The sequence below is a fragment of the Chelonia mydas genome, chromosome 5 (genome assembly GCF_015237465.2).
Source record: "Chelonia mydas isolate rCheMyd1 chromosome 5, rCheMyd1.pri.v2, whole genome shotgun sequence".
NCBI classification, from domain to species: domain Eukaryota; kingdom Metazoa; phylum Chordata; order Testudines; family Cheloniidae; genus Chelonia; species Chelonia mydas.
This window is the reverse complement of record NC_051245.2, coordinates 120,133,031-120,205,119: the sequence shown is the minus strand read 5'-3', so window position 1 is coordinate 120,205,119 and position 72,089 is coordinate 120,133,031. Positions and strand designations below refer to the sequence as shown.

Sequence of the window (72,089 nt, the reverse complement as noted above, 5' to 3'; positions counted from 1 at the left end):
TCTGTAAAGGCCACTCATCACTGGCAAAGGGGTCGGAGCAGCTGCCTCTGCCTATTCCCAGGCTGCACCTCTGCAGCCCCAGGACCTGCATAGGTCTTTATCAAGGCCTCAGCCTGTGGAGTTGCCAGGCTGGAGCTTCCCAGTTCCTCTTGCCCTTCCCTAGCACTGCTCTGCTTCAAGTACCCTATTCCCAGATAGCTAAGTCCTCCACAGCTGAAGAGAGACTCTAACCCAGCTTCTCCCTTAGGCCTTCTTATACTCCCCAACCCGGCCCTGATTGGCTACCTCAAACCCGCTGCTGATTGGCTCCCTGGGGCAGCCCTTTCCCAGGGCTGTTTTTAACCCCTTCCACACTGGAGCAGGGTGACCGCCCCGCTACAACCCCCTTCAATGAAATATCAAGAAGGTGGCCGGACACAGATGTAATATACCTGCCAGGGCATGCTTGAGCATATCTCTGTCAGAATTACCTACTTGGAGCAAAGAAAAGCGGAGAAGAAAAGTTTCAGAGTAGGAGCCATGTCAGTCTGCATCAGCAAAAAGAACGAGGAGTCCTTGTGGCACCTTAGAGACTTAGAGAAGAAAAGATGACTTACGCATGTCTGTGTCACTGTGTGTCCCAGGGCTACTGGAGTAGTGCAGTTTTGTACTACCCAGGACCAGGCCTGTTCATAAAGTCATAATCCTGCCCATAATAATTAAGGGCCGTTACCTTTGTACAACTTGAGTCGTACCTTTCTGTGTAAGATTATCATTGGGATTACAGTGGAGTCAGGTATGGCTCAGTGAGGGTCAACTGACAGAATCTAGTCCTCTTAGAATCCAGCCAGAGTCCTGGCTTTTTTTGCATTGAAATTCAGTAGGAACTCAGGTAATCTACCTGGTCCCCTTTGTGTGGTCCCACTGGGATTATGTGGCATTACTCATGAGAGTAATACCGCTCAAATGCATAAGTGTTTGCAGGATTAGGGCTTGAGGCCGAATTGATTCAGAATCACTAGGAAGTATTTTCTTTCCTGTTTGGGGTCACTCAGTTAAATCCTGGCAATGGAACCATGCCGAATGTGCAATAGAATTATATTTTGAGCTCTCCTTTACCTCTGCAGAGTATTATCTCTTCAAAAACAAAAAGAGATACAAAGTAGAGTTGGGTTTTTCGATTGAATGGCTGAATCAAATACTTGGGGGGAAATGTTTTATATGTAACATTTTTTTTAAACTTCTTGGTGAAGCAAAAAATTAAAATATCATTTTAGATCAAACAAAACATTTGTTTGACCTGAATTGTAATATTTCATTTTGTTTTGAGAGGTTTACATGTGTGTCAATTTTTTAAAATAACGTTTTTAGGGAAATGATGAAACAAAATATCTTTTTGAAACCACAAGTCGAAATATCTTGTCTTGGAAAAGCTGAAACAAACCATGTTAACCATGCTGATTATTTTTTAAAACCATAACTACTTGCTTAAATCAACCTGAACTTGCAAATAATTTTGGTTGCCCCGAATCTGCATTTTTTCAACCTCCCCCCCCCCACTTGCCCAGATATTCTACTCTGCCGTACTCTGAGAATAAAACAAAATCTTCCTCAAGAAGAGGCTGCAAAAGAACATTTAGGATCCAATCCAGCTCACACTGAAGTCAGGAACAAAACTGCTGTTGACTTCAATCATGCAATTTTGGATCCATAGGAGGAGGGTATAAGTGATATGGCTAAACCAGGATGCGGTCTTAAAATGTTGTAACAAGTTAAATTGTTCCAATTGTCAGGCAGAAATTAGAAATTGAATTTGGCTAACATTTTTCCCAAAGTGAGGAGTGATTTTTGGATGCCAAAATTTTTCTGTGCCCAACTTGAGACACTTGATTTTGGGCACCCAAAATGACCCAACAGGGTAATTATCCCTTTTTTTGAAAATCTTGTCCTGATGACTTTTATGCTCCCTATGTGAAACATAGTACACTTAGCTATTACATTATATTGAGATTATCTGTTGAAATGTTGTAGCTAGGAAGGAGGAAAAGGGACATATATCATTTCTATAATTTATATAAGTGAGCCCCTTATAATGGTGGTGTTTGTATGCAAAGACAGAGGACAACTAAGGACTCCAGTCAATGATATCTAGACAGACCAGAGAGACTTAGAAAAACAAGCACATGATAGAACTATATCCTAGAAATAGCTGTGGGGCCAGGTGGGTGTATATTAGTTACACTGCTCTACACGGCTCTGAATCTGGCTTCCCCAACCAGTCAAAACTTGCACTGCAATTACTTGCTCTTGCCAGAGCAGCACAAAGCAGCTGGGATGTTCCTTTAGTTATTAAACACTGACTCTGTGTAAAGAGAATCCAAGTACATAAAGCTCTCCTGCAGCAAGGTCCACAACGCTCCTCTCTGAGTAACAGGCAAAGGGAGATATGAAATATGATCTGCTGTCCTGCCGTGGGGATGTGAGAAATGAAGAGATGTGCTTGGGGCCATCATTGTGCACTTCTCATCTTCGGACCGACAACACACACATCTCAGTGCCTGCAGTCTCTAAAGAACTGTCAGCTGCTAACTACCCATTTGGCCCCAGGCTTCCTGGTGCTGCACCACATCATGTCCAGTGACATCAAGAAGGATATTGCTTTTCATTCTGCTGGAAGGACTTTGCGGGAACATCTCCTCATCCTGAAACCTTTTACTATTGCCAGTGAGCAGTTCAGTATTTAAAAGGCACCCTTAAACCAAGTAACCCTACTGTCCACTTGTTGGAAAAAGAGAGAAAATGAAGGAGCTCTTAACAAGGCTCTAGGCCTTACATCAGCAATGGAGGCTAATCAATGTACAGTCCCAGGTTTCTCTGGCCTACGTGGGACAAACGAATGCTCTGGGCCGAGTCCTGCAATATGGTGAGCACCTCTTGCAATTCAAACATAGGGGTTCAGTGGGATTTAAGGGGGACATAGGCCTTGTGCTGGCCCTGTGCACAGGGATGAATTTCACCCTCAGGAGCCTGATTCTGTCACCATTATTACTTGCATCAATTAGTACCTTGTTCTCTGAGGTAACCTTACCAACCTCAGTGGGAGTAAGGTGTTATTTCATGTGGATAAAGGTGACGAACTGGGCACTAAAATTTACAGAAAGGAAGAAAAAGAAAATAAACAGTGGGCATGGAGAATGAACTAGTATCACCCCCTTCAGTGTGCTTCCTCCAGGTCAAGGCTGAGTCATGTTAGTGGTCCATTATGTGGGAAACTGGCACTGCCACTCCCATGTTGTACCTGCTCTATGGATCTCTAGAGGTCCCAAATTTCTGGTGCTTTTATCTCCGTGTAGCCAGCTCTTGTGGTCTGATAGTGAGATTCCTGATACGTGGTATGTTCTTACAGCTCCAGCCCCGGAAGCAAGCAAAGAGGTGGGATTAGCAATACTGTAACCTTTTATGAACACTATATTAAGTTTTAGAAAAATGGCCCACCATAGTTTTAAAAAAAATGTTAGAGTTTCATTTTTAATATCAAAGCCAAATCATTAATATCAAAATCCAACACAAGTTACTGGGGTTAATAGAGGAGTGACTGGATGGAATTATTTGGTCTCTGTCATGCAGGAGGGTAGCATACATGATTTTATGTTCCCTTCTGGCCTTAAAATTATCAATCTACATTAGGGTTTTAAACTGCTGCCCATCACCATAGTATCTGAGTCCTTTCCATTTAAGCAATGAGGAGTCTGGTGGCACCTTAAAGACTAACTGATTTATTTGGGCATAAGCTTTTGTGGATAAAAAACCCACTTCTTCAGATGGATGGAGTGCATGCATCTGAAGAAGTGGGTTTTTTACCCACGAAAGCTTATGCCCAAATAAATCTGTCTTTAAGGTGACACCGGACTCCTCGTTTTTGTGGATACAGACTAACACGGCTACCCCCCTTATACTTTCCATTTAAGTGACCCCTCACTTTGAGTGGGAAGGCTGATATTTTGAATACATCTAAGGGATGTATTAATGGATATGTAATTTATTCCAGAAGGTGATGTAAGTTCTGTAACCAAATTTTTCAAATGCTGCAAGTCAAAAAGGACAAAAAGCCAGAGTCGATTGTGACTCAGGAGAATTGGAGGGGTATGAACTTAATTATTTTTGCATTAGAAAGCATATTCCAGCATTAGAACACTTCTGAAGCTTCAAATACATACATATACTTTCAGTACAGAGCTTTAACTTTTACATCTGAATCAGTAAATAATGTCAAAAGTGGCCGAGGAAATGTAAAGAAGGATTAAGAATGTGTCTGTTGTTTTTACAAAAGTGAGTCCTCGTAGCTTTGGTAGATTAAGAACATTTGTTGGGCCAAATACATTCTTGACTTCATTGAGATTATACAGGGATGAATTTAGTCCATGGGGTATGGAAATTTTTTGTTTTTATATTTTAACCCCATGAGGGTTCAAATATATCAGTCAGATCAGAACAATTCAGGTGACTACTAGAGGGTTTTTTAAAATGCCTGGAAGCCTTGCAAATTTAAGAATATTCAACAGAGCAGAAGAATGGCCAATAATTGCCTACTTACTTTCTTTGTCATGGACACTCACCATTTGCATAAAATTCCAGAAGCTCCCATGGCAACCAAAATTTCCTTGAGTACTTGTTTTCGGTTCTACTGCAAGCTTCTTGATTGGGCACCCACTCATCTTTTATATTGTCCTCTAGCTCAGCGGTTCTCAAACTGTGGTCAGGAGCCCAAAGTGGGTCGTGATCCCATTTTAATGGGATCTCCAGGGCTGGCTTAGAGTTGCTGGGGCTCAGGGCCAAAGCTGAAGCCCAAGCTCCACTGTCTGGGGCTGAAGCCGAAGCATGAGGGCTTCAGCCCTTGGTGGAAGGGCTAAGGTTACAGGCCTCCTGCCTGGAGCAAAAGCCGTTGGGCTCAGGCTTTGGATTTGACCCCCCAGCTCGGGGTGGTGGGGCTCGGGCAGGGTCAGGCTTTGGACCTCCCTCCTGGGGTCATGTAGTAATTTTTGGTTGTCAGAAGGGAGTCGCAGTGCAATGAAGTTTGAGAACCCCTGCTTTAGCTAATAGGTGTTACTAATTAGTTAGTAACTGTCTACTCAATTACAAGTCCTGTTTATGAGGATGGCCCCTTTTTCCTGTGCACTTAAGTGCATTAGCCATTTGCTAGCTTGCAGCAGCAGAGTTTAGGGTTTAGGTTCTTTTACAGATACGTTCAGGAGAGAAGCTCAAACTTCTAAGGTTATACCTTCCCAGTGTAAAAAATAGGGCCCCAAGAAATACAAGAAGATTCAGGTACTTAACCCTTTTTTCTGCTCCCCCAGTCATGTTCCTACTGATTCTCCTGACACAGGCTGGCAGGGAAGCAGCACAAGGGGGCTTAGAGGCAAGAAGCAGCCTAGAGAAACAGCAGCATGCCTGAAGAAGCAGATCTAGTCCCTGACTGGAGCCCAGAGTGAAAGGAGCCCTGAGGAAGGAGCATCCAAACCGCATTCAAGGAGCAGATTATGCTCCTTGGAGAGTGACCCTGAGGGAGGGCCAGTAAGGATACTTCAGTGGAGTCTGAGAGAGGTGGAAGAATATTATTTGGATGTTTAGCTTGGATTGTCAGTTGGACCTTTCCTTATCCTGGAAAGGGACTGACCTTTGTGACTTACCCAGAGAGCCAAGCCATGGAAGATCTGTTGAGAGGCCAATGGCCTGCAGGGTACCAAAAACAAGGGCCCGTGGCAACATTGCATCTAAGGATGGTGAGAACACTATTTTACATCCCCCTGTTTATACTGTTCTGAGTTTGGTGGGGAGTGGGTTTCGGTCCTGGTGCGTAATATCTAGCAGCATCTGTCAAACAAAGTCATTTATCCCTTCTCATGACTGAAAGGAGGCTCATCACCCATCCATTCATGTTCCCTTAAACAACCTTAACGGACAGCCACTTATTGAAATACAATCTTTCATGCATCATAATATCATTCATAGAATCATAGAAGATCAGGGTTGGAAGAGACCTCAGGAGGTCATCTAGTCCAACCCCCTGCTCAAAGCAGGACCAACACCAACTAAATCATCCCATCCAGGGTTTTGTCAAGCCGAGCCTTATAACCCTCTAAGGATGGAGATTCCACCACCTCCCGAGGTAACCCATTCCAGTGCTTCACCACCTTCCTACTGCAATAGTGTTTCCTAATATCCAACCTAGACCTCCCTCACTGCAACTTGAGACCATTGCTCCTTATCCTGTCATCAGCCACCCCTGAGAACAGCTGAGCTCCATCCTCATTGGAACTCCCCTTCAGGTATGCTCCTAACTAGTAAATTAAGATATGGTTCAAATTTTTCCCGCTTGTCAACTTTAAAGCTCAAGGCTAAATAATGCACGTCTTACTGCTCATAGCCCTGGTCTACACTGGGGGGGGGGGGATCGATCTAAGTTTTACGCAACTTCAGCTATGTGAATAACATAGCTGAAGTCAACATACTTAGATCGACTTACCGTGGTGTCTTCACCGTGGTGAGTCGACTGCTGCTACTCCCCCGTCGAGTCTGCCTGCACCTCTCGCGGCACTGGAGTACAGGAGTCAACAGGAGAGCGCTCGGGGGTCGATTTATCGCGTCTAGACTAGATGCGATAATCGATCCCCGCTGGATCGATCGCTGCCTGCCGATCCAGCGGGTTTTGAAGACATACCCTTAGTAACTTATGAGAAGGAAACTTGTGTCTAAGGGCTCTGCCAAACACACACACATATTCCACTTAAGATGAAGGACACTTTTAAATAAAGTCCTTATTCATGTTTAAAGGTGCCTTTGATTATTTGCTAAAAGAATTCCTAGAAATCTAACCTAATATTCATTATTTATCCTGCTCATCTGTTGCATTTCAATCCTTTTAGTCTTTGAAACTGGAGTTGTAACGAGAGCTAATAGAAAAAGACCTATTTTTCCCAGGAAATTTTTTGAAAACTCAAAGCTGTCTTCATTTTGAAGAGTTTCTGAAGAGGACCAATTTCCCACCATTTTACTGATCAAATTTTTTCATTTAGGAAAGGTTTGCTTTCAATAATGTCACAAAACTCTCACATTGCTTTTTGAAAAAAGGACATCTTTTTGACTTTCCCGCCCCCCTTGGAAAAAATTGCAATGAGCTGTACTTGTCAGTTTCATTTTTTGTTTGTATTCATATCCATCCCCTTGTTCTCATGCACTGGTACAAAGAGGGCATTTGTAGGGGTCCAGCAGCTTCAGTGGAATATTTAAAATATGTAAACTCTATAACAATTTTTTTAAACATCATGACAAATTATATTCATTTTAGATTTTTCAAAGCCATCATTCTAAATAAATGAAATCTGGTGTTGGGCCTAAACTACTTGAGAGTATAGACTTCATGTGTTGGTGCCATTCGACCTTCACGATTTCCCTTTCCTCTCAATCTTTTACTTATGCTGTTCCAAATTATGCTCTGATTCTCCTTTGCCTTGGGAGACTTGGTTTCAATTCCCAGCTTTGCAACTGCCTTCCTGTGAGACCTTAGGTGAATCACTTAATTGCTTTGGCCTTAGCTCATCAAATCACATGCTTAGATGCTTGCTGAATCCAGGACCTCTGTACTTCGGTTCCTCATATTTAAATTGGTCTTATTTAGTATATCTATTAATAGTCTGGAAAAGGTGAGATAGAGATGGGTGGCAACATCTGGAGATGACAAACCTGAATAGTTGGGTAGCAAGACTAGAGAGAAAGGTGAGGCACTTCAGATGAACCCTAGCAGAGTGTGGTCAATGGGCAACACCATGGCAGATGAAATGCAGTATTGAGAAATGCAATGTGTTTTTCACTGAAATGAAACAGTTAAATGGCTAAAGCACAAATTAACTGTAACCATTTACAGAAAAGACATGGTCATCGCGGATGAGTGGGCAATGAATGCTTCTGTTCAATGCCCAGCAACACACTGAAAGAGCAAGAGAAATGCGAGGATGAAAGAATAGATGACAAATCTGGAAAATATTATAATTCCTCTAGATACATGTCTGATATAGCCAGTGTCTGATTTTGGTCACCCATCTCAAAAAGATACAGCAGAAAGTGTGTGTCAAAAAAAGGCATAAGAGAGACTTCTATTTGAAGGGAGACTGCAAAGATTGAGATTGAGTTCAGAGACGTGATGAGAGAAAATGAGATACATATACAGAGTAACGAATGGTATAAAGTATGTAAATTGATATGGGGGAAGTGCTTCTACTTATCCTTCATCATAATACAAGATAATTTACTCACAAACTTAGCTCTTGGCAAGATGAGGCTCTTATAATGCTTTGGTTTACAATCTATATAAAATTAATGGAAACTAGAGACCGAAAATACCTATAAGGTCACATAGTCTGCTTCTTCTGCATCAGTACAAGATTGTTTCCCATAATATATCTTCTAGAGATTTGTCTAAAAACAGAGGAATGTCTACTCAGTCTGCATTCAGAACACATGAGTTTGTCTGGATGGTGCTGCTGTTTCTGGGTTGCGAAGATCTCTCAGCTACTCAACATGCTTAGCATCAGAGCACCCCCAGCCGGCCCTTTTTATTTTTTTCAAGCAGTTGTTGATGTATGTATCATTGTAGCTTTTACTGGTATCTTTTTTTTCCAAACCTGGAATATTCTCCAAAATACGGTATCGCCTGTTTCCTGAGAAATACAGGACATGGCTTCAGCGAGAGATGAGAAGGAAAATGGCACGGTCTCTAGAACTTTGTATGACATGATCCTTCCAGTGATGTACTTCTAGCTCTTGGAAACACAGTGCTTTCAATTCTGCCATGAAAGCATGGACTGAGCACTAGAATGAACACCATTATCCTTGCCAAAGCTTTTGCTGCTTCTGTGGGTCTGTAGAGAGGTTAAATGCTAGGACTTCTGCCAGTCTTAGTTGAGAAATGTCTCCTTTCAAATTCCATTGGCTTGCTTTAAGACAAGGTGCTAATAGTTGATAAGTACATCACTGGGTTAATATGTGCGGATATACGGTGTACTTGGTTCATATAGAAACTAAACTGGTAATACCATTATAGCAAATGTAGGTAAGGAAAAATTGCCCTTCTTATCTTGTGTTAACCAGCATTGTCATATTTGGGGTTGGGAAGGAATTTTCCTTCAGGTCAGATTGGCAGAGACCCTGGGTTTTTTTTTTTGTTTGTTTGGTTGTTGTTGTTTTTTTGCCTTCTCTGTAGTATGGGGCCCAGGTCACATGCTGGTTTGAATTAGAGTAAAGGGTGGATTCTCTGTAACTTGAAGTCTTTAAATCAAAATTAGAGGACTTCAGTAACTCAGCCAGAGTTATGGACCTACTGCAGGAGTGGGTGGGTGAGGTTCTGTGGCCTACAATGTGCAGATGTTCAGACTAGATGGTCATGATGGTCCCTTTTGGCATAGAGTCATGCACAGCAGACTTTGACTACTCCAGAAGCCTTGTAAGGATACAATAGTTAGATTTCAAATTATTTGGACTCTTGTAATTGATTTCAGGTTTGGGCAAGACATCCTTTCTGAAAGCAAGTTTTAATTGATCTGAGTTTGACAGCAGCAAAGATTTTATGTGCTGTTCTTAAGGTATTTTCTCTTTCCCTGTTTCATGTGGGAAGACATTGATAGTACATTTCAAATAATGTGCAAAGCCATTATTTACCTATCATTCAATAGATGTGCATGATTTATTGGAGAGGGAGTGTAAGACTCAAAGACGTACACAAGACTCCCTTGCTTATGCTTTAACAGCAACAGAAAGCTATGCCTTATGGTTACTTAGATACAAGCCTGCAGTTTTCCCACAAGTGAGATTTCATGATTTTTCGTGTAAATGATTACATGAGATGAAGGACTGTAGAGTACATGAAGGCTCCCAATCTTAAGACACCCAGACACTTTCATGGACTTCCACACTGGAATTTGCTTTTTCAGAACTTTTGTCTACCCCTGGATTGATGTTTTCGTGATAGATCATGCCAAAAGGCTTGGGATGGATTTAGTGGAGTCATGTAAAAAAGCTTATTTGTCATCATGCTTAGGGAAATAAAGATTATTTTTGGACAATACCCATTTAAGTACTCTGCATTTGGGTGAGGGAAATGAACAACCTTTCCCCCACGCTTCCTTTTCTGGCCATTACGCTGCAACCCCATGAGAGCCGCTTTCATGCTCACCTCATTTTAAGTAATTTCTTTTGAGTCTCCACCCTTTCTCTTAGTTTTGTTATATGGCCCCCTGCACTGGAGATATGGAATGTCAGACATTGTTCTCAGTTTCCTTCCCTTGTTCTTGGCATAGCAGCTTCGTCAGACTCAGCAACTCTGTGGTAGATTGTATTGGCTAGCATTTTGCAGGCACAGGTGGCATAAAACTCAGACCCTGAAGCTGTATCTACAGGTTCTGCAGTTCTTGATGTCCCTAAAACAGTCTCTAAATCTATTATTCAAATTTATCCCTTGTGCAACTGCACTGACATTTTATCATCTGTATCCTTCAAGGACCTGGGCCCAGCTAACCCCAGTTAGTAAGGAGGCACACCTGAATTGTGATCAGCTGATTCCCTATAAATAGTAACAGGAAGTGGAAGAGGGAGAAGCTGCAGGAAGGGACAGTCTCCTGCAATTGTCCCTGAGGACAGAAGACTGCAAGTGGCAAACCATGGGAGTCATGGTTGGGTAGAAAGATTCAGCTGGAAGTCTTGTTTTCCTCTTGTGAGTTGTGGTCACTTGGACAATAAATGGGGCTTAGAACCAAGGGTTAGAGACTGATTTTGTGTGGCTGATACTTCCCAGAGCTCGTGAGGAAGCCACTGTCTCTCGTATGATGAAGAATGTGGACGTGACAATTGTCCCCAGTACACAGTGTGGTCAAATGTTAGTTTAAAAGGGTAAACTGAGGTATGATGCTGCACATATACCCCAGGCCACAAGGAATATGGGAATGGCCCAGACCATTAAATGCTTCTATATCTGGGATTAATTTTTATCTTGGGAGATAGGATAGAGGGCTGCACATGATTCAATAATATTGCCATGTAGTCAGATTGGCAATCAGCTCTGAGATCATGCTTTTTCAGAGATGGTGGCTTGCTGAATCGAACTGCAGCAGCAGAAATAGCTGTGGAATCAGAGGCCTGGTGTCAGATGTTTACATGTGCCACCAGAGAGTCTGAACAAGCTTTCTGCAGCATTCCTGTTTCAGCACACAGTAAAAGTAGGGATGGAACCAAATAGCAAAATCTGTAACCCGATGTGACCTCTCACAGGGTTTGATGTTTGGATTCAGGGATTTGGTCTGACCTGTTGTAGAGCCATGATGATATTTTCATTTCATGAAGAATGGCCATTTTCATCAACATCTTGCATGGAGGTAAAAAAGCAATAATTTCCCAAACAGTTGTACATAGATGCTCGTTTATACCACATAAGGCACAGATGTCAAATTTTAAGTAATAAAAAGAATTACTTTGAAAACCCAGCACTTTCACTTTTATACCAGTAAAAAACTTCCTTGTGTGTATTTTAATGTTAACCCCATTTTCTCCCATGCAATCCAGTATTAAAGATAATGCTCGCTTTTGCAAAATCATAATGAATTTCTAATCATGGTTAAGGGATTCTTGTTTTTTACACTAAATGCTGTGAAATGTATTCATGTAAATAGATGAAATACGGATGTATGCATCCTTCATAACTTTTCACCTATTTTATAGTAAAACATTTTAGGATCCTAACATTGATAAAACTTTAAAAAGCCCTGAGTGCTATGAAATTGTTACCCATTTGTACAGGGTTTAATTTTTCATGAGCACTTTTGGGCTGCTCAAGTATTTCAGAATGCTCTAATTTCAGGATGTTTGTTTCTGCTTCTGTCTTGTTTAAAAATGAGAGAGGGGCCCAAGCCTTATTCACACTCTGGATCCAGGTTCCAAACATCAAAGATCTTCAGGTGTAGAAGTATATAGTAGAGCCAACAGGGGAGTGAAATTGACAGGGATTCTGCTCTGAAAATAGGAACCTTGTCAATTTCAGTCACAAGAGGGAAGCAGGCAGGGAGAGTGGAATGAGCACTGGCTGAGATGGCTGGCAGGAGCAGATCTTCAGGCCCCTTAATAAGAGATTACCCTTCCCCTCCCCTTTAGTGCTGTCTGTCGCACTGACACAAGGTGATCCAGGAAGGACTTTGACAGAAGTCAGCACTAGTGGATTCTCCCTAAACAGCAGTGAAGGGGCTTGAGAAGCAGTTAGAGGAATGCTGGGCCTCTGAATGGTCCATGGTAATAAACATTGTGTTCTTTGTAGCATTCATTATACAAGGCAGGCAGGAGAGAACTAGATGGATGATTGATTTGCTTCAGCATGTCAAGCCCACTGTACTCAAGTTTGGAGACGGTCATAGCTAAAAGTATTTTGGTGGTTCCAATCTAGTCAATGCGTGTTTATACCTTGTCCTTCTCCTTCCATCTATTTAAATATCTCTAAAAGATTCTGAAATCTACACATGGGCTCCTCATTTTCTGTACACATTACCTCATGCAAGAACAAAGACACCAATATCAACAAAACACGCAAAATAATATTAGGGAGTAACAGATGTAGAATACTCAAAACTAATATCAGCTTGAAGAAAAGAATAGCTTCAGGAGAAAAATGACAATCAAGATAAATACTAGATTATCATCCTTAGGCAACCATTTGCCTCGTAACAATCAGTGATGCCATGCAAACCTGCCCACAGGGGATATTGGGCAGTGTTAGTACAGGATCTTGAGCAATTAGGACAACAGGGTCATATCACTAGGTTTATTGTGTGCCCTTTTGTTTGTAAAGTGACATTATTTGTTTAGATAGAAAAAGACAGGGCCCTTGAGAAACTATCTGACCCTCTAGCAGTTCCAGGCTTGCTTACATTATTACATAGTTTCTTTCCTTATAGATACTTTTGCTTTCTGAATAGCTAAAGAAATAAGGATCTTAGCCCTCATCTCATATTGGTGCAGAGTGCCCGCTAATCTCACTGACCCCAGTGGCAGTTGAAGTCACATGATACGTCACAGGATCTGGCCCAGAGATGGAAGTTACAGAGGGGCTTGAAAATCACTGAATGGTATGTACGCCTGAGAGTGCTTATAATCCCAGGCAGCGGGGAGAAATTCAAATGCAAAGCAGCATCAGGTCCAAGAAATAAATTCCTGATTTTTAGAACTCTGAAATAAATACTACGACACTTAGGGAAGGGGGAGAATGCATATCCTCCTCTTCTCTGGGTTCTGCTGCTTTGAGGGGTGTCCAGAGGGAGCTCAGACAGTGAGTTCTGGTGATTAGGCCCACGACAGAGGGATACCATATTACATTAACCAAACAGACTTCTCTCTCATTTCTGAGGAGGGCAATGCATAGGCAAAAGCTGGAGCTCCCCTTCCTCTCCTCCATAACTTTATAGCTCTGCAGATGGCAGAGGAAATGTGGTTACCGCAAGCAAGTGGAGGATATTTGAACTATTTACTAAGGCCAAGAGAGAAGCTGTTCATTTGGCGGTTGTCAAAGTGAACGAAAGCTTCCACCCTGCCTGACTCCGAGCAAACAAGCGTTCAGGTGCCAGGAGGCACATCCTAGTATGGTGTAAAGAGGCTAGCTGGGGCTCATCCCTCTCCGGGGCGGCGGGGAGCCACACCGGCTCACTACATATGGATTATGGTGCCCTTAGTGGTATGTAAATGGTTGGCATTTAATAAACAATTCTGTTGACGATGCAGAAGAAGGAACAAAATACCTCAAAATACTTAGCTGTGTTTGCACTCTATGGCTAACAAAGAGTAAGAAAAAACTTATTTCTGGCACTTAAATCAGCAGCTCTGGCTCTGAACACACAAAATGGAATACATCTGATGAGTAAGAAGGGGCCTTTTTTTATAGCCTCTTTTCTGAGTAGACTCACTCCTTAAGCAGTCCACACATTTCAGTGTCATTCTTACGCAGAAAAAGGGTCTCCAGTTTGGAAAATTTCTCCTTGCAATTTGAAGTTTCCGTGAGTTGGATGGCTTTTTCTCTCCATTCTTTAGCCCTTGCAAAAATCCACTTTGTTGTTGTTGTTGCGAGATCCCAGCTCCACACGATGAGCTGTCTTCAAACAAATCCTTCCATGTATTAGGCAATAACATCCCTTTTTCAGCACAATGCCAGCCTGCATTCTTCCATCCTATTTTTGTAGTTTATGAACACATTCAATATTGTATCCCACTGTGTGGAAAATCTCATTGTATATATATATATAAAATCTCGTTGTATATATATATAATTTTTGAGTGGCATCTTGAAATTTCCCTAGTTAAGGATTATTATAACCCCCTCTCAGAAAATGGACCTGCAACAAGTACATGATTGGCTAATAATGCTATGCCTAACACCACAGACCCAATAACTAAGGGCTGCTCAATCCAATCACCTGTTAATAAATTATATGTTCCTTGCAGTGTCACTAGGCGGCACGTGACTTTGAGATGTTGCCAGAATTAATCTGGGAAAGCTTTTGTGGGGTGTGCCACAAAAAGCCAGTGCAATGTCCACCAGGACAGATCCTCAGATGAATCTTCAACAGTAAATCAGTGCTAATTTCTATGGTGCCATGTTGACTTTTGCCACCTGAGTATGGCCCAGAGTCTTGACCGCATTCCAGCAGAGAGAGGACTAGTCCATTGAAATCTGTCTTTATTAACTGACTTGATTGGACACTGTGATCTGGGGCTAGAGAGCAGAGTTTCTTCCCCTGCTTCAGATTTTTATTCTTATTTGTATTGCAGGGGCCCCTAGGAACAGCCCCGGTCATGGACCCCATTGTGCGCAGTGCTGTACAAACACAGAACAGAAATACGGTCCTGTGATGTTATCTGATTAAAATATGATCATGTAGATTAGTGGTGGGCAAACCTTTTGGCCCGAGGGCCACATCGAGGTATGGAAATTGTATGGCGGGCCATGAATGCTCACAAAATTGGGGGTAGGGGTGCAGGAGGGGGTGAGGGCTCCAGATGGGGGTGCGGGTTCTGGGGTGGGGCCAGAAATGAGGAGTTCAGAGTGTGGGAGGGTGCTCCAGGCTGGGACTGAGAGGTTTGGAGGGCGGGAGGGGGATCAGGGCTGGGGCAGGGATTTGAGGTATGAGGGGAGGAGTTTGAGGGCTCCAGCTGGGGGTGCAGGCCCTGGGGTGAGGCTGGGGATGAGGGGGTGGGGTACAGGAAGGTGCTCCAGGCTGGGACCAATGGGTTCAGAGGGCAGGAGGGGGATCAGGGATGGGGCAGGCTGTTAGGGGATGGGGGGTGGGGGAAGAGGTTTCTGGCTGATGTCATGGGCTCTGAGGTGGGGCTGGGGATGAGGGTTTGGGGTACATGAGGGGGCTCCCAGCTGGGATCGAGTGGTGCAGAGGGCAAGAGGGAGAATCAGGGCTGTGGCAGGGGACTGGAGCATGGGGTGGGGCTCAGGAATGCAGGCTCCGGGTGGCGCTTACCGCAAGCAGCTCCCGGAAGTATGTCCCCCCGTCCGCCTCTTACATGGAGGCATGGCCAGGTCGCTCTGCATGCTGCCCTGTCCGCAGGCACCACCCCTGCAGCTCCCATTGGCTTGGAACCACAACCAATGGGACCTGCGGGGGCGGCGCCTGTGGACGGGCAGTGTGCCGAGCCACCTGGCCATGCATCCGCATACTACATAGGTGCCGGAGGGGAGTCATGCTGGCTGCTTCCTGGGAGCCAAGTGGAGCAGGGCAAGCGCCCCGACCCTACTCCTCGGCTGGAGCATGGCAAACCCCTGACCCTGCTCCTTGGCGGGAGCTGAGGGCCGGATCAAAAGGTCTGACAGGCCGGATGTGTCCCACAGGCCGGCGTTTGCCCACCCTGATGTAGATCATTGTTGCAATGAATCATTTTTAATTTCTAAACGTTTAGAAAAGTGATGCAGAATTAGTAATGATTTTTTTATCATATGTGACGTCCCTCTTTTTTTATCTGTTTAAAAATTTTGGTTAGGAATTTAACCATGAAACCTGTACTTTATGACGACGCTGTGAAATCGGCTCAGTATCGAAAAGCTTTCTAATAAGGAACAAGACACTAAAAATATAACTGCCATTAATAACAGAAAAAAAATCTGAAGAGAAAATCATACCATGGAAAGTAATAGGCGTATTCTAATACGTATTCTAATATGTATTCTGATGCTGTTCTAATACACTGTTGTATTTTAATAGGATAACAATTGTCTCCGTTTTTTTATTTCCTGCTCTTTTTTTGTCTGTCAGATGATTTGTCAAATCAGGCCTTAAAAACAGGCTTAGTGTGCTGGTATTAAGCAGCTTTCATTAGCCTCGTGCAGTTTAACTGTTCATATGCATCATTTATATTCTACATTGTGACAAATCTGCTTTCCTGACCGTCTCTTTTGGAACACAGGTACTGTGGTACCAGCCCAGGGCAAAAATAAATAGTCAGTCACAATGGCGAAGCATGAGACTGTTCACATGCTGAAATAATACCGTAAATATGGAATGGATGATTATAGATGCAATTCCAAATGCTCATTACAATAGAGCTTATATTCAAAAATCCCGCTGTATAAAAGGTACTGCAGTCTGAATTTCAAGAAACCCTGTCACTTTCACCCAGTTTCAGCCAGAAACCGGATCTAGCCTGCATTAACAAAAACCTTATTCATGAAATCTAGTTGTAAGTTAATAGGCCAGACTTTCAAATAACGTCACGTCAGTTTGCACTCACAACATGTCTGTGCACAATTCTATTTGCACGTGGAAATTGTGTAACCGCAGGCCTAAAAGTGGATTTGTGCGCAAAATGATCGTGCAGCCTAATAACTTGACTTTCTTATATAATATACTGGCAATGCTTTGCATTTTCCTCTATTAGCCTATCAACTACTAGAGCATAACAGCCTACTACTGCTACTGGCTAATGGAAAGAGTTCTTTAGCTCAAGTAGTAGAAGAAGTCTGTGTTTTGGTGCTGAAGATCATAGGTTCAGATGCTACTGTAATGAGGGCCATAGAAGAACCATGGGCGGTGGGTATCAAAGACCACCCTGAGTCGCCCCTTCCATGCTCTGCCCCCAGGTCCCCTCTTGCTTCCTGTCACGCTCTGCTGCGGCTCTTCCCCCCAGGGCCCCAGGCTGGGGCTGGGGCTAGTGGAGGCTGGCTTGTAGCCAGGAACTCCGGGCAGCTGGAGTCCGTCCTTGGGCTGCCCACCAGCCTAGTGCTCTGGGGCCGGGGGCCTCACCAGGTGCTCGGGTGGGCTGGGCTGGGGGAGGAGCATTCTGGGCACCAGCCAGGGAAGGGTGGTGGGAGGGGCGGGCTGGGCCAGGCCAGGCTCCCCCCGCCGCAAGCCTGCAGTTCACCCGCCCCACATGAGAAGAAACTAGCATGACAGGTCCAGATCCTCAGCTGTGGTAAATGATTATTGCTGTTGAGGATCTGGCCTACTGAGTGTAGTTCAAACCTGCTGACAGCATGTGGGGGAACATCATAAAAGTGCCCGTGATGTTGGCAGACCAGCTGCCAGCTCATGCCAAGACCCCAGGCCTCACTGAACATTGACAAATGCATGGCTGGAAACCAGGCTGGTTCACCTGTGTGTTAGTGTTAAGATCAATAGTAGAGTTGTAAGAATGTGTTCAGTGTCTAGACCTCACAACTAGTGTAGGATGCTGCCTGTACTGATTTTACTTACAACCTCCATAGCCCATTGTATAAAGTGTTTGAGTTACACAGTTACAGAGGTTTACAATGCACACAGGAAAAGAAGCTTTAATTAAGGTAAAGTGCTCGCACAGGATGGCCCATTGAAGGCAAATGAAGCATTGTGTGGCATCAAAGGACAGAGCCATTGTTGACTGCATTCCTCACTCCCTCCAAGAAGGGGAGGCCTAAGCATGAACTCATCCCACCTGCTTGGATTCTGAAGTGAGGGGGATAAAAATCCGTGATAGGGAGAAACTGGGAGCTTTATGCTGAGGGACAAAGATGCCTAAACATAAGCAAGAGATCCCCATGCTGCTTGCATGGGACAGCCCTTAAGAACAGCTGGAGCTGCTTATTCTAGAAGCTAATACTACCTTTTAAAATCTAAGACTGTAACTCATTTCTGTGTATATATTTCCTGCTTTAACTTGTAAATAACTATTTCTTTTCTTACTTAAATCTGTAGTTAGTTTATGACAGGGTTAGCTACAGGTGATGTCTTTCATTTGAGATCTGAGTACAGCTGACCTTGTCCTTTGGGACTGAAAGTAATCTGACTATTATTGTGATTTTTGGTGTAAATTGACCATCTATCACACATTCCAGCTTGTCTGGGTGGCAAGATAGACTGGCATGCCCAAGGGGACTGTGTGTGACATCATGGTAAGACTGGTCTGGTGCTTTAGGAGTTCACATTTGTGACGGGGTTGGTGAAATCTAATTACACAACATACAACCCGTTTGGGATTTCTGGCCGTTTTTTTGACAGTCTTCCCCGGGGCTGGCACTCACAGTTGTGAGCCACTCCAGACAGCGAGGCAGTACAAGACTTGAGTTCTATCAGAACTCAGACTTCTTACCATCCGTTTTTTCTATTTCTGTCCAAAGGTTTTTTATAACAGTGAACGCATGATTTCCCCCTCCCTATACAGCTCTAACATAGTCAGTTAAAAAGTGATTTTTCTCCTCCACTTTCCCCAAAAGCAACTCCTTTGCGCACTAACCAGGGCTGGAAAGCGTCATTCTGAAGGTTATGAGCAACTGAAAGAGCAGGCTGGAGTGGAAATACCCATGTGACCTTAACTACAGCGGTTGCTGCCACTTCCACTATAATCCATTAATAAGTAAAACTTTATTCATATCTGATGCTTAACCAATGCCTCTGTACACTTCAGATTAAACTAGGGCTGACTGGGACTTCTCACATTTAGTCAAGTGAACAAGATTTGGCCTCTAGTCTGCTATTCATGGAACTGTGACTAAGCACTTCCCAGTAACTAATATTTTTCTGACGTGCACAAGTAGAATTTATGTCAAAAAGCTATAAAGTAATAGAGGGTTTCAGATAGCAGCACTTGTGTATTTAAAAGAACATTTGCCAAAGTGTCTCTTATTTATACTGTACAGCTCTCAGGAAATCTTTTCCTCGAGCATTATAAGAGAGATGCTCATTAGTTCAAAAAGGGCTTTGGGTGTCCATTGCTTTTACACTAAGATTTTCCATCCAGAGTTGGAAAAAATGTGACTTTAAACTCACAGCCTTATTTATAAAAGAAACTCCTTGTTGCTAACCCGATTTTGATTTCTGTCACAGGGATCAGTCAAAGCGCTTATTGAATTCTAGCGTGGGAAAAAAACAAATCCAACAGAGAAACGGGGGTTGGAAATTTTAGAAAGATGAAGTGCCTCTGGCTGTACTTGAATGATAAATACCAAAAACAAGCAAGCCGCGGGAAATTGAGTTTTTTATGATAAAGTCTTTTCTGATTAAAACAAAATATTAGAATTCATGCACATAGGCAAGTTTTAAAAGAAACAGGTTGTTGTATTCACATGGGCAAGATGGGAAGAAAACATTAAGGAGCTAATTAAAGGAGAAACGGGATTTTCTTCTCTTTGGCTGTTGCATGGGCTATCAGCTTCTTCATAAATTAGCTCTAACACTGCTTTGTTCTGGCCAACAAATGGAGTGTTTCCTTTTTGACTGTAGGTAGCTAATCAACCATCTTATCTTGCTGTCCTTCCATCTTGTTTCATAGTAATACGTGAACACTGCATTAACAGATAATTAATTCTAGAAAAACAGGGGCTGCAGGTTGAGGCCAGACTGAGTAAACAACACGCTTAAGTGCAGACTTAGTTCCCACTGAAGGAAATGAGGCTTCATCATGCGTCTAAATCCTTTGTTGAATTAGGGATTAAATAAGGGCCACACAGCTGGTAATTTTATATTAATTTCATGGCCCCATTTGCCCCTATTTAGGTGTAACTCATCCAAGAGAGGAAAAGCTGTGAGATTTGGACCTGAAGGAGGCAAATGGCATTCATATGGATGCCTCTTCCTGCTCTCTTGCCACCAGGCCCCTGGAGAGTACAATTCCTACAGAGTCATATTTCCAAGGGCTCCAACACAGGGATGGTCAGCAAGGAGGGGAAAATAGCAGATAAGAGCGGCCATGCTTGATCAGACCAATGGCCCATCTAGCCCAGTATCCTGTCTTCTGGCAGTGGCCAATGCCAGGTGCTTCAGAGGGAATGTACAGAACAGGCAATCATTGCATGATCCATCCCCTTCATCCACCCTCAGCTTCTGACAGTCAGAGGCTAGGTACATGGGATTGTATCCCTGACCATCCTGGTTAATAGCCATTGATGGATTTATCCTCCATTAATTTATCTAATTCTTTTTTCAACCGTGTTATAGTTTTGGCCTTCACATCATCCTCTGGCAACGAGTTCCACACGTTGACTGTGCGTTGTGTGAAGAAGTACTTCTGTTTGTCTGTTTTTAAACCTGCTGCCTATTAATGTAATTGGTGATCTCTGGTTCTTGTTATGTGAAGGAGTAAATACTACTTCCTTATTCACTTTCTCCATGCCATTCACGATTTTATTGACCTCTATCATACTCTACAGATTAAGTCTGCCTGAGACTGTATTAACTTGTACTGGTTTCCTCCCACTCGTCTGTTAGTGGGAAAATATGGACAAAACATGATCTAATTTCCCTCAGCTTCCCTCCCCAAGTCTGTGGAGCCAAACCCCAGAGAACTCCAGTGTGTAGGCTTTTATGGGGAAGATGGGAGCATATTAGGTGGGACTTCATTCAGATAAAGAAGGGGAAAATGGGTGTTTTTTCCTTGAAGCAAAAAGCATGTAAGCTACATCAGTATTATATCAGAAACAGTCTAAAGGGGAAAATAGTTCAGATATTAAGATAACTTGGCTTTTTAGATTGCAGTGGGGGAAACCATTTCTCACATCTGCTCTTTTTGGCCAAATTTTCAGAAGCTTTCTCTAAAATTACACAAAGGGGTAGAGTTGGCCAGAAACTAGAATTTCTATTCTGTGGGAAATACTGAGATTTTTTTAAAAAATGTTCTCAGCCAGCACAACACCAAAAAACTTTGAACCTTCCTGCAGAATGGAAATTCAGTTTTATTGATGGATTAGGCTTCTGTTGGAATTTCATCAAAATCTAGATATCCTGGGGAATGTTTTGATATTGACTGATAGAAAATTTGGAAACTTGTCCAAAAATTTCCAACCAGCTCCACACCTGAGTTTCTCACTCAGTGCTGCTTGTGTGAGCAGACCCCATTGGTTTTTTGCAATGACCCAGACATGCACACCCCATATTTGAGGATGTAGTGTTATTGCCTGAGGTTTACTTTTAGATTGGGATTTTCAAGGTAAGAGGTAAAAGAAAATGGAAGATGTAGGAAAATCTTTTGCACAGCTGTGAAGGGAGAGTGTAAGTCAGGGGTGGCCAACCTGAGACTGAGAAGGAGACAGAATTTACCAATGTACATTGCCAAAGAGCCACAGCAATAATGAGCTCCCCTCACGCCGCTCCCAGCGCCTCCCACCCACCGGCAGCCCCGCCAGTCAGCACCTCCCACTCCCTCCCCACACCTCCCGATCAGCTGTTTCGTGGCATGCAGAAGGCTCTAGGGAGGAGGGGGAGGAGCGAGGGTATGGCAGGTTCAGGGGAGGGGCCGGGAAGGGGTGGAGTGGGGGCAGGCCCTGTGGCAGGGCCAGGGGTTGAGCCGTGAGCAATGAAAACATTTTAAAAATTGGCTTTACAAATTCATGGATGCCACAGGGTTCAGAGAAAAATGGATTACTTTAAATTAATGAAAAGCCTATGAAAAGAAAACAATTTAAAAATTGGTTTTCCTATTTAAATCACCTCTAAACATTACCTTATAGCTGTAATATTCCCCAGGCATTTTAGAAAGTAGATGGTGGTATATGGAATATGAAAGTGGGGGAAACTGTATGATCTAGTAGGCTATGTTCTGCCCCTGACCCACTGTGGGACCTTGGCTAGTCAATTCTTCTCTCTGTGACTATTCCCCCTCACACCCTTTGTCTTTCCTATTGAGGTTGTAAGCTCTTTGGGGCAGGGACTGTCTGCCTCACACTGTATGTCCACTGCTTATCAAAATGGGATCCTGATCTCTGTTGGGGCCTCTAGGTGTTACTCTAATAAAAGTCAAAAATATATAAAAATTAAGGCATGGAACCTTATCAGTGGCCAAATTGACAAGCTTTTAATGGTGTGCTGTGGGTTATTTTCCCCTAATAACTAATCAATCAGGAAGCAATAAATGGGAGATACTTCCCTGAAGCACTTTCCCAGTCATATTATTGTTCCACTGAACAGAAGAAAGATCATTTTTAATTTGTTAGACCTTGGAATCTGTTCCCTGATCAGGTGACATTTCAGAGGCAGCCTTTGCGTTCTACATGATATAGATTAAAAAAAATACTTAGAGAAATTCTCATGTGAATTTTGTCAATTAGTGGTTTCTATGCTATACAAAAAAAATTCTGCCACCATCATGCGTGCCACTCAACTCTAGACTTCTTTTCTCGGTGATGCGCAGGTGGGAAATGCAGCATGTGGGAATATTAAAATCAGGTAGATCGGGAACACAGTAAATGGGATACAGATTACATTCCTAACTAGAACAGGCTGAATATGGGATAAGATTAACCATCAAATATTATATATTATCTTAGTTACTTAGACAATTTAGATGTCTTCAAGTCGCCAGGGCCTGATGTCAAGGACAAATCATGTCAAATCAACCTAATAGCTTTCTTTGACAGGCTAACAAGCCTTATGGATGGGGGGAAGTGGTAGATGTGTTATTGATTGACTTTAGTAAAGCTTTGACGCTGCTTTGCATGACCTTCTCACAAACAAACTAGGGAAATACAACCTAGATGGAGCTACTATAAGGTGGGTGCGTAGCTAGTTGGAAAACTGTTCCCAGAGAGTAGTTTTCAGTGGTTCACAGTCATGCTGGAAGGGCATATCGAGTGGGATCCCACAGGGATCAGTTCTGGGTCCAGTTCTGTTCAATATCTTCATCAATGTTTTAGAGCAGCGGTTCCCAAACTCGTTCCGCCGCTTGTGCAGGGAAAGCCCCGGCGGGCCGGGCCGGTTTGTTTACCTGCCGCGTCCGCAGGTGCGGCCGATGGCGGCTCCCAGTGGCTGCAGTTCGCTTCTCCAGGCCAATGGGGGCTGCGGGAAGCGGCGGAACAAGTTTGGGAACCACTGATTTAGATAATGGCACAGAGAGTCCACCTATAAAGTTTGTGGACAATAGCAAGCTGGGAGGGGTTGCAAATGCTTTGGAGGATAGGATTAACATTCAAAATGATCTGGACAAATCACTCATGGCTTCTTGTGTGCTTAGGCCCATATCCTTAAAGGTATTTGGGTACTTAACTTCCACTGAGAGAGAGAGAGAGGTACCTTTGAGGAGCTGGGCCTCAGTGTGTAATGCTCAATAAGAACTAAGATGTCAGATGCGTCAGCGGAATATAATTTTTTATTAACTACACAAGCCCCCAGCTCACTCAGTCTTTTCAGACTTCTAGCAACATTGAATTCATTGGACATGCACAAGGTCTTGTCTGTCCTAACTTAAGCATTGTATAGGGCTGCCATCATCCTAGTACCTGAGCACCTTACAATCTTAATGTATTTATCCTCAACACCCCTGCAAGTTTGGGAGGATGGGAAACTGAGGCATGGTGAGGCTACGTGACTCTTCCTAGGTCCCACAGAAAATCTGTGGCAGAGCAAGGACTTGAACTCAGGGCTGCTAAGTCCCACAATGTTAGACAAGCTTTCCTCTTAATACTTTTAATCTTACAAAATCCTATAAGGGTAATAAAATACTCTGTAGCCTAGTGGAGAAATGTGTCTATTTCATGTTTCAGTGGTCATAAATTCAAATCCTTTTTAGGCCATATATTGATGAAGATTTCTACTAACTGATTCCTATCAAAGAGGTGATTGTAAGCCACAGAAGAAAATATCCAATCCATAACATCTGGGTTTTTTTTTTTTAAAGCCAAGTTAGTAAAAGAACAATTTGCCAGACAGATCTAATCTCTCTAAAAAATAACCCTTTTGGAATGGCTTAACCTTTCCAAAGGAGGAGTTAAAGAATAGGGAATTAGAACGAACTTGATTGTTAAATACACAAGTAAAAGTTCTAAATAAGCATTCCAAGACAAACGAATCCCTCCTTTTGTCTCTTTTAATTTGACTAGTTAAAAAGCTAACCCTTATATACCTTGTTTCTATTTCTAGCATATCGGTCTCATCTTCCCATAACTGAATTATTCTTGACGAGCTTTTATAAACAAGGACAGAATTCTCTGTTTAGTTACAATCTAGTTGTAGAAGCCTGTGGAAATTGATGTAGTTATATTATGTGTCTTATCATCGCACCTGGAAGCCCCAGCTATGGGGCTCATTGTTCCGTACACAGTGCGTAGCACAAACACCTTACTCAAATCTAAATTCCATTTTACTGCCACGGAGCCCTATCTTAGGTTAAGTTTTTCTATCTTCCATGATCTGCTAACAGTCAGCATGCAGAGGTGGCCAAATTATTCGTGGCAATTAACAGCTGTCATGAATATAGCTTTTTCCTGTTCGTGAATCGTTTGCAAACTGATCCTTATTTTTTTGACCCCATTTGCCAAATCCCATGTGTGCTTGATCCTGTGAGCACTCTGGCTCTGATTCCACTACATGGATAGTCCGTCGATTTCAACGGCAAAACACACATGCTTCAAGAAAAGCGTGTGCATTGCTGCTTTGCCGAAGTGAGGCCGGTGCTCAGCCCTTTGCAGGACCAAGCCTTCCATGAACGGATTTCAAGGGTGCGTTGTTCACTTTATTGTCCCTGTTCTCTTACTGGGGTGCCTGGAGCATTTTTAAACAGGTGAATAATGAATGATGAATAATGGCAAATCAGACAGCACACAACCAGACAAATAATAACTTGTGCTAAAATTTCTGATTTACAAACACTTTCACAAGTACCCAGCAGCCATCCAAACACAATGATAAGTATGAGCCCATAAGCAACTTCAACCCATACTCCTTGCTTCAGTTTGCACCAGTATTTACAAACGGTTAAGCTTCAATTTCTGATGTAACGCCTTTGACTCTAGTGGAATTCTGTTAGGATTGAATTTGGCAGATGGGCTTGATTTTGTTGTTGTTTGTTTTCCCTCTCACCATGTGAGACTGGTTTGCAAAGAGCCGCTCAAAGCAGGAAACGTTGTGCTTGGTAGGAGGTGTTCCAGTCGGACCCTTGGTTTTCCACATGCTTCTCATTGTCAAAAAGGATGTTGCATGTAGAACCCCAGTTCCATAGATCTGGTCCTGCCCCAGGGCTCTGATTGGCTGGCTGGGGATGGGCAGACTGGAGAATCTGGCCTCCTCAACCCCATCTCCCTAAAGTCTGAGATGGCAGTCTAGCCCCTCCTTCCTGCTGTCAGCTTTCCTCGGGTTTGGATGCCACTCAAGAAAGCACTGTGTGGGTTATAGGAGAGGGCACGCTGCTGCAGGGACACAGCAGGCCGAGAGTCTCAGCTCAGGTTGGGGGACACAGTCAGGGAGCAGCCTGAGTGTCCAGTCCCTATGAGCCTGCCCTGCATGTAAGGCTCAGTTTTAGCTTCACTGAACCCATGCACTGTTTGGCTTCATGGTGGGGAAGCTGGACAGTTCCCAACAGTTGAAACATTTTCTCCCTTAGGTAGGTAATCCTAATGAGTTAAGGAAACAGCCGCAGTCCGGTGAAGCTTTGGTAGCATTTTGTACTTTAGCGGTGAACTTACACTGCAGGACCAGATTCTGTCCTCTGTTGTTAGCGCTACGGAGCGTTGCTAATGCTGCAGAGTTGTTAATGAGGCTATTCTTGGAGCTCCGGTGTTAGCAGTGCAAGCAGAGTGCGCAGCGTGTTGATTCAGCAGACCTCGATAAAGAAAGACCACAGGCTCAGTTCAGGAGTGAAGGCACTCAGCCGGGTTTGCTGTCAACAAAGGACAGTACTAGTGCCCTGTCCTGTGGGGCATAGGACACTAAACCCATGCCCTGTCAACATAACAGGATGCCACCCCCACCGCCAACACTAAGAGGTGCCTCCTGTGACTTCTCCTTTCATACATTGACAGAAATAAATTAGGGATTACACTCCAGATAGTAACTTGTACCTGCTAGTTTGAGCAAAACATCCTCATACATCCTCCTGTCATCCCAGCATTATCTTGCGAGGGGTTGGTGTGTTCCTGTGTAATGTCCTGGGAATTTGTTTTTTGTTGTTACTTGAGAACTCTGGGTGTTCTTGTACCATCATCTCCAGTCAGGAATGTGCTTACTTGATTAACCAATACCTGGTGTGTTACTGTACTGCCAAGGCCTACTCTGGTTCATATTCTAGGTTATGCTTACGGCTTCAGGAAGGCCATCCGTATTCACAGTGATGACTAGATTATGCCCCAAATAGTAGCTGTGATGTTACACTCCATATTCTTCACAGAAATATGGTTATGATATGAATATGGCCTAACTAAGATGTTTTATGCAAGATGGGTCATGTGAGATATCACTGGAATGGGTATGATTTGCTGAATGTATCATTTCTCTTATCTGGAGTTAGGAATTTTAACTATGTAACAATTGCAACTGTTTTCACGTGGGAAACGCCCACCAGACAGTAGGCAAAGAGCCTGGATGAGCCATTAAAGAGAACAATAGAACTTTGAAACTCCTTCCTGAGAAGTTTACTGGGATGCTGCATTGACACAGCAGGGTCAGGTGACCATGTCACCTGGTACTGGACAATGTCTTAACTTGCTGGTACTTTTCCACCGTAGGGACATGGGGATCAAACAAAGGATTCCCGCCTTAAGTAAATCCTTTTTAAGGTTGGGGAGGGGGTTAACCTTGACTCTCCTCCTTTGCCTGCCCAGGAAAGAAGATTGCTAAAAACACCTGGAGGGAATGGTGGGGTTGAGTCCAGGCTGAGACAGGGGTCCAGTCTGTAAAGAGACATAACTGGACCGCTAAGCTACAGAAACTCTGCAATTTGCCAAAACAACATTAAGGATGAGAAATTACATTTTGTAACTTGTTTCTTGAGAGTATTAAGCCTAGTTTGCATGTTTTGTTTTATTTGCTCAGTAATCTGTGTTGTTCTGTTTGCTCTCCCTTATAATAACTTAAAATTTACCTTTTGTTCATTTCAAAATCCAGTTTGTGCAATTCATATGGGGGGGGAGGGGGCAAACCCTGTGCATATCTCTCTTCACATTGAGGGAGAGGGTGATTTTTATGAGCTTGCGCTGTGCAGATTTTTCTATTTAGTGCAAAACATTATTATTTTGGGTTTACTCCCCAAAGGGAGTGTGCACTTGAGTGCTGAGTAAATCGCTGAGCTGATTCTTCCCATACAGAGCTGATTTCAGTCTGTGTCTGCAGCTGGGTGTGGCCTTACCTATGTGTGTGCATGCTAGAGAAGGCTTGAGGGCTTGGCACAGCAAAGACAGGGTGAGGAAGTCCAAGCTGGTGGAACGGGTGGAACCAGTGGGGACTCCAGCACATCAGGTGGCGTCCCGGACAAGGGGGTCCAACCCATCACAATATTTGCAATGGTTATGCTTTATTCAATGGGAGTAAGAATAGCGGAACCAGAATCTGGCCCTAAATGCACAAATTGGGTGCAAGAATACCGAAGCCCATCTTGCAAGAAGCCACAAAAGGAATTGAAGCTCAAATAAACTGACTTCCAATTAACTTGAGGCGGCTTGAGTTAAAGCCAAGACTGCCCATTCCATGCCAGATTGCATCTACTTGACACAAAATCTGGCTAGCCCACATAAAGGCATAAGGCAGATCCTTACTCCTTTTTCACTTCCTAACCCTTTGATTAAAACAAGATGTTGGAGATCTGCATTTAACAGAGAACTATACATATCTATTAAGTATTCCCAGTAGGTATGTTTGAAAGGAAAGCTATGACAGTCAAGTTTCACCAGTCTTATTTAACACACTGTTATTTTGCTAAAGTCTTTGGACTCTTCTTTTTCTCCCCCTCCCCCCCCCCAAAAAAGTCTACATTTTATTGATCACATTCTGTTAGGTGTGTTAAATATTTCCTCAGTTTATCTGAGCAGAACTGATTTCTGTTCTCACTGTTATCTTTTTATTGACACAAATATTGTTTTGTTCAACACATAATTGGGAGGAGGGCTTAAAGGGGTTTTCATGGAAAGTTTCTTATGCATAGAATAGTCCTAAAATATTCCAGCTTTGTTTGTCTTAAAAATCTTGTGCCACATTCAGAAATGAGTCTCTTTGATGAGTCTAAGTTTAATGTATGCTCCTTTTTTTTTTTTTTAGCTCCCCACTAATTTTAACTCTTTGTAGATTCCCTTAGGTCCCTAATATGCCACCCTTATTCATACTGCATGATTAGTCCCATTGGTTTCAATGAAGTGCGATACATTTCCTTGGTTAAGCACCATTGAGTGGCAGTAAGGGTTACAGAATATGGGTTTTCAAACTTACTTATCAACATGAAACTTACATTCCCCTTATGTATTGCCTCTGACTGTGGCCCCCCAAGTCACCCATGTCCCAAGGGCCTGGAAGAGAAGAATTTAGCAAGACAGGCACCTAACAGCAGTATTTAAGAAAGTTTAGGATAGAAGCAGGGCTGTCCCTAGGGCAGTGCAGGGCCCAGGGCAGAGTAGTTGTGTTGTGTATTACAACAGTACCTAGAGGCCCCAGCTGAGATCTGGGCCCCTGTTATGCTAAGGGCATGATGTTCACATCACCTTGGACAGTCTAGCCAACTGGTGGCCAGACTGTCCATTTGTCCAGCAAAGTTCCTTCTCTGGCAGGCCCGGGCTGTCAGGCTACAGCACAAGCATATCCTCCCCAGCATGCTGTGTTTAGTTAGGGGTTAGGAATTTTCCACATACCAGCTTTATCTGAGTAGGTTGGGATTGCCAAAGAAGCCGAGACGAGTTCGGGTTACGACTGCATTAAATGAGGGTTGGGTGACCAACTCCTTTAGGCTTCTTGGAAAATCCCAGCCTTCAACTCTTCCGTGCCCCTGGCGGACTCAGCGTCAGCCCATCTCCTCAGGAGAGTTTGTGAAATATTGCTCTGGAGCACGTTGATACTACGGTGATGGGTGCTAAAAGTAATGCTATGTTCTGCCAGACTTTCTTGCGGGTGTGTACTGAGCTCTGAGTCTTCCCTTGTTGCTGTAGGCAGCTACGTGAATTTCAGTACAGGCCGTTCCATGTTAAACACACTGATGTTTCCATCTATCTTCTTATAACATCCATCACTGCAGTATCTGAGCACCTTAAACATTAATCCTCACTATTCCCAGGTTGTACATTCCATATCTGTAAGATGGGGCTCATCAGAGGTGTGGAGCTGGGCATTGATCCAACTTTCCCGACTCCCAGTCCAGTGTCTCACCTACAAGGCTAGCCAGTTTGCAACTGACCAGCTAAAAGTTTGTACAGGTTCTCAAAGTACTTATCTAAAGCAGACTCCTTTCCCCTCCTCTGCATAGCCATCTTGGAACTTACATCAAGTTCACAACATATGAATATAGTCAATAACAAGAGATAAAAGGGCTGTAACATTAGTGCATTTTCTTTGCCTTGGTGGCAATCAATATGTTTACTCAAGAACTTAAAACAGAGATTAAACAAGATGGCTTTAGGGACATCTGCCAAAAGAATGGAACTACTATCACTTGTATAGCTGTGATGTGTTCAAAGGTTTACTTCCATCAATCAACAGACATTGCCGTTGGAACTCTGTAGAAGGCTCTGAAGTTGGGTTCCTAAAAAAGAATATAGTAAAGAGCAAGCAGTTAGTTTCTGCGAGGGTGTATTATTAAATGCTATATGGTATTAAATACAACATATTATCTAACTATTGTATTCCTACTAGGGCTGTCAATTAATCACAGTTAACTCACATGATTAACTCAAAAATTAATCATGATTTAAAAAATTAATCATGATTAAACAATAGAATACCAATAGAAATTAAATATTTTTGATGTTTTTCTACATTTTCAAGAATATTGATTTCTATTACAACATAGAATACAAAGTGTACAATGCTCACTTTATATTTTTTTATTACAGATATTTGCACTGTAAAAATGATAAACAAAAGAAATAGTATTTTTCAGTTCACCTCATACAAGTACCGTGGTGCAATCTCTTTATCGTGAAAGCGTAACTTACAAATGTAGATTTTTTTGTCACATAACTGCACTCAAAAACAAAACAAAGTAAAACTTTAGAGCCTACAAGTCCACTCAGTCCTACTTCTTGTTCAGCCAATCACTAAGACAAACAAGTTCGTTTACGTTTATGGGAGATACTGCTGACTGCTTCTTATTTACAATGTCACCTCAAAGTGAGAACAGACATTTGCGTGGCACTTTTGCAGCTGGCATTGCAAGGTATTTACATGCCAGACATGATAAACATGCGTATGCCCCTTCAGGCTTCGGCCACCATTCCAGAGGACATGCTTCCATGCTGCTGATGCTCGTTAAACAATGTGTTAATTACATTTATGACTGAACTCCTTGGGGGAGAATTGTAGGTCTCCTGTTCTGTTTTACCCACATTCTGCCATATATTTCATTTTGTAGAAGTCTCGGATGATGACCCAGCACATGTTCGTTTTAAGAACACTTTTTCACAGCAGATTTGACAAAACGCAAAGAAGTACCAGTGTGAGCCTTCTAAAAATAGCTACAGCATTCGACCTAAGGTTTAAGAATCTGAAGTGCCTCCAAAATCTGAGAGGGACGAGGTGTGGAGCATGCTTTCAGAAGTCTTAAAAGAGCAACACTCTGATGCGAAAACTACAGAACCCGAACCACCAAAAAAGAAAATCAACCTTCTGCTGGTGGCATCTGACTCAGATGATGAAAATGAACATGCGTCGGTCCACTCTGCTTTGGATCACTATCGAGAAGAACCCGTCATCAGCATGAATGCATGTCCCCTGGAATGGTGTTTGAAGCATAAATATGAATCTTTAGCGGATCTGGCATGTAAATATCTTGTGATGCCGGCTACAACAGTGCCATGCAAACACCTGTTCTTACTTTCAGGTGACATTGTAAACAAGATGTGGGCAGCATTATCTCCTGCAAATTGTAACCAAACTTGTTTGTCTGGGCGATTGGGTGAAGTAGGACTGAGTGGACTTGTAGGTTTTACATTGTTTTAACGTAATGGGGGGCGTGGTCTCCTCAGCTAAGGGAGAAGGGTTAACTCCTGCTGTACGCTCAGTCATAATCTGTTTTTGAAAATCTTCAAATAAATGACTAACTGATGCTGGGACTGGATGACCGGATGGATCACTCGATAATGTCCTGTTCTGTTCATTCTCTCTGAAGCACTGGCCACTGACCGAAGACAGACTGCTGAGCGAGGTGGACTGTTGGTCTGACCCAGTATGGCCATTTTTATGTACTTACGTTAACTTTTATCCATGCAATATTTTGGATCAGATATTCCTTATTTTTGCTCTACATAAATGGGCATTGCAGTAATGTACCTACTTTTCTATAAGTGCAACCATAATTAGGGTGACCAGATGTCCTGTTTTTATAGGGACAGTCCAGTTTTTTGGAACTTTTTCTTATATAGGTGCCTATTACCCCCCACTACCTGTCCCATTTTTTCACAATTGCTATCTGGTCACCCTAACCATAATGAGAGGTTTCAAAGTAGCAGCCGTGTTAGTCTGTATTCGCAAAAAGAAAAGGAGTACTTATGGCACCATAGAGACTAACAAAATTTATTTGAGCATGAGCTTTCATGAGCTACAGCTCACTTCATTGGATGCATTCAGTGGAAAATACAGTGGGGAGATTTATATACATAGAGAACATGAAACAATGGGTGTATGGTAACACCCGTTGATTCATGTTCTCTATGTATATAAATCTCCCCACTGTATTTTCCACTGAATCTAACCATAATGTGACTTGAATTCAGCTAAGTTACTTAAAAGATACTATGAGACTGATCCAAAGCCCAGTGAAGACAATGGATAGATTCCTGTTCTTCAGTGGGCACTGAACTGGTTGAAACTATAATAAAGTACAAAATTTCAGACACGCAGATGAACATAATTTGTTGGGGAAGAGTCAACATGGTTTTTGTAAAGGTAAACCATGCCTCACCCATCTACTATAATTCTTTGATGGGGTCAACAAGCAGGTGGACAAGGGGGATCCAGTGGATGTAGTGTACTTAGATATTCAGAAAGCCTTTGACAAGGTCCCTCACCAAAGGCTCTTAAGCAAAGAAAGCTGTCATGGGATAAGAGGGAAGGTACTCTCATGGATTGGTAACTAGTTAAAAGATAGGAAACAAAGGGTAGGAATAAATGGTCAGTTTTCAGAATGGAGAGAGGTAAATAGTGGTGTCCCCCAGGCGTCTGTACTGGGCCCAGTCCTATTCAACATATTCATAAATAATCTGGAAAAAGAGGTAAATAGTGAGGTGGCAAAATTTGCAGAGGTTATGAAATTGCTCAAAATAGTTAAGTTCCTGACTCTGCAGCAGGAGGTTTGGAAGCCATGAGAGCCTTGGCTTCTGCTGGAGTTCCCAGGACTTCCAGGTGGTCAGCTGTCCTCATTCCTATTTTCCTCATGGGTAAAATGTTTATATATATATACATATAGATATAGAGAGAGAACTGAAGCTTCCACTGAGAAAACTTTAGTTTTATGAAAGGGGCATTTTTCCATCCAAATGATTTTTGACCAGCTCTTTCTATGGGCTGGTATATGTGCAGTGTGGCACTGGATTAACTAACAGTGTTGTTGTAAATGACTTAGTCATCCCAGTGCAAAAAGCATACGTACCAGCTAGCTACCCCAAAAACATGCCCATAGGGTTCAGGCAGGATTGTTCTCAGGGTAGCTAACCAGTGTTGCTGCTGACCCATGCTACCATGATTACATTACATTTGTTTGGTTGAGAGCTACTACAAGTATATCTAGGCCTGGTCTACACTCGGTGGGAGAGGAAATCAAGCTAAGTTATGCAACTTCAGCTATGTGAATAGCTTAGCTGAAGTCAACGTACTTAGATCTACTCACTGCAGTGTCTTCACTGCGGTGAGTCAACTGCTGCCGTTCCCGCATCGACTCCGCATGCGCCTCTCGTGCCGATGGAAACTGGAGGTGATGGGAGAACATGAGCGTAGAGCTTGCTGAACTGCAGCATTTCCAGTCTGTGGGAAATTTCATTAATTTTGACATTTGGGTCGGGCTGCACTGGAGTCATTGACCCTAGAAACATGGGGCCCCAGTCCTGGGGTGATTTGCATGGTAGGGCTGCCCCAGTGCTCAAGGGCAAACTGGCTGCAGGCAAGGGTTTCCCTGCAATCCTGCTTGTGATTAGGCAAAAGTTCAAACCCAACTTACTCTCAGCATAAATTTCTGGTTCCACAAACCAGCATTTTCCAGCTGAACAGTTTGATTGGAACATTTCTCATCAACTCCAGTTGATACATCTTGATTCCCAACGCCATCCTCTTTCACTCTTGAGAATGTGCAGCCCTGAGACTCACACTGATGAAGATGGTTGGCCAGATCCTCAGATGGTGTTAGAGTAACTCACCTGATGTCCATAGAAGTTATGCAGATTTACACATGCTGAGGATCTAGGCTTGTACATAAAGCTGCCCAGCAAATCTTCTGGGACAGACAGAGGTCACCGTAAAATTCTCCTCAGTAACAGAGACTATAAGTCCATCCTCCCTGTTGAGTGTTTGTAGTGTCATTTTTCGGAGTCTTTACAGAAAGTATACCCATACAAACAAGGGGATGCAAAATCTTCTGCATTTATGACTTGACTATACATGTGGCTATCTATATGCCATTTTAATTTTTAATCAGTCATATTTCCTAACAAACATTGGGCCAGATTGTGGCCAACACCTGCACTGGTATGAGGAAGAAACCTGTAACCCTAGGTACCTCTGTATTCACATCTTACACACCATTCTACTAATTTGTACAAAACATGTCTTGTGATGTACTATAGGAAAGATAATAGCATGCTTGTTATTAATAGCATTGTAAAATACATATTATATGTGAAAATATGAATTCCCTCTGTGTGATGTTACTCAAACATGTTGAAGACCAGAAAGCCCAGCCTACGTAAAGGTGATAAACAGGTTTATCCTAGGGATTATTGTATAATAAACAGGTCTATTCTAGGCAAAGGAATGTGTGTTTACCATAATTAGCAGGAAACAAAACCACTCAGCTAAACCGGAAGGGGTTATCCTGATCCTGAACTCGAAAGACAGAATTAACATGGCTCCTGCTCCCCAGAGAGACACAGGTGACTGAATCCCCAGGAGGCCTTCCTGACTTTGGGAATATAAGGAACAGAGAGAGAGTCCATTTTTAGCCTACACTTTAGGAGACAAAGAAACCAATAATTTTGATATCTGTGATGTGTCACGACCAGGCCAGAGAGTAAAAAACTAGAAAGGCAATTGGAGGTGAGATAGACCATCTTGACCAAAGACTATCTAGGATAAGTTTTAGTCTTTTAGATGTGCATTGTCCCCTTTATTTGCTTTAACCATCTCTGCCTTTATCCCTTTTACTTGGTACCATTTAATCCATGTTCTTCTGTTAAACAACTTGTTTTACTTTTACTGTTGACTAATTCAGTGCTGTGTTTGAAGGGAAAGGTAAATACATCCCCATTAAAAAAAAACAAACTATATTATACTGACTCTAACAGAGCAGCAAACTTAGCATCTTCTATGATGCACAGTGATAGGTGCGGTGCGTTGCAGGGAAACATCTGAGGAGTTGGGGGGCAGGAGCTGGAGTTTACTGACTGTTACCTGCTAAGCAAGGTTTGGGCTGGGAGAGCCTCGAGGAGTCTACTGGTGGGGAAGACAGACTGTTGTGGAAAGGGAGCTGACACACAGTCTAGTTCAGGGATCTTAAACTCAAATCACCAAGAGGGCCACATGAGGACCAGTACATTGGCCCGATGGCTGCATCACTGAAACCTTTTCATACAATGATACAAAAGCATAGTAAAAAATGAAGAGTAATATAGTATACTATTCAAAGTCAATGTATTAACTTTTTTTAAACGGTATTTTTTACAAACAGCTGTTTGGTAGCGGGAAGCACTGGGAGGTAGGCTGAGGAGCGGGGAGGCGGCAGTGCACTTGCGGTGGAGGAGGGGAGGCTTGGGATGGGGGGGGAGCTTGGCTGCTTGTGGAGAAGGCACCTATGGCAGGCTGCAGGAAATAACTCCACGGTGTAGTTTCTACCAAAGCTCACTCTTGCTGATGGAGAAAGGTAACACAGGGTCTCACAGCTCTGAGTATCCCCAGCAGCATGTTACAAAACTAGGGTGACCAGATGTCCTGATTTTATAGGGACAGTCCCGATTTTGGGATCTTTTTCTTATATAGGCTCCTATTAACCCCCACACCGTCCCGATTTTTCACATTTGCTGTCTGGTCACCCTATATAAAACCATCCAAAGAGCATGCCCATTTTGTTCTCAGCACAGACACTAGTTGCCACAGCAGCCCTTGCACGCCCCTGAATGCAAAGACTGTGCAGGGCCAATGCTCCTGTTGGATCTAGCTTCGGAAGAAGGGGAGAGTCAGAGTGAGGCAGGCCTATAGCACTACCAAAGGCTCTATGCTGGCCAGTGGAGCAGACTGGCTGTAGAGTAGCACATGCACCTTTCCAAGGGGGTGGGCATATATTCCCTGGACATCTTTAATCCCTGACATTTTGTGCAACCATGGCCAATCCAAAGGCAAACATTTGCTTGTAAGAAATGTTTCCATGAGCCCAAGGGATAAGCTAGCTCTCACAGTGGTAGGTCAGCAGGCTGCAGAAGAGGTGACTCCCACAGAGGTAGAGAATTTATGGTAATATTCTCAGTATGAGCTTGGTAGAAATATTTTAACCAGGGGCTTCTAGGAGACCCCAAAGCCCACTCCAGGATATCACTGAAACAGGATCAGTGACATCACAATAGGAAGTGGGCAGAATTGTTCCCTAAAGCAAGCAATAGCAGGTCGGAGTCTGACTGTTTGTGTAAAACAGCATGAGCGTGTCACCGTTTGAGTTGGAACACCTTGTTACTCACTGGTTCTGACCAATTTCTCCCTACTGTGGGGAAAAGGAGTCTTTCCCTAAGTCAGCTACAGAAAACAAAGGGATATTATATTATGCAGCCCCCAATACACCACCTTCCACACAGAGGCCACGTACACATCTTTGCCCCCATACTCTACAAATATTTTGCCTGGTTCTCTTTGTTGCCCAGATGTAAGTCAGGAGTAATTCCACTGAAGTCAGTGTAAAGCCAATGTGAAAGAAGAACCTCATTTGCTATAGATCAGTTTGCACCCTAACCATTGAAACTGCGTATGCCCTTCATTTGCCCAAACGGTAGCGAGACAGGGGCCCTACCTGAGTAGAAGTTACAACATTCTCCGTTGTGATTAGACCTGGTTGTGGGTTTTCCACGGAAATGATTTTCCAACGGAAGAGGCAGTTTCCACAAAAATTAAAATTTCCTGTGGGAAAACTGAAATATTTTGGTTTGGATGGTTCAAAGTGAACTGGAATATTTCTTTTTGTTGAACCGATCTGAAGTGTTTTGAGCCACTTCAGCATTAAACTGCATTTTCTGTTGTGGCACATTGCCTTGTGGGAGTTCTACCTCTGCACTGCCCCCCTTCTCTATGGATTGGGATCCTTGGAGGACTAAGTCTCCCATAATGCACTATAGATTCCCTTTCAACCAAGCTGTGTGGTGCATCATGGGAGATGTAGTCCAGCTAAGGAGTCCCACCCATAGTCGAGAATGGAGATCGATTGATTGGCAATCCCTTGATTTGAGGATGATCTCTACCATGGATTTACATGGGGATATCAGGTTCCTGAACTACAGTTCCCATAAGGCAATGTTGAACTGACTCCAACACAAGTTAAATATTTCAATTTTGGAATGGTCAGAATATTTCATTGTCATCACGTGTTATCATAAAAATATTTCAACATTCCAAATCAAAATTTCAGATCATTTCTGGGGGAAAAAAAAGCCATTTCAACTTTTCTTTCTGATTTGGGCTGAAAACAAATTTTGAAAAATTGGAATTTCCTATGAGATGGAAATTCTGGATTTTGCTTAGCTCTGTTTGTAGTCAATGACTTGAAAAATGTAGAAAGTAACTTCCACCCCTATTATATATCTGTATTCCCATTAGCTGAGCACTGGGAGGAGATAAGTTTTTTGTGGAATCCCATCTCCAAATTCCTCGCCCTGCATAAAATGTATTTTTTTTACGTTATGATTATAAGCCCCCATTCAACAAACTAGTTAAGTAAGAGCTCAAATCATACCTATTCAGCAAAGTACTAAGAATGTGATGTCAGCAGGACTTGAGCAGGTACTTCCTAACTAGGGATGGATTGCTCAATTGGGCCCCCTGGGATAAACTGGTGTATAGACATCATACTGGCTCACTGCACAGGGATGGATTTCACCCTAGGAAAACAGAAAATAGGGCAAAGTAAATCAGGCAATACTGAACTTTACTTTTCCCTGGCATAGTGGATGGTCTACATTTTAAAGCCAGCTGAAATGCTGTAAAACCACTTGATACAATAAAGGTTAGCTACCAAACAAGTACTAAATATTGTCAAGAGTGTATGTCTTTAATAAAGTGCTTCTAGCAATTGCTAGAGTAATCACTCATGTTTTAATTAAATAGCAAACCAAATATTTGCATAAAACATACATTACAATTGAAAGAATAAGTTAGGTCTACACATTAGCAGCTTTACCATTATGCAAGTTAAAGTTGTGGGTCTTTTTTTTCCCCTGGCTATTTTAAGGATTTTTAGAATATATGGGATATAAATACTGAGAAGCAGAACAAGACAAGCCTCCTTCTGTGAGTCCTCACATTTTTTGAGGAAGACACAAAATTTTGTCATGAAAGAGTATCATACTGAATTAAAATATATACAGTCCTTTAATAAAGTACAACAGTATTCTATAGTAATAACGGTCCAAAACACAGTCTTACAATATCATTTGTGCTGTAATTTAGATTAAAATGACAACAAGCAAATGGATGCTGCAGGTCAGTATTTGCAGGGTGCAAATTGGTATTACATTTAGAGAGGAATGTGAGTTTTCAACTAGGAAAACTTACCTCTCCCTTGCTTATTCAAAAATAGGTAGGTAGCTGTTTAAATTTTCATCATTCTACAGAAGTCACTAAATAATGCACACAATGGTAACCACAGGAATCAACTTTGTTGTTGTCTCTGTTCTTCACGAGTTTGTAGCCATTCTTTGCCTCCCTCCCATGGTTGATTTTTATCGAGCATTAACATAAAAGTGGCTTCCCAATCCCGTAAGGCAGTTAATAATTTGTGAGAAGTGAACACTGAATGTACATCTCAAGTCAGATACTTCCACACACACACACTGATTATTAAGTGAGCTGTCATGCAGGACAGACCAAAGCTCATGCTGTTTAAGAAGTAGTAACCCCAATGGTAAGGAACTTAATGGCAGTGAACCACTTTGTTGATCCCTGTGGTCCTGATGCTGCAAATCAGATCCATGGGGTGGACCATTGTGTTGTGTGGGACCCCACTGATTTCAGTGGACGTACAAGTATACTCTTGTATATTTAATTGCAGGATAGAGGCCTGACATTGCAAAGGTATTACCTGCCATATCTGTTGGATATTGTGAAAGCCAGGTTTGGGCTGCACACAGCTTTCACTAATCTTTTTGGTAGGTTCAGTTCATACTTTTCCTTGTCTCCTGAATTTCACTTTGAACACTAGGTTTGTGTGAACTGAAGATCAAAGTGAAACTCAGGAAAACCCTACACGTTTTGTCAGTTTCAAATATTGAAACCCAACAACCAAAGAGTGACATTTTCATGCAAGCCTTGTCCTGCAATCCAGCATTCATTACAATTACGCTTTTCAGCACCATAAAAATCTCTGCCGGGCTAGAGTTCCAGAATCCTCAGTAGGAAGTTGTAGGTATATTTGAGGAGATAGATGGAACTAGGGTGCATTATTAATAGTGCACCTCCAAATAAAAGGTAAATCGCACTGATGTAAAATATAACCACAGGGGACTGAAATAAGCACTTGTTGCTAAAATTCTTTGCCACATCTAGCACTCATAGGTTTGCAAATGTTTAACGCTTCAGCATTTTCCTACCAATCTCTTTCTACAATAAGGTATTTAGAATCCTCAGTTCAAGAACCACTGAGTAAACCACCTCTTTAAAGCATCTTACATTTCATATATTTTTCCTTAAGAGTATCTTATATTCAATCAGTTTTTCCCCCAGGAGGCTCTTTTGAGATAGCTTACTGTAGAAACCTAAAGATTTACTGGTTTCTTTGATAAAGGGATCAAGGCGGATAAAGCCTACCCTGCCAATCAATCCTGAATATTTTGCAGATCTGGTTTCAGATAAAATGGTTTCACATGAATGCAAATTGGTAATTTTTTGACAGAATAGAAACACAGTGCCCTGCTTGCGTGTTGCTATTTTTAAAATTATTATTAATATACAGATCAAAACACGTCTCAGAATGATCTTTACTGAGGGATAACTGATAAAGATAAACGGAGACAGAACAAAATCTGATATGAGAAAAGAAAGACATTACACTCTAAAGTCAACCCCAGAAAAGTTTCAGTACAAAGCCAAGCATGATCTTGATTCCCAAGGGGGCCTAAGGCACCTAACTCCAACATTAGGTCCCACTGGCATTCACAAAGCCACCTCTCAGCTGCCTAACCCTGTAGGTGCCTAAATTCCTCACGCTCCTAAGTTTCCATCGCAGAGTCCCCCAGGTGCTTATTTTTCTGCCAGGAGGCACAAACAGCACTTTAGTCTCAACACTGCTGAGCAGCTCAGTGCTTGACGCACAGCTCAGCCCCAGTGGAATTTACAAACCAGGTACATGTCAACGCTGCAGCTGGGAGCCAGGGGGTCAGTCAGGCTTGTGCGTGGGTGAGTAACACATGCTGCAGCATCCACACGGCTATTACCAGTGCACTAGCTCAAGCGATGCCAGCACATGTCAGTTTACCCAGGCCGGAAGAAACATGCAGGGCAGCTGCAGTGTGGACATGCCTCAGGTGTTCCCCGACCTATCCTGCCCTATCCAGGAGGTGTCTTGGAACACCTACTGCATAAGACACAGCCAAGAAGGAGGAGTTGTTGATCCCTGTGCCCCTATAGCTTAGTGTCACCCATAAGTGGGAGATCTGGGTTCAAGTCCCTATTCTGCCTGATTCACAGCAAGGACTAGAAACCAGGTCTCCCATCTGTCTTTTGGCCCCCGGAAAGATCATGTATTTTGTACAAAGTGGACCAGGAGAGATTGAGACACCCATCCCAGCATACACTTCTCTAGCCCAGTGGCTAGGGCACTCAGCTGAGAGGAGGGAGACCTGGTTTCAGGTCCCTGCTGTGAATCAGGCAGTATGGGGATTTGAACCCAGGTCTCCCACCTCCTGCACGAGTGCTCTAACCACTGAGACACATGGACCACACACCACATTGTCTCCTCCTCAGCTGTGTCTTGTGAGGGGCACACTGTGTATTAAGCTTGATGTAAGTTAAGTTAGTTTGGTCTGTTGTTCACATGCATGCAATGCTGCAGCACACTGCTTTGTCAGTCTTCCAACCACCATCCCACACTGCTTTGTGGCTGTCCATTACGGACTGGAGGTTACCTGCATGTTCTACAACGCTCTGGGGTCAACTTGAGTGGATGTCCCCTCCCCGTGTTTAAAAATTGGCAAGGAGCCAGACTTTGGCCAGCTGCACCGGAGTTCAAATATATCAGCATTGTTGCAATATTATTTCAGAAGCCTTAAACACACCGGCAGCAGCCGCCTGGAGCTGTGCCCACACCCTGGCGCTAATCGGCGTTCGGGGAGAAGCATCTGTGCAGGATGCTCTTTCGGCCAGCCACCGGAATAAAGATCTGTTTGTGAACACTACAGAGCAGCTGCCCGGAAGGGGTCACAACAGGGATGCTGATGGATAAAGATCAAACAGCCCTGGGAAGAATCTCGGGGGGGGGGGGGGGGAAATCAGAAATATATTTAACAAAATGATGGCACTGCCATTCTGTGATTGATTTCTGTTCCTACTCCCGCAGCCACAGCACCTGCAGTGGCCAGAACTACAAGGACAAGGTCTTTTCTCAGCAGCTGAGCAGCTGCTAACTTGAGGGAGATGAAATGGAAAACTTAGGGTGAAATGTTTGCAGACCTCACTGCAGATTCCTCCAAACCCTGGAAACAATGGAGAGGATGAACTTGAGGTCAGAGAAGGAAAAAGAAATGGAGCTATCCAGAGACAGTGTTGGAGTGGCCAGAGAAAGCATAACCAAGTCACAGACCAGAATGCTCAGCTGTACCACTTGCTGTTAGCAGGCCCACAATCCAGGGCCCAAAACCAGGGCCCAGCCATGTCCTGCAGCCCCTGGACATCAAAGAGTAGTGGGAGCACGAGCTACCTTCTGTAGCCCGTCAGCTGAGATCCCAGAGGCCATTCCCCTCCCCAGGCCCACCTGCGGGCAGTGAAAACAGTTGCACCTGGGAACCCAGGTCCCTTGAGCCATCTACTGCCCTTGACAAAAAACGGTTACTCACATTCTCGTAACTTGTTCTTCAAGATGTGTTGTTTGTATCCATTTGAATCCGGTGTGTGCGCGCACATACACGTGCACATTAGCTGGAAGATTTTTCCCCTAGCAGCAACACTAGGGTCGGCTTGGGCGCCCCCTGGAGTTGTACTTTCATGGCACACAATATAGAGCTCTGCCGACCTGCTACCCTCTCAGTTCCTTCTTGCCGGCTACTGTAGGAGGGTGGGTATTGGAATGGACATGAACAACACGTCTCAAAGAACAAGAGTTACGAGAAGGTGAGTAACTGTTTTTTCTTCTTCAGGTGCTTGTTCATGTCCATTCCAGTCAGGTGACTCAAGTCCAGGAGGTGGGGTTGGAATCGTCCACTGATTGGAGCACAGCTCGTCTGAAGGCTGCGTCTTCTCTGGCCTGTTGCATAATTGCATAAAGTGTGGTAAAAGCGTGGATGGAGAACAACGTCGCCGTCCTGCTGATTTCCTGAGTAGGGATCTGCGCCAGGAACGCTGTTGATGAAGCCTGCACCCTGGTGGAGTCTGCAGTGATCAGGGGTGCAGGAACCCCTGCCAGGTTGTAGCACTTGCATATGCAGGACGTGATCCATGATGAGATGCATTGTGAGGACATGGGTAGGCCCTTCATTCTGTCTGCCACCACCACGAACAGCTGGACCGATTTTTTTCAAAGGATTTGTTCTTTCGATGTGGAAAGCCAACGCCCTGTGAACATCTAGTGAGTGGAGCCTCTGCTCCCTGCCACTAGAATGCGGTTTAGGGTAGAATACTGGGGGGAAGATGTCCTGGTTGTTGTGGAACTGCGACACAACCTTCGGGAGGAAAGCAGGTTGGGGCCTGAGCTGAACCTTGTCCTTATAGAACACAGTAAAAGGGGGATTTGATGTTAGGACCCTGAGCTCAGACACCCTCCTGGCCGAGGTTATCGCTACCAAGAACACCACCTTGTAAGAGGTAGAGCAGGGAGCAAGTCACTAACGGTTCAAAGTGGGAGCCCATGAGTCAAGAAAGGATCAGGTTGAGGTCCCAGGTGGGGACTGGCTGATGGATGTTAGGGTATAGCCTGTCGAGCCCTTTCAAGAACCGGCTGACCATCGGGTTAGCAAACACAGATCGGCCCTCCTCACCGGGGTGAAAAGCCGAGATGGTGGCTAAGTGCACTCTTACTGATGATAACGAAAGCCCCTGCTGCTTCAGATGGAGGAGGTAGTCCAGAATAAGTGGCACCGAGTGTTGGGGGAGAATGGCACTGTCCTGACCAGATTGAAAATCTCTTCCACTTGGCAAGGTATGTGGCTCTGGTAGAGGGTTTTTTGCTGCCAAGGAGGACTTGTCTAACCTGGCCTAAACAGAAAAGCTTCATCAGGTTTAACCATGGAGCTTCCACGCCGTGAGGTGAAGCAACTTGAGGTTTAGATGCGGAAGATGGCCGTGATCTTGTGACAGAAGGTCCAGGCAGAGTGACAGGGTGTTCGGGGCTTCTATGGACATGTCTAGGAGAGATGAGTACCAGTGCTGACGGGGCCAGGCTGGTGCTATCAACAGGACCTGAGCTCATTCCCTCCAGATCTTGTGTAGCACCTTGTGAACAAGTGGCATGGGCAGAAAGGCATACAGGAGACAACCTCCCCATGGGAGGAGGAACTCGTCTGCACTGGACCCCGGGCTGTGATTTTGGAAGGAGCAGAACTGCTGGCATTTCCTGTTGTATCAAGTGGTGAACAGGTCTATCTGTGGAAAGCCCCACCTCTGGAAGATTGACATCTCAACGTCTGGGCAAGGGGTCCACTCGTGGGCATGAAATGGCCTGCTGAGGTGGTCCGCCAGCTCGTTCTGTACTTTGGAGAGGTACAACACCTGCCGGTGTATTGAATATTCTACACAGAAGTCCCATAGCATGAGGGCTTCCTGGCACAAAGTAGAGGAGCGTGCACCCCCCAGTCTGTTGATACAGAACATTGCCGTGGTGTTGTCCATCATGTCTAATACACATTGTCTCGTTAAGTGTGCTCGGAAGGTCTGGCATGCCAGGCGCACCACTCTCAGCTCTCTGACGTTGATGTGGAGAGCCAGATCCGCGTGAGACCAGAGGTCTTGAGTCCTGAGATGTGCTCCCCAGCCCATGTCTGATGCACCCGTCACTAGTGTCGGAGACAGGTGCGGACTGGAGAAGGGGATGCCTGAACATAACTCCTGAGGGTCAAGCCACCACAGGAGGGAGTCGAGGCTCAGGCATGGCAGGGTCATTATCTTGTCCAGGCTGTCCATGGCTGGGCAGTACACTGATGCAAGCCATGACTGAAGAAGTCAAAGCCTGAAACTGGCATGCTGTACCACGTAGGTACAGGCAGCCATGTGTCTGAAAAGCCTCAGGCAATTTCTTACTGTGGTGATGAGAAACTGTCTGAGGCCTCGACCAACATCAGTCAGGACTTGAATTCTCACTTGCGGTAGGTATGCCATGGCCTGGAGCGAGTCCAATATTGCCACTATAAATTCTATCCTCTGGACCGGGGACAGAGTGGATTTTAATTCGTTTAGAATAAGACCCAGGCTGTCAAAGGTGGCTCTGATGAGTCTGACTTGAGTTTCCACTTGTGTCTTGGCGTGGCCCTTGATCAGCCAGTCATCAAGGTAAGGATACACCTGTACCCAGTGCCTGCGCAGAAACACAGTGATGACTGCCTGCACTTGCCAACAATGAGGTGCTGCTGACAGACCAAACTGGAGGACTGTAAGTTGGTAGTGGGTATTGTTCACCACAAACCTGAGGTACTTCCTGTGGGGTTGGGCGATTGCCATATGAAAGTACACGTCCTTCAAGTCGAGGATGGCGTACCAGTCTGCTGTATCCAATGAAGGAATGATGGAGGCCAGAGAGACCATGCGAAACATTGTAGGAGTATCTGCTGACGATGGCATCTTGATTGGATATACGGAGTTGCAGTCCCCCTGTGAAGTAAACCTTTCACCCGAAAAGGTCTAATTTTTTGGCGTCCCTATTTTTGGGTGAAGGGCCTTGAAATCATTGTCTCTCCCACTGGTTAGCAGCATCCACCACCAGGGAATCAGGCTCGGGGTGGGAAGAGAGATGTTCATAGCCCTTGGAGGGCACAAAGTACTGGCACTTATTGCGCTTGGCCGGGATCTGCCAAAGGGTCTTGTTCATGTCCGTTATTGTTTTTATTAACGGTAAGGCGATACAGACAGGGCCGAAGGGAGCCAGGATGTCCACCGTAGGGTCCACATCATCCACAACTTCCTCTGACTTAATGCCCAGACCCTGGGCGACCCAGAGCAGCAGCTGCTGTAACACTCTGGAGTCTTCCAGAGCCGGGGCTACTGATGTGCCCACTAGGGCCTCATCTGCTGAGGAGGAAGAGGAGACCACCAGGGTAGGTGGTTGCTCCCTACCATCCGAACCCGAGGGATCTCTTGGCCCAGTGGGAAAAACAGAAGGCTGGCCTGGTCCCATAAGTGCAAAAGGTACGGGTGTCAGTGCCGGCGTCGCCCCCCACAGAGCCGGCATCTGGTGCGGCACGAGCGCCGGTGTTCCTGTGGGCACTGTGGCAGCTGGTGCCAATGATGGAGGCAGCGTCGGTGCCAGTGTCAATGCCAAGGGTATATCTTGCGCCGAGGCTACAATGGGGGCACCTGATTCCTCTGGTGCCTAAGCAGTCGGTTGCGGTGCTGCAGTTGGCACCGGTGCCGAAAACGGTGCCGGAGGTGCCGGCGTTAACACCTGAGGCACTGGCTCTGGTGACAGCCGTGGCGGGACGAACGTCATGGAGGCCACTCACGCTGCACTCGAGCGGGATCCCTGGCTCTGACCCTGGGCTTGATGGAAGGCCCATGGAGTCCAAAAAAGGCCACTGCTGTGGATTTTGCCACTGAGGAGCCCTCTGCATGGGGCAGGACCGCCGATGGTGCCGTGAGGAGGATCTTCTGCTACTGCTATAGTCGGAGCAGTACAAGTCCGACTCCGAGTAGGATGGTGCTGCTCCTCTCAAGGTAGAGCATCGAGAAGCAGGGGACCGACTACACTCTCGGGGTGGTGGAGCTGGCTGAGGTGATGGGGATCAGCGTGCCATCATCACCGGCTTTCACTTAGAGATCACAGCGGGTCAAGATGGGACTTGCGGTGCCGGGACACTCTCCTGACTTGGTGGCAAGAACGGCGCCATGAGCCTTAATAGGTTGTGTGCCACCTCGAAAGCCTCATGGGTGGATGGGAGAGGTAGATACTCCGATGGGTGCATGGAGCGAGACAGACCTGGACTTGACTGCCTCGCTTGGGCAGGAGTCAACATGGCCCCACTTTGAGTCCCCAAGCCACGGCCCGACTGAGGTGCCACTGGTGGCTGGTCCCTGGGTTTTGCCGAGGGAGAACGACCTCTCTCCGAACTCTTTTTCTTAAGCGCCAGCAATTGGGACTGGTGCCAAAGGCTCAAAAGACCCCCGAGAGGCTCCATGATTGTGCCTAGCTTCCCTGCTGGCATCTTTCTTTGCGCCGGGTCCTTTGAAGACAGCGCCGGAGCTCTTCACACCGAAGACAACACGCTGGGAGCATGATCCGAAGTGCCTGGGTCCAACTGAGGTCGGAGAGCTGCCTCCATAAGGAGGATTTTGAGATGCTGCTCCCTCACCTTGATGGTTCTCGGTCAGAACTCCTGATAGATCTTGCAGCCGTCTTTCTGGTGACCCTCACCAAGACACCTTAAGCAGGATGTATGGGCGGGGGGGGGGGTCACTTTTCGGCACGCACTTAGAGCAGACTTGGCAAGTCTTAAAGCCCAGCAATCATGGCATTCCCCAGTAACGAATCGGGGGGTGGAAACCCCCATGACTAAAACTTACACTACTAAACTAGCTATACTAACTGGTGGAAACTAACTATGGACAGCATATAGAGTACAGCTAATACACTTGCCAAAGCAAGAGAAGAGAAAGGGCAGTTCCAGCTACCGTCACTGGTGGTAAGAAGGAACTGAGGCGGTGCAGGGTTGGCAGGACTCTATATTGAACGCCATGAAGGCACGACTCCAGGGGGCGCCTAGGACAACCCTACCATTGCTGCTAGGGGAAAAAATCTTCTGGCTACAGTGCACATGGGCACACACACCTGGTTGGAATTGACATGAACAAGCACTTGAAGAAGAACTTGGCCCTGGCTGTTTTTATTTTTCAGTGGGTACACTGCTGGTGCCTCAACCCACTGTCCAAATCGCTGCAACTCAACCACCCCTCCATCGCCAAGGCTTTCTCCCTTAATCTCACAAATATTGTGCAAAATACAACATGCAGCCGTAATCTCAGGCAAGTTTTTTTCCTGCAGCTTCCAGCCCATTCCGCAAACTGTGCCACCTTCCTTTCAGACGGCCAGTCACAGACTTCACTGTCATTCTGTAACTATAAGGCAGTAGTTAAACAGTTCCTTCCTTCTGCCCAAGCAGCCTGTGAAAGGATTCATTAACTGGGGAGGCAGATGGGTCTCCAAAGATAACCAGAGCAATCGCCACCCCATTCATGTCCATAGTGATTCTGGGGCAAACTGTCCTTTATTCATTCAGGTCAACAGAGCCAAGTTGTGAAAGATCCTAGCACCACGGACCCTTCCAGACCACCCAGCATTTATGTTTGTGGTCAGCCAGGTCTTGGAGAACCCACTAAGAAACATCACTTCTGTTTATAAATTCTGAGCCCTGATGCAGGGGCAAATGATAGGCACATAGGTCCCATCAATTGCCTCAGTACAGTTTGGGAACCCCGTATGTGCAAAGCTGTCAATAATCACCTGTGCATTCCCAAGATTTATAATCCAGTTCAATGGTACCTTCTGCACGGCACGACATACCTGCATGACAATGGCCCCAACAGTCGATCTCCCTATGTCATATTGGTTGGCTACAGACTGGTAACATTTGGAGGTAGCCAGCTTCCAGAGGGTAGTGGTGACCTGTTTCTCAGTGGGGATGGGGCACTGCATGTTGGCATGCTGCCACTCCAGCTCTAGGGCTGGTTTAGCACATCTCAACAAAGGTTGCCTTCGCCATCCTGAAATTCTCTTGCTACGGCTAGTCATCCCTGGTCTGCAGAACAGCCCTCTCCCACCAATCAATACTGGTTTCCTGAGCCCAGAAACAATGATGCATGTGAAGCTGCTCCAAGAACAGCTCCTGTAGTTGCTCGGTTTCATTCTCCTCCCACTTCCTCTGCTGCGGCTGGAGGACCTACTGCTGCCGCCACATCGTCCGCTCGGTGGTGTGGCGAGCAAAAGCCAAAACCCAAGTCACTAGTTTTGAGAACTAAAATACAAGCCTGACCCCTGAATCAAAGCATCCGTGCAGGGGGAGGGGAGTTAATGTGCATGCATTGAGTCCACACCTGTAGTTGATTAACCTAACTTTCCTGTGGCTTGGTCCACACTTAAAAGTTAGGTTGAGGTAGCTACGCTGACCTACCCCACAGTGTAAAGTGAGCTATGTTGACGGAAGAATGCTTCCATCAACATAGCTAATTTCATTCAGAGAGATGGAGAAACCCCTTCCATTGGTGTAGGCTGTGTCTACACTACAGGGGTATGCCAGCAGAGCTAAACCGACATAGCCCTGCCAGTCTAATCTCCAACGTGTAAATGGAGCCTCAATGTCCCCCTGTAGACATGCTATTACTCGGCTCCCTTGCTCCGTCAGAGCCATTAAAGAGATGTCTTTCAGGCCAAGTCAGGCAAGCATCCTAGGCAGGGGATGAGTACTGTGCTTATGCGTTGCTGACACAGAGAGTTACTAGGGACAGCTGACAGCTTGTGCTACATCTGTCTCTGCAACTGCTACTGACATTGCAGAGTCAGCGATACCAGCCTCTTCCTCTGAGCACCGGAAACGATAGGAAAGATCAGAGGAGGGAGGAGAGGGCGTTAAGGGAAACATTTACTTATCTGCGTCCCTTATCCATCTTTTCCTCTTTATTATGTTTTGCTTTATCTCTGTTTCCAACAGTTCACCCTTTTCCCTTTGCTATCATTTACAGCAGTGTCATTAATGGGCCTAAATCAAAGATCAGATCCCCACTGCGCTAGTCAGTAATTTTGCACTGCTTTGATCCAAACAAACCAGCTAAACTGGTTGTTGATGCCTCACTAAGGGCACTAACCACTGCTGGTGCTTCAATGGTCTGTGTTTCTATTTGGATGTAGCTTTTTCCAAATTCAGTGCTCTTGAAAGCAGCTTTTCCTCATAGCTGGGCATGAAAGATTATGGCTGTTAATTTGAGTTCCAAAGAGATCCTCTCTCCATAGAAGCCACTCTGTAAAAAGCCTGTGATTCGAGCTCCCCTCAGAACACACAAACGGCTATTGAGATTACAAAGGTACCAGTTACCCTAAGCCAAGTGCTAAACAAAACCTTAGTCATGGCAGATGCACTATCTAGTGTGTATTAACCAGACGCTGAGGGTAGCATGGAAAAATGGAGAAGCAATGGGCACACACTTACTGAACACCTACCAATCTCTACTGAGAAAGCCGATCTAGATGTTGTCAAAAAGATAACACTTGAGCAATGGTGTGAAGCCAGGAGAAGTCTCCTCCCCTGGATATTGTCACTGGTGTGTTGTAGCTCTGTCATGCTCTATGTCGCTAACTCATGCAGGGGACTATGACGTTAGATGTTCCCTTGCTCCCCTGCTTGGGTACCGGCGCTGCTGGTTTGTGCATACCCAGAGAGCAGTCACTGTGGCCTGCACAACGTTTTGTATGCTTAAAATGGTATGTGAATTACCTTCAGGAATCGCTGCCACCCTCTGCTATATTGCAGTCATCAGTGCCTGGATACCACAGCGCCTGCGCTAGAAATGCTTACGCTAGTCAGACCAGACCGTCTCTGGGGTGAAACTCAAGACCTGCTTAACAGTATACAACACAGGTTGAGAGAATCTAAAGAATACTACTTGAAACTGCAGGGGGACATTAAGGCGGCTGAATGCAAGTACTATAAGTTGGAAATTCGCCAGGACTTCTGTGGACAACAATCCTATGCTTATGAAAAGTGTCAGTGGATCATTAACAACCACAAATAGTCAGGATCTGTTTTATATGGGCCCGATCCAAGTCCACTGAAGTCAAAAGGAGTTTGAGCTCAAGAGCTTTGAATCAAGCTCTACCACCATCCAGGCATGTTACTGACTCAGAGGGAACATATGGCTACAGAATGATTAAAAACTTATGATAACATCATGTTTCTTCCTTTCCTGCTGCTGGCCTGGTTTTGGGAAGCCCTCCATCTTCCCTCACCAATCAAGAAAGGTCCCTGCATGAAGGTTAAGGACCAGAATCCTAAAAATTGTCATCCCTTTAGTTGGTGATTAGAATTTGACTGAGATTCAGTTACTTTCATACCATATTAGGAGAATTATTTAAAATCACTATAAAGCCAGGATTTATCATTTGAGTAGACCTGAAATGCCTGGGCCCTTTTCTAAATGAACATGTCATTATTGATTGAGTGCATTAGGTAGCTTTATAACCAATGGCCCTAGTGTTTATCCTGGGCACTTTATCAGACAAAGCTTAGGCTAATTCTTTCTCTTATTAATAGCAAGAAGCCAGCTGTTTGAATAGAAAACAAATAAATCTTTGTGATAAAATCCCACCTAGCAGCAATATTGGCAGAAGTAATATTTCTGGTTTGCACACAAAAAGCCTAAACCAGAAACATTTTTACAATAATGAACTGCAATTATCGAGTTCAGAGCTTCTAGATCTGTGTGACTAAAATGAATGAAATCTAAATGGAGAAAGAAATATCGTAACTGAATGGGAAACATCTTCCCCCTCTCCCAAGGATAAATCTCTCACCTTTCTGTAGAGAAAAATAGTTAAGGTTGCAGCATGAATAAATTCAATCCAAGCATTTTTAACACATATTATGCTAGAATAGAACTCCTGGGAGGACTCCGGAAGGCTGGTTTGGAACGCACTCCCTTTGAAAATCATTAGATGGAGCCACACCGTCTTGGTTTGGCTTACTGAAAATATAAGCTTTAATAACAATTTAAGGATAGGATATTTGTTCTATTACAATTGTGTATTGTTATGTTAACGTCAGATGACTTGGATTTATTTCTATACATTTGAAAATGTGTATAACTTAAGGCTAAGTGAAATAGTAGGAGCAGTTTGGCTTCTTCCATCATTTCAATCCCAGTCTCGATCACTAGCAGAGTAGGTCTACTTTTTCATTCCAGTTTCAGAGCATCCATGGTTAGGGGGGAAGGCAAAAGAACGGGGGGAAGGCAAAAGAACTGGAGGATTCTAGATACAGGTTGATACGGTGAAAGATGTACACTGATCTTGGGGAAAATCACTAATAGCTAGAAATTGAGCCAGCGTTAGCATTAAGATGGGTCTACAAAATAAACTTCTCCCCTAAGAGTCCTGTAACCAACTCCTCTCCATGATGGTCCTATTGCTATGTGTGGGGCTAGGATTAAGATCTAGGGAAGGGTCAACAGGGTGATTATTTGGGGCATCCCCAGACTTAACTGTCTCACTTTATATAAAAAATTCAGAGGGCTCTCTCTCTACAGGTCCCCGCTAGACTCCTGCAGGATCATGCTCAGTTTCTGAAACAGATCTCAGAGTAAGGATGGCTTGAGGGACTGCACAGGAACTGAGGAGTTCTGTCTCTAAATACTGCCACAGAGTGGAGATCAAATTGTGCAAGTGAGGAAAAAGTCCGGCTACAAACAAAGAGAAATTACAATGGCTTGGTCTACACATAAAGCTGCATTGCTTTAACTAAATTAGAGTAATGTCACATCCCATTAAACCACTGCAATTTCTGTTTATAGTCAAGCTCTATGCTTGCTTAACAATAGACATGCTTTAAAGTAAACTGATTAGAAATATCCCCTTCAAATACAGAATTTCAGTAGTAAGAATATTAAGGTAACAGCAAAGGGTTGTTCTTACTTCTGTGGGGCAGTTATTAAAGTTCAGTTTTAGATGTGATGCATTCCTTGAATGGAGGTTTCCAGATTAGAAATAAAGATGTGTGCTATCAAAGTCCTGAATCCAAGAGAAAATAAATTGTAATAAACAGCATATAACATGTGCAAATTAACAGAAATGTTAGTGTGTTATTTGAGACATTCCAAATGGCTGTATGTCCAGCAACATGCTTGAGGTAGTGACTCAGACTACCTAAGAAATATCTCATTCTTCACACCTGTATTTATGGTTGAACAGGTTAATGTAAAATTGAAATAGGCCTCAACCAAAAACTCCAAGTGAATTTTTGAGGTTTAAAAGGAAGGTAGGTTTCGTAATTACTTTGACATTTGACTCAAAATATTTCCATATTTAGCCAAAAAACAAACAAAAAGTTACTGTCCTTGGGGTATTTCCAATGACCGAAAAGAAATCTTGCAAGAAATCCTAGACTTGCCAAATTAAATTCTTAGGTCCTCAGTTCTCCAGTTCTCTCCAGGTTTCACTGATGCTTTTCATGGATGCAGGAGTCTACCTGTCTGGAACAAATTGCAGGATCTTAGCCACATTTTGTAGATTCAGAAGTGTTCAATGATCCAGAGAAAGCACCTACACTAGGGTATTTCTCACTACCACTAAATAGCACCACTGCCAAAGCTTTCTGGAACTCTTCCACACATCACAACTATTTGCATGAGACTTTGATAGAAACAGGAGGACAAGACATAGTATAAAAGTGTCTAACAATATTGATATGTAATGTGATACTATATACTAGAGAGCTAATAAGCGAACTTGCACCAGAATTAAGCACTTGTGAAAATTCCAACCTAACTGCTCCCAATAGTATCTATAGGAAGACTACCATTGATTTCAAGATGGGAGTACTTTTGAGAATCCCACCCAAAAAGAACATATTGTTGCTATGTTAGAAGATTAAGTTAAAAGTAACTGGCAACCCTCCAACATATGGGTTTAAGAAACTTTAAAGACTAGAGACAAAACGCAAAAAACTCATTTTCCTCTCCCACCTCCTCCCATTAACAGAGTCCATTTTACTGGTCTCTCCCTTTTTCATTGCTACTCATGACTTTGCTGGCTAAATAGCATCTAATCATCCTATTCAAAGCATACTGCTAGAGGGCTCGTGACGATTTTGGTGGTGGCAAAAGTGCTTCCAATGGGAAACAGAACAAACCGGGCTAAGAATTCAGCATTTACCCACCTCAATCATCTTGACTGCAGGGATCAACTATGATTCTGAGCCTGATTCTGGCAAAACAAAATATTTGTAAAGATACTATATTTTACAACACGCTTTGAATTCAGATCCTAGAAAAGAAATATTATTGTGCTATCTATTAATAATTCAAACAAGTAGGCTCTGTCCTGGATAATTTCAAATGCTGTAATTGCTATTAAAAAAGAGCCATAAATCTAGCAAAGACAAGTATATTCATTAGACAGCAGGATTTCAGCACTCTTTCAGCACATCCATTCATGGCATGTAATGTCATACTACACTGCTAAGGATACGTCAGAATTCAGTTTGCTATGCCCGCCAGTTCAGAATTTGTCCACAGAGTATTATATGGACCACAATGCTATTTTCACAACTATGGCTAAAATTTAAGAGAAAACATTATAGTTTTGTTTATTGGATTTATAAAATATGTCTGATAAAGGGAAAGGAGGATTCTAATTGAAGATCTCACTCTGCAGATGTCTGGTATACATTCATGAATTAGGGATACATTCATTGGTGTATTTATAGGACACAAAAACTACATTAGAAGAACATTAATGTTACAAAGTGAAGTTCTGAAAAAAATTAGGGAATGCCAGAATTAAGGTTGATTGTGAACCTTAATTTGTCTCCCTTGTGCATATACATTATGCAACATTCTAATGACCAGATCACATCCTTTTTGAGGGGGCAGTAATTCAGGGGAGTTGGCAGATAATGCATTGCATCACCAGTGACTGAAGAAGCCACATTTTCATTGAAATGTCCCTGTGTTTCCCAGGAGAAGCTAATGAGAATGGTTTTAAACAACGAATTAATGCTACTTTTTCATTTTAGAATGAGTGGACTGAAGTTAAACGTGCATCATAATTAGAGGCAGCACTGAAGAGAGGTGATTTGATATACTGCAGTATGCCTTTTATGTAATACGACTGAGTGTATGGGAGAAACTCTGAAAAAGGAACGAAACTCCCAACAGATGGGGCAGGCCAAGGAAGAGGAGGAAACCTATCTCAGCACAAGAATTTAGGATCCTGAGCTTCCAGAATGAAAGAGCCACTTGAGAAAGTAGAGAGAAGGTGGTGTGGTAGCTTCCACTACCAACAAGGCTAGTTAATTCATTATTGATGTTAAAGTCCAGTGGACAATTCAAACAGCTGGCAAACTAGGAAGGTGTTTTATTCAAGAAAGGGACGCTAAAAAAATCCAGAATCCCTGCTAACAAGGTTCAAATATATGAACAAGGACCACTTTTAGTACATGGTTAGCCATTAATGAGAGTCAGCCATTCATGTGGGGCACTCTGCCATGTCTAACTCATCAGGTCGGGGCCTCATTCATTTTGAAAGTTTGTAGAGTACAACATCTCAGTATCTTTTTGCTTTCATCCATTTCAACCATCACAGTTAGAGAACCCTGCTGAGCATGTTACAGATTATGCCAACTGCAGCGTTCTATTGTCACAATGGATGTAAAGTGACATCCAAACAACTACCCTGGGAAAAAGAGGCTAGCAGTTGTAGGCCTAGCTTGACGTAAGTAACTTGCCTCATTTCTTAGCGGGCACGACTGGGAAGGTGAATGGAAGGTTAAGTTGTAAACAGGGGCTTAACAAGCAGTATGCTAAAATCAGGATATCTGTGCTAAGGACAATGGACAAAATATGTTATATGTGCTTAACATAAGCAGGAACACTCTGATGCTAAGGACAATGGACAAAACAAACATTGAATGTAAAGATCATGTTCTACATGACCAGTGTAAGGACAGAGCATGCTAAACAGGGATTGATTTCTGCAGAGTAACCAAGCCAAGCCAAAAACATGTGATGCAATATAATGTGTAAATGTATATAAAAAGGTTTTCTGCACAACTTTGGATGTGTGGTACCCCCATACCCACCCCCCATGCTTGATTCTGACCAACTCAGTGTAGCACTGCTGTATGCCAAATAAAGGAACTTGGGTGACAAAATCTGGAGTCAAACTGAGTTTTTTAGCTCCCAGAGAACTGGATGAAGTGTTCTTCCAGAACTGGACAAAGTATTCTGGATAAGCAGAGTGGAAACCCAACTGCAATTACATCTCAGACAGAACTCAGAAATGGAATGCGGAGGTAGCTAGAATGGGGTGTGAGTGGGTGCATGGTGAAGGGCAAACCCACGCTTAGCATTGGTTCAGATGAAAGTGAACATTTTGTTTTCTGCTGAAAACTTCAACACATTTTACTTTTCTTTTGAAAAAAAATTTCCCAATAATTGGGGGTTTTCCCCATCAAAAAATGATAATAAATTGGACATTAGAGTCTGATGAATTTTCTGCAACCAAAAAAAAACCCAAGTCTAATTTTCTGTCAAAAAGAGAGATCCTGGAAAGCTATAGTCATGTTGCAGTTTACATCTGCTTCCTCATGATTGTCAGAGTCATTAGAACAGAGGGAAGAAGAAGGAGGAGAAAATAGAACTGATTGATAGAGTTGTGGCAAACAAACAAGCCACACAGAGGAACACTACAGTGACTGCAAAAATCTATGACAGGTCTCCACAGCTGCTCTTACACACATTCTAGCCAGAGTGACATGCGACGTACTGTTCAGGGCTTTTGTGCTGATCATTATTTCAGTGTGTAAATTATAGCTGAATGATAAAGAAAAACATTCCCAGCCCATAAAGACTTTTATTTCATACTTCTCTCCTTTACTGTAGATTAATCTGCTTGTTGCAGTCCCCCCAAAAAAAGAAACATAATGAGGGAACCATATTCATTATACATATGGTAAACAAGAATGATAACTGAATAGAATCAGACCTAAAAATGTTAACTGATAAAGTACAACTAATTTCTACTGCACAGTTACATAGCCAGAGAAATCTTTGTGCCTGAAATTGCTTTATAAGAATAACATTTCTTGTTCTTACACTTTGAATGCTATTCCCACACTGCATATTGACTTGTCAATAAATCAAACATCTGCACCACCTGGGGAACATATTCTGTGGATGCGACTGGTCATTAATTTTACCATTTCTGAAACCCTTCCGATCAAGAAAGAGTTTGGATTATTTTGCCCATTCAAAGCTTTGCTTTAGAAGAGAAAAAGATTGCTGAAACAATGCAGTTATATTAGATATAGCATCTTCCATGCACACTGTATCTCAAAAAATATCTTAGAGTTGAATAATGAAGTTACAGAATCCACTGGAAAGGTACAGAAGTTAAAGGACACAGACAATGAAGAAATGTTTTCAAAGTGGGAAAAATAAAAAGAAGTAGGTCCAGAAGGCTCCCCCAGAAGGTAGGAGTTGCAAAAAAGAAACTCTAGCACCAAACTGTGGTTAAAATTGCATGAAAGGAAAGAGGAAGAACGGTGGTGCTTAAATTAGTGGAAGGAGCAGGGAGATGAGTAGAGGGAGAAATGGTGCGTAAGTTGGTTTGGCTCAAGTCCATGGTGCATTTTAAAAGCTGAAGTGGAGCAGAAGAAAATTTGTTCTAAAGAATTATATAGGAAGATTTTGAACAGTGTTAACTTGAATCTTGATATCAGAAGTCATGCATATGTACGTGCAGATTCTTGTATATTTCTAAAAAAAAGAGTGGAATATAGATGACTACAAGTGTGTTAAGTTTGGATGCACATATACAGTGTATCAATTTGTATGCGTCTTTTAAACTCTATCTTTAAAAGAAATTGAATGAGCTGATCTTCCGCATTTTCTCAACACAATTCTCACACGTAGTTCATGAGTTTCCATGCTGCAAGTACATAGTAAAACAATTAGGGTTGAACAAGAATTCGGTTTCACAAAAGTTTGAGGTTTTCAAGTTTGTTTTCATTCCGCAGCAGAAGGCAAATGATATCTTTAGATATTATTTTCCCTTCAAAACCCAAAAGATCCACCTCAGAACAGCTAAATAGAGCACTCACCTGAGAGACTCAGGTTTGTGTCCCTGTTCCAAATCAGTCAGAATAGGGACTTGGCTTTCCCACATCCTAGCTGAGTGCTCTGACCACTAGGCCGTTCTGGTATAGGGCTCAGTCCCTCTCAAAATTCCATCATAGACCTCAGAAACCTGCCTGATGAAAGTAAGTTTTGTTTGACAAATTGACATTGTCTTGAAAGATTCCTGCCGGGTTCTAGTTACAATTCCCAAAGCACTGCTTTTGGCATACAACTTGTAGAGAAAATCAGGAATCAAGATGATTGAGAGTGTTGTGTCAGAAGAATTCTGTGACCTGGACAGTTTTTCATGCTTTTGGGGAGGATAAGGAGTAGGACAATCAGGTAGGCTGAACTCCAGAGAAGGGACTGATGGAATAGGAAGGATTCCAAAGATTTCTAAATGAAACCCAGACATGCAAAGTCCATTTGCACAGTAATGCATTGACAGCACAAGCATGTTAAAATCACTTTTTTAAAAAAATCAGTATGAAGAGTTAGAGGCTAGAGGCTGTACACAAAGGCTTTGGCAGCTTTACTGTAACAGTCCTCTCCAACTGGACCAGATGACACTACACAGGGCCATACACCGGATCTGCCATGCCCTGAATGGAAGGTTGGAGGGAGTGGGAACAGGCACTTCAGTGGCCCCATCCCTTCCATCTCTGCAGAAACATAAGCCCCTCCATGTGGTCATGATAGTTGCAAGGAAAGAGGGCAGGCCTAGGGAATTACTGTAGGTAGCGGGAGGATCATCCCACTTCCCCCACCAACCCTGTTCAAATGATTAGCTCCAGGCTGCATTACATCCCATTGTGGAGGATCTCACCATCCATCTTTAAGGAAGGTTGTGTGTGGAACCAAAGAAAGTTAGTTTAAAGAAATAATTAAAAGCAGGGGCATGTGTAGAATCTGAAATGAGTCGCTCAGCCAAATTGTGGTCTTGCTAACCCAACTTATTTTTGAAAGTGTGTTCTCTCTCCCTCCCCGCCCCTTCTCCATGGAAGACCTACACATACGGCAGTGAAAACTGCCACAGGGCTAGAGCAAGTATTTATTTTCTCTAGTCCCTTTTGGTTACAATCATAGAAGACTAGGGTTCGAAAAGACCTCAGGAGGTCATCTAGTCAACCCCCTGCTCAAAGCAGAATCAATCCCAACTAAATCATCCCAGCCAGAGCTTTGTCAAGGCGGGCCTTAAAACCCTCTAAGGATGGAGATTCCACGACCTCCCTAGGTAATGCATTCCAGTGCTTCACCACCCTGCTAGAGAAATAGTGTTTCCTCATATCCAGCCTAGACCTCCCCCACTGCAACTTGAGACCATTGATCCTTGTTCTGCTCATCTGCCACCACTGAGAACAGCTGAGCTCCATCCTCTTTGGAACCCCCCTTCAGGTAGTTGAAGGTTGCCATCAAATTCACTGTCCCCTCCTCACCATACTCTTCTCTTCTGCAGACTAAATAAGCCCAGTTCCCTCAGCCTCTCCTCATGAGTCATGTGCCCCAGCCCCCTAATCATTTTCATTGCCCTCCGCTGGAGTCTCTCCAATATGTCCACATCCTTTCTGTAGTGGGAAGCCCAAAACTGGATACAATACTCCATATATTGCCTCACCAGTGTCAAATAGAAAGGAATAATCACTTCCCTCGATCTGCTGGCAGTGCTTCTACTAAGCAGCCCAATATTCTGTTAGCCTTAGTGACAAGGGCACACTCATATCCAGCTTCTTGTACACTGTAATCCCCAGGTCCTTTTCTGCAGAACTGCCGCTTAGCCAGTCGGTCCCCAGCCTGTAGCAGTGCATGGGATTCTTCCATCCTAAGTGCTGGACTCTGCACTTGTCCTTGTTAAACCTCATCAGATTTATTTTGGCCAAATCCTCCAATTTGTCTAGGTCACTCTGGACCCTATCCCTACCCTCTAGCATATCTACCTCTCCCCACAGCTTAGTGTCATCCACGAACTTGCTCAGGATGGAAACCATCCCATCATCCAGATCATTAATGAAGATGTTGAACAAAACTGGCTCCAGGACTGACCCCTGGGGCACTCCATTTGATACCAGCTGCAAACTAGACATCGAGCCATTGATCGTTACCCGTTGAGCCCAACGATCTAGCCAGCTTTCTATCCACCTTATAGTCCATTCATCCAATCCATACTTTTTTAACTTGCTGACAAGAATACTGTGGGAGACCGTATCAAAAGCTTTGCTAAAGTCAAGATATATCATGTCCATCACTTTCCCCATATCCACAGAGCCAGTTATCTTATCATAGAAGGCAATCAGGTTGGTCAGGCATGACTTGCCTTTGGTGAATCCATGATGACTGTTCCTGATCACCTTCCTCTCCTCCAAGCACTTCAAAATGGATTCCTTGAGGACCAGCTCCATGATTTTTCCAGGGACTAAGGTGAGGCTGACCGGTCTGTAGTTCCCTGGATTCTCCTTCTTCCCTTTTTTAAAGACGGGCACTATATTTGTCTTTTTTCAATCATTGCATTTTTCCCAATGTTGGTTGTTACTCCGAGTGCAAGGGTGAGAGTAAAGACAATTAAGACACTGCACTATGACTCAGGAAATCTGGGTTCAAACTCCCAGTGTGGCCGCAGACTTCTTGTCTGATCATACGCAAGTCATGTAGGGTGAAATAGTAGCCTCAGTGAAGTCATTGGGAGCTTTGTCATTGTCACTGGGCCAGGATTTCACCCTTCATCTGTAAAATGGGGATGATAACAAGGGTCTTATCTATTTAGACTGCAAGCTCTTTGCTGCCAGGATTGTCTCTCACTACATATATGTACAGCGGGGCCCTGATCTTGGTTGGAACATCGAAGTAGTAAGTAACATTTGCAAACAAGTAGAGTTTAGGGGGTTTTTTTAAATTATCATTTCCCTTTAAGTTTAGAGCATAGAGTACTTGGCCAAAAATTGCCACAAACTTATTTATACAGATGCACGCATACAAAACCTTCAAGACACCACTGAAGAAACGAGAATTTTGCACAGACCATAGGGGTGGAAGAAGGAGAGGAGAGTCAGGCAGGACATGATGAGAACCAACACTGGCTCTTCCTCCCCCTAATTTACATGGAATTTAGGAATGGCTTTCTATAGCTAGAACAAATGTATTTAACTCTCTTCTGACTAGGCCAAACTTTTGTCTGCTTATCCATCCACACTCAGTTGTCCCCTTTTGTGAGGCTTCCCTTTTGAATCATATTTCTCAGCCAATTTATTAAAAGCTAAAGAAAATACTAAGCCTGAAAAATGGCATTTGAAGTATCACTTTCATCCAGGCTCCAAGCTGGAAAAAAAATTAGTCCAATAAATGTATACAGAAGGATTGCATCACCTGAATCTCTATCAAGGAAACTTGAAAAGCTTTAGCTCCTTCATACCATTTCCAAGGCACCTCGGGAAAGGGAGTGATAAAATATTTAATGCCACTGTAAACAGGTTGTTCACTGAGGTAGCTCTTTAAGAGGGATTTATTTATTGATAAAGCATCTGGAAAAAATATTAGGAGTGCAATAAGAAGGTGGAAGCCGCAAGAATTAAGAAGATGGCAGTTGCTCAGCATCCATAATGCAGTCACTTATCACTACCATCTTTTTGCAAGGTTTTATTTTGAATTGGCCTTTGAAACAAAAAACTTATTGTTTGTGGAGGATTTTTAAAAGGCATTTACAGATAGCAGTGCAAGTTTGCAAGCCCATCCCCGAATAAGAATTCTAATGTAAAGAATGTATCTTATCTGGAGGTTTGTCGGGGGACTGGGGGGCTGGATCTAAAGTCCTTGGGAGTCGATTTTTAGTAGTATTGTGGTGGCATTTAGGTCATGAACCAGAACCCCATTATGTTCGGTTCCGTACGAGCATGGAACAAATGATGACCCCTTCTCCAAGGAATTTACAATCTAAGCAATGGGTTTCTTTCCATTGAATGTGGTGGTCTTTTCATTGGTAGCTTAGATTTTCTTTCCAAATAGGGAATATTGGAGAGTTATATATTGAGGGTCAGATTTTCAGAGGTGCTGAGAACTCAAGTGTCCAGTTGAAGCCAGTGGGAGCTGTGGGTGTTCGGCTCCTTTGGAGTCAGGCCTTCACAAGCCACATGCTGTATTCACAGTGTTCTTTACCATTTACTTTATAATTAATTGATTTGCAGTAGCATCTGAGAGATCCACTCAAGATCAGAGCTACATCCTATAAGGCACTGCATGCATTAAGTGAAGCATAGTCCATGCCCCAAAGAATTTACAGTCTAGACAGAAAACTGATAATAAGGGGAAACAGAGGCACCGAGGTGAAATGACTTGACCCAGGTTACCCAGCACGTCAATGACAGAACCAAGAACTGTGTCCTGCCTCCCAGTCTGACCGAATGGCCTTTCTGGATTGGGAATGTCACTCAAACAGCCGGCCTGATCACAAGATGATTAAAATACTTTACACTTACATCACCTCTTTCATGCAAAGTGCCTTGCCAAGCACGAATTGAATCTGAGACCACCACACAGAGCTTGTAACAATCAAGAGTGTGGGCGAAGTGGTGGTCCTTTACCCAAGCTCTGTTCCCCATCCTGGAACATGGGGATGTTTCTTACCATTCATGACACTAGTCATTGTATAAAGCCAATAAAGCTCTGTCTGTGCAGTGACTCAGCTAATGTCAGCATTGTATGAGAAAGTACCTGACTCAGAATGAACATCCAGGGTCCCATTTCCCCCAGTGGACCAGCCAACTTTGAGGCGGGGGCGGGGGAACACTAAAAAACTAGATAAGCCTGATCTGGAGAACCCAAATGGCCAAAAATACTGCTGAAGGAAAGACAGAAAAGGCACCACATCACAGCATGTAGTCCTCACTCTGTGCAATGCTCCATCATGCCTTGTACTAAACAATGAATGCGCCCTGGTGAAAATTTAAAGTGATACATGCCTATTTTTTCCTCGGGGAGGCGGGGGGTGGGGGGGAGCCCTTACTTACTTATCCTGAGCATTGGAGTGAATTAATTTTGAGCAAAAGTAGTCTGTGTGTTACCTGACCTGTTTCCTCCCCATACAAAAGCGTGCCCATCTTCTCAAAGCAGCAGAGGACTCCCAGAGGCACACGTTGTTTCAGGACTCAATGGGTCCTGTATATACCCAGGGCTGTACTTGCATTTATTTTTAAAAAATAATCCCTGTAAGCCTAGCATGCATAAATGATCTTCAGTCCCAGCAAGACTGAGTTGATTTTATGCAAATATTTACTTTCCTATTAAATAAAAGATGAGCGAATACGGCAGCGATCAACACAAGCACTTCATTGAAAAATGCATTTGGTAATGTGTAATAGAGATTTGTTACTAAACCAGTTCCAGATCATTTAGCAGCAATTCACTTACTTCTGAATTGGTCAGTGCTCACTAATCCAGTCTGGACCGGTGCAATATTACCAATGCTTTCCTATTCAGATTACCAGTGCGGGGCTGGGAGATTTCCTCATGTGTGGTAGTGCTCTAGGAATCACAATTTTTGCATCTCCCTCCCCCCCAACCCCCAACCTTTGCCAACCAGCTCTAAGCAGCAGCATAGCTGGCAAGGAGAGCCCAGCTACGCAGCACAAAGCAGGAGAGGTGGGATCAAGTGCAAAATGTCACCAGAAGCAATAGAGCAAACACTGAACAAATTATCAAGAGGACCAAATTTCAGAGCTGAGTGAATTATGGCAAAAGGTTGCAAAAACTTCCCTCAGCTACCCTCGGCTGCTCCCTATATGGAGGTGGAGAAGAAGGCCACTGGACTCGGTGCAATGGGCACATTCCTTTTCACAGAACTGTAAGTGAAGGAGAATGTTTTCAGAGGGGCGCAGGACAGTGAAAGCCAGAGGGAGGTGGCCACCCACTTCCCTTTGTGCCTTTGACATTCTCCTTTGAAGATCACAGTACTTTCTCAGATTTCTTATTAAACGTGCTTAAGTATGAGATTCAAATGAGGCGTTAATAGAAATGGATGATGGGGATGGGAACTCACCGATTCGCTCCCCTCAGTTTGAATAATTTTAGCTTCCAGATATCACTACTATGCAAAAATCTATTTTGTTTGATCACAAGCCAGAACAACCACTGTATCCTACTCCTCCCACTACATCCAGACTCTGTGCGCTCTGCAGTAATTACCAATTTCCTCTAATGCCTAAATACACTACAGCAGGTACCCCTGCATTATTATGCATGGCTGTGCAGTACCGTTAATTAGAAGGAACTGTGACAGTGATTAAGCCAGCCAATAATCTCACAGTACCATGTCCCCGTTGCTGAGGTCAGATCCAAAAGTTGCAGCCTACAAAAACTACAGGTTTTGAAGTTATTTGGCCCCAAAGAATGAACAGTTAGAATATAATGTATGAGGAAATTATTATTTAAAGGCGGTTTATGCTAATCTTTCTGCAATAAACTAACTAGAGTGCTTTTCCTTCCAACTGAATGGTTATTTAATCACATGGAGAGGAAGAGAACAAACATTCTGGCAATAGGTTTTGAAATAACCAGGGCTGTAATGTTGAAAAATTGAGATTTCAGGAAGTTGGTCCCAGCATTTTCATTCGCATTAACAAGTCAATGCACTATGAACCTCATTGTCAAAACACAGGTTTAAAAAGCCGCTTGGACTTGGACTCAGCCATGATTCATGCTGCACAATCAGATCAAGGGCTTTTGCTGGAGATGTTTTAAAATACTCTGGGCCAGATTGCTCCATTGAAGACTTTTGGGTTCACTGGGTTTATGCTATAATAGGAGTATCACCATCTCTTGCAGCAATATTGTGGCTCCTCATCCTTTCCCCCTTCCCCCAGTTCTCTGGAACACTAGGGACCACAGTCTCAGCTGGTGTGAGTGATTTGGAGGCAGGTATGCTCACTGACATTCACTGAGTACTTGACTCCAGAAGGGAGGAGAGCGCGTAGTAAGGAGAATTGGCACAACGGAGAGAATCAAAGTTATTTCTACTGTCTCCTCTTGGGAAGCCGACCAATAATCTTGGGTCCTCTCATTTCAGTTGTTCCCGGCAAGATTGAATTTTTGATCCATTACGTCCTAAGTAAGGAAGCATTCCTACAATCAACGTTCATGGAAGCTATGAGCCCGAAAATGTTAAACATCTGAGACTTCTTTCCAGTCTGAATTTGTCTGGCTACAATTTCCAGCCATTGCATCTTGTTGTGCTTTTGTCTGCTAGATTACTGGAGGACAGTGTTTTATAAACCAGAAACAGACAGGGTGAGTATGGCTCTGGGCCAAAGCTCTAGAGCAGGGGTAGCCTATATTTGTCAAGGTCCAAATTTTAGGTCAAGATATGGTCAAGGTCCACGCTCCAGAGATAATAATAAAAAAAACCACAATAATGTTGAGTAAATAAAAAGATTTGGGGGTCAGTTCAAAAGCATCTGGAGATCCAGATTTGGCCCACCGTCCACCTGTTGACTACCGCTGCTCTAGAATTAGGAGATTCAGGCCCACAGTTAGAAACCCTCTGTCCCAACACTGTGCAAGGCTTTAGCTTGTCAAGAGACCACTGTGATATAATCAAGTCCCCTGGCCCAGTATTTTCTACAGCATAGATGAGACTTTACTATCAGCACTTACAGAACAAGCACCGCGGACTTGAAATTCCAATCATTTTTGAGCTGATATGATCCAAATTAACTTACAATAAAACTTGTGGAAGAACAAACCCTGCACTGTTTGTAGAAGTCTGAGTGCATCAGAAATCACGACCAGATATGTGAAATATCTATTATATTAATAAAAGCGGCAAAGAGTCCTGTGGCACCTTATAGACTAACAGACGTATCGGAGCATAAGCTTTTGTGGGTGAATACCCACTTCGTCGGATGCATGTAGTGGAAATTCCCAGAGGCAGGTATAAATATGCAAGCAAGAACCAGGCTAGGGATAACGAGGTTAGTTCAATCAGGGAGGATGAGGCCCTCTTCTAGCAGTTGAGGTGTGAACACCAAGGGAGGAGAAACTGCTTTTGTAGTTGGCGAGCCACTCACAGTCTTGTTTAATCCTGAGCTGATGGTGTCAAATTTGCAAATGAACTGAAGCTCAGCAGTTTCTCGTTGAAGTCTGGTCCTGAAGTTTTTTTGCTGCAGGATGGCTACCTACCTTTAAAATACCTGCCTCTGGAAATTTCCACTACATGCATCTGACGAAGTGGGTATTCACCCACTAAAGCTTATGCTCCAGTACGTCTGTTAGTCTCTAAGGTGCCACAGGACTCTTTGCCACTTTTACAGATCCAGACTAACATGGCTACCCCTCTGAGATTATATTAATCCTATTGGGATCCGGGAAGTCGGCGGGCAAAGCCCGTCCACTGCAAAAGGATCCCCCCCCCCCGCCTAAGAGGGGGATCCACAAGACCTGGATACCAAATAAATACGGGGGAACAACTAATGAAATAACAGGGACAGGAGTGCGGTCAAAGCGTCATATTAATGCAAGTCATTTTAACGTGAGATTAAAGATAAAGTTTAGCATGCTCATGGCTGAATTAATTTATATACAAGATACCTGCCACTAAGGAACAGCCAGAATAGTGCTTCCCAGCTTGGGTAGACAGATGAGCTAGCTTGGGCACTAAACATAGCAGTGTAGGTGGAGATAGCATGGACAACAGCTCAGGCTGGCCGCCCGAGTACAAACCCACCCAGACCCCAAAGGAACATACTCAGCCTGAGCTACCCCCGGCTACGCTGCTATTTTTAGCACTCTAGCTAGAGCAGAGCTAGCACACGTCCATCTACCCAAGCTAGGAAGCATGATCTCAGCTGCAGTGTAAGCGTACCCTAAGGCATCCCTAAAGGAAGTAGTTCCACATGCAGGTTTTGTACGATTGTATCAGGACTTAATTTGCGTCCAAAGAATAAAACAGAAAGGCACAAATCTGGCTAAGCAGCTTGGTTTTGAAGTCTCAGGACCTTCAACTCATAGCTCATTATTCCTTTTTAAAAAAATTGTTTAGCAGTAACTTGAAATCAGCCTTAGTCAGATTTACCACCTACAATGAACTGCTCCACTTCTCATTCAGCTCACTCAAATGCCTGTCTGTGGGTTACACCAAGAGACAGGTAAACAGTTAGACACCAATGGAAGACAGATATTGCTAATGCTTTTTCATCATGTTGCCTATGACTCCAAACTTCTCTTACATGCATGTAAGTTTTGGCTTTGCTAGTTTGGACTTCAGGCTTGAGTATGAGGGGTATTTTCCTTTGAGATATGAGAGTGTTACAGGAAAGAATATAGCATGCAAGTGTCCTTCCTTCCAGCCTTAATCAGTTTATTACTTCTATAATACATTAATACAAATTAGGGCTTAGAAACAGATTTAGAGGTGGTAACTGGAGTTCATCAAATGGTGAGAGACTTTCATGGAAATTTTTGGATTAAAAAGATATTTTAATCAAAATTGTGAATGGTTGCCAAAAAAAAAAAAAAAACAAATAACCCCACCCTAAGATGTTTTCCATTTTTCTGGATGGTCTTTCTCCTTTCCAGTGGCAAAAACAGGGAAAAACAGGGGAAGAAAGAAATGGGTAATTGGGGAGAAACAAAAGTAACCCCTCCCCCGCCCAAAAAAATCGAGCCCAATTGAAGGTACAATTCAGCACAAGTAAAGATGGCAGAATCAGGCCCAGAACAATTTCTTTCCACACTCAGCATCAGACATGGCCCCTGCCTCAGTTTCCCAATCTTCACTTTAGCCAAGAGATCAAGTCACCAGTCAGTGCATTAATGAAGCTCCTGCCACTGTCGGTATTTCATTCCCTTTTCCAAGGGATTTGTTTGTTGCTCACACACACAGTTCTATATCAATCAAGACAGGTAAACCAGACCAAGTCTGACCTCCAGCCTCTGTCTCATAGGGCTCCTACTGCTGCCTATGCAGCAAGTATCCCCAGCCAGGTCTTTCACCTCCCTGCTGTGGTAAGCCCCACTCCCAGAACCTTTCCCTGACCTCAGAGCTGCTGGCCAAGGTGACCAACGCCTGTATCCCTCTCCCCTCCAAGCTATTTGTTGGTCTTTGTTATAGGACCTGGGAGGCAGCCTAGTTAGTCATAAGCAGGGCTTTGTCTAACTCCCTCAAAGGGACCATCCCACACTGTGATGGAGCTCTTAGTACATCTGGAACACATACCACCACACAGTGAATCATGTAGTTACTCGGTGTTGCCTTTTCTGATCTGAGAAGTTAAGTGTTATGCCCGTTGGGTCTTTAATCCCAAACATGAAATCTTACTGGATACTACTCATAAATTAGCATTTTGCTCCTTTGTCTTTTCTAAAAAGAAGCTTTCCATTACATGGACTATAACTATTCCAGTGCGAATGGTCTTAAATTTGAAGCATTACTGGGTGGATTATTTTTAATATCTTTATTGAATCCAATTCAATTGAACAGTTTTACTTAAAATGGGATTGCCTAGTTATTTTCTCCAGCTATGTGAAAGCTGACATATACGAGGGCTAAATTCCTGCTGTATCTTTACAGATGACTCTGACCTATGCATTGCAAGAAACCTTTTACCAGAAATGAATTTCTGTCACATTGTTTTACATTTTCATTGTTTAATATGAATAGAACTTGCATTGTATTTTCCTCAAATGAAAAAAGTCATTTATATACAAAAACCTCCAGGAGGATGATGGCATTTTATCGCTGCACTACGAAATATAACTTTTTAGCAAGATTTAGCAAGGTCATTTTCAAACTAAATATTTTAAAGCCATACGTCTATTTTGTGCAACTGAACTCCTGATGTTTATTGCGTAGAGTTCTCCCCAGTTAAAATGAAAATTGTTGTCCTTGGGTAACCCACAAACAGTATCAAGTCTACATCACCTGAATAAATATAGAGATCTCTAGTTAGAATATATATTTTCCAAATTCTTATAATGTTCATTCTCACAAGTTTCGATTGTTCAAGTCAAACCTAGCTACTATTAGGAGATAAAGGACAAAGAAAGCTTATCTGTGTATGCAATAATAAACACACCAGCCTCTAGTTCAATTAAATATGAGGCTTGTTCGAACATGAGAATTCTATATATTGCATGACAATTTAATGTCCTACATAACTGAGTTAATGACTGCATAACAACAAACATCCTAGACTGAAAGACTAATCCTCTGAGGCTTGAAGATGCTGAAGGACTCATACAGCTGGTACCATGACAATAATATCCAGAGAATAATACTTTATGCAAGGCCTTCATTCCTGAAAATGTTCTGAAAGCTTTTTTTTTTTTTTTTTTTTTTTTTTTTTTTAAAGAATTTACTGGTTTCATGCAGAAAACACTTCACCCACCATTGAAGTAGAGCCATCTCTAGGGAGAATCTAAAGAATAGCATCGAATTACACTATTTAACAGTTTAGGAGGGACAACAGAAAATCACATCGAATCAAAACTCAAAGGAGAGTTTCAGAAAGTTTCAGAGAGGCAGAAATTGGCTACCTATAGAATTTGGCCATGACACTGGGATTAAAATCCCTTTCTTGTGAAAAATACTATGGGACCTTGAAATAACAGAAGTTGTCAGAAGTCTAGTTGTACATCTCAGTCAAATGCCAGCATATCCAAAACTTCTGCTCCCTGTAGCACCGTTCTAGGGAATTTGTTTAGTGCTTACACAAAGGGAAAAGTGACATCCGACAGGAATCACCAGCACCATGGAGAGAAGTTGTATATCATTTTTACACAACGTGATTTTTACTATTTGGACAGCTGGAGGCTTGAGGTTGATCCCCAAAGCAAATGTTGTCCATGTCAGCACACAATTCCACTGAAGAGCAGCCAGGCAGATCTTTCTTTCTCAACCTACATGCCAAAACATCACCTTTCCCTTATCTATTTTTAGATTTAAAAAAAAAAATTCAGCAAGGATCAAGTGTCCCAGTGACAAGAGGGGGGAGGGATAGCTCAGTGGTTTGAGCATTGTCCTGCTAAACCCAGGGTTGTGAGTTTAATCCTTGAGGAGGCCATTTAGGGATCTGGGGCAAAAATTGGGGATTGGTCCTGTTTTGAGAAGGGGGCTGGACTAGATGACCTCCTGAGGTCCCTTCCAACCCTGATATTCTATGAATATAAGGCCTGACTACAAGAAAACAAAATCTAGGATAGGGCACTTTTTTTCTCCTTTAGCCCTTTACTTAACATGAAGTGGTCACAGGATACACTCACCCCTAGGGGCACCTCCTCTTGGCTGCTCTCAGGGTTAGCTACACTCACATCTGACACCCCCTTCTGCTGCTCATTTATGCCCCTTGCCATCTCTCTCTGCAACTCAGGGTGCTCGCTCTTTGTCAGTTGGCCCTCTAGCCAGGTTACCACAGTCCTCCCCTTCCAGGGTACCTAAGTCCCGCAGGACAAACCATTCAGAGCAGTCTCCAAATTCACTTTCCTGACTGTGCCACTTCCCCAGTGGCTGGTAGGGGAATCCAGGTCCACCCACTACTTGAGATTCCAGCCCAGGGACTAGGGTTGCCAACTTTCTACTCACACAAAACCGAACATCCTTGCCCCGTCCCTTCTCTTTGGCTCTGCCCCACCCTTTCTCTGAGGCCACAGCCCCCACTCACTCCATCCCCCTCCCTCTGTCACTTACTCTTCCCACCCTCACTCACTTTCACCAGGCTGGCTCAGGGAGTTGGGTTGCAGGAGGGGGTGCAGGCTCCAGCTGGGGGTGTGGGCTCCAGGGTGCAGCCAGAAATAAAGAGTTCAAGGTGCGGGAGAGGGATCCGGGCTGAAGCAGGGGATTGGAGGTGTGGGAGGTGGTATGGGCTCTGGGCTGGGGGTACAGGTTCCAGGGTGGGGCCAGAAATGAGAGGTTCAGGGTTCAGGAGGGGGCTCCAGGCTGAGACAGGAGGTTGGGGGGCAAGGGGGTGAGGACTCTGGCTGGGGGCACAGGCTCTGGTGTGGGGTGCAGGAAGGGCTCTGAGCTGGGGCAGGAGGTTGGGATGTGGGGGAGGGGCTCCAGGCTGGGGCCGAGGGGTTCAGAGTGCAGGAGAGGGCTGAGAGCTGCGGCAGGGGGGTTGGGGTACAGGAGGGAGTGCAGTCTCCGGGAAGAAGGTGGGGTGCAGGAGGGAGCTCAGGGCTGCAGGAGGGGGTTCAGGGTGCGGGACAGGCTATGGGCGGCACTTACCTGAGGTGATTCCCAGAAGCGGCCACATGTCCCTGCAGCCCCAAGGCACCTGTGCCATCACCCACAGGCACTGCCCCCGCAGCTCCCATTGGCCGTGTTTCCCAGAGCTGCAGGGACATGGCCACTTCCAGCAGCGGCGCAGAGCCAGGGCAGGCAGGGAGTCTGCGTTAGTCCCGCTGCGCCACAGACTGGACTTTTAACGGCCCAGTCACCAGTGCTGACCAGAGTTGCCAGGGTCCCTTTTCGACCAGGTGTCCCCGTCAAAAACCAGACACCTGGAAACCCTAACTGAAGCCCCTTTCTGCTGCCAGCTTCCTGGCTCTATCATACCCCGACCTGTTAATCCTCAACTGCGCTCTATTCCCAGTCAGGAGTTGCTTATCCAGTCAAATTCCCCTCAGGTGTGGCTATCAAATTAATTAGCCCTTTTCACTCTTTCAAGGCTGGGGTAGGATGAACACACCACTACAGGAGCCTTCAATGTTCGTATCTAAACAACATCCCATGTAAATTATTGGTGACATTTGGTCTCTGTTAGGAAGGGTGGGGGTAATGGCATTTGTAAAAGTATCATAAGCAGCTCCTGTTCTGCAGCCCTTACACATATAAGTAAAGATTATTCACATGACCTTGATTAGGGTTTTATTTTTGTCTCCAATTTAGAGCCACTAAGAAAATGGATTGTAAATGCAGTACATGACAATGCACAATAACAGATACAAAAATGATTATATATGCTTCTATCAGGGCTGGTTGAGATAAGAAGTAGGAAATTATGCAATTATTTTAAATTGCCCTTTTAAATTTTTGAAATTAAACATTACAGAACATTTTTGAAAATTAAAAAAAAAAGATTAGCCCTACAGTATGTTGAATATTGTCAGTGTATATCCCTTGCATTTAAAAATTTTGTTGGAAATTTCTGAATTTCAAAATTTAACTCTTATTTAAGGTCTCACAAATATAGATGGAATTAGGCAATGCTTCCATTTTCATTGGATTTATATACTTAGCTTGAAAGACACTGAACCAGATTCACCATGAGCTTAGGCAGTTGCAACTCACATTAAAGAAAATTAAATGTTTGTGTCTCACCACTAGGCTTAAATTTGGTCTGTTGTATTTTGCAGTGGGCTAAACTAAAGCAGAGTAATTTCAAGTGTAATTTCACACACAGAAATACTTAAACTATAAACATGGTGGACAGTCAGATAAGGCCATATGGTGGCTAACCTAAGTTTATGCATGTTAAAGTTAGTAGGCATCTTTCAATTCATAGAATCATAGAATATCAGGGTTGGAAGGGACCTCAGAAGGTCATCTAGTCCAACCCCCTGCTCAAAGCAGGGCCAATCCCCAACTAAATCATCCCAGCCAGGGCTTTGTCAAGCTTGACCTTAAAAACTTCTAAGGAAGGAGATTCCACCACCTCCCTAGGTAACGCATTCCAGTGTTTCACCACCCTCCTATGAAAAAGTTATTCCTAATATCCAACCTAAACCTCCCCCACTGCAACTTGAGACCATTACTCCTTGTTCTGTCATTACAATGGGCTTTGGATCAGGCCAGTACAGAGTAGGATGCTCATAAGGACTGGGCCCTTACAACATTTCAGTATCCTTTATCAATTATCTGAGGGCGAGATTTTCAAGGAGTCAATGATCAGTTGGGCATCCAACTCTCATTTCACTTTCAATGGAAATTTAACACCCCTGTCCCGTCTCTTTGAAAAATCTCCCTCTAGTTTTGTATGCAGTTATAATAGACCTCAGAGTTTCAAGTACTGACTTATTGATACAGCCCACAGTCTGCATCTACAGCTGAGT

At 43.7% G+C, this 72,089-nt stretch overlaps 1 long non-coding RNA gene across 2 annotated transcripts; it reads right to left on the bottom strand.

Annotated features, from left to right (window-relative positions):
• Window positions 1–28,032: 28,032 nt before the first annotated feature.
• Window positions 28,033–70,578, bottom strand: LOC122466060. 2 transcript variants are annotated; one of them, XR_006291276.1, is made up of 4 exons: window positions 70,264–70,568; window positions 53,102–53,148; window positions 51,859–52,415; window positions 28,033–29,955 (listed from the first exon to the last, which is right to left on the bottom strand). It is a non-coding gene; the product is annotated as an uncharacterized LOC122466060 (long non-coding RNA). The 2 variants fall into 2 exon arrangements; XR_006291277.1 differs by lacking the exons at window positions 51,859–52,415; window positions 53,102–53,148 and adding an exon at window positions 33,256–33,389 and having other exon boundaries at window positions 70,264–70,578.
• Between the last annotated feature and the right edge of the window lie 1,511 nt (window positions 70,579–72,089).